The sequence below is a fragment of the Phocoena phocoena genome, chromosome 14, assembly GCF_963924675.1.
Source record: "Phocoena phocoena chromosome 14, mPhoPho1.1, whole genome shotgun sequence".
NCBI lineage: Eukaryota > Metazoa > Chordata > Mammalia > Artiodactyla > Phocoenidae > Phocoena > Phocoena phocoena.
Window position 1 is genome coordinate 20522109 of NC_089232.1, and position 72089 is coordinate 20594197.

The 72089-nt window shown below is 37.7% G+C and overlaps 1 pseudogene; it reads right to left on the reverse strand.

Annotated features, from left to right (window-relative positions):
- Nucleotides 1-27164: 27164 nt before the first annotated feature.
- Nucleotides 27165-49692, reverse strand: LOC136133521 (tigger transposable element-derived protein 1-like; annotated as a pseudogene).
- Between the last annotated feature and the right edge of the window lie 22397 nt (nucleotides 49693-72089).

Genomic DNA, 72089 nt, shown 5'->3' on the forward strand with positions numbered 1-72089 from the left:
CAATGTTTGCAGGTGCATTTGGGAAGAGATATTGGATGAGTGAAATCTTGCCGAGACTAGATTATGGGTTCTGGCAAGGAAGAGAATGCTGAGCCTGGCTGGATCACACCTGACCTCCTACAGTCATTGCTTAGTTTGAGAGGATTGAGCAAGCTTGAACTGGCACATTTGCAGACCACCATGCTGCCATTCTGCAGGCATTTTTTTTTTTTTTGAGTTAATGAACATTTATAAATTGTTTTTATTTTATGCCCATATTACTAAATTAATAAATAGAATAACAAATCTTGCTAGTTAAACTTAAAGTCTGAAAGAAAACCAAGTTTTAAAATTATGACTGATTTTAATCAACTAATATTAGTTTAAAACCCAGGTAAGTATAAATAAAACAGATTTCTTTCTATGCTCAAAAGCCACCCTTGTATATTAATTAAAAATTATTTTCATTATAGTTTATTACAAGATATTGAATACAGTTCCCTGTGCTATACAGTAGGACCTTGTTTATCTATTTTATATATAGTAGTTTGTATCTGCTAATCTCAAACTCCTAATTTATGCTTCCACAGCTCTTTCCCCTTTGGTAAGCATAAGTTTTCTTTCTATGTTCATGAGTCTTACAGACAATTTTTGATTCCTAAATATTCTTTCCGTAGCCAGGGAACACCTTGAAGTATGACCAAACTTCTTTTCAAATTCCATATAACATGATCCTTACTCGATAAAGGCAGGAAGTAATCATCCTATGAAAAGATGATGGAAGGAATCAATGTAGCATAATCCATGTTCCATTTCCATTTGCCATTCCTCCCTCTGATATTGTCACCTTTTCTTCTGACCAACAGGAAGCTTTCCATTGGACTTCATTCTGATAAAGTGTAACTTTACCCAGTTAGATTTATTCTTAACTTTATGGTACTTTTAACTACATACTCTGTTTGTTTGCTTATCTAAATCTTTACCATGTATGTGTGTCACCTATTGAAAACATCTGGGGCTTCCCTGGTGGCGCAGTGGTTGAGAGTCCGCCTGCTGATACAGGGGACACGGGTTCGTGCCCTGGTCCTGGAAGATCCCACATACCGCAGAGTGGCTGGGCACGTGAGCCATGGCCGCTGAGCCTGTGCGTCCAGAGCCTGTGCTCCGCAACAGGAGAGGCCACAACAGTGAGAGCCCCACGTACTGCAAAAAACAAACAAACAAAAAAACATCTGATTAGGGCTTCCCTGGTGGCACAGTGGTTAAGAATCCGCCTGCCAATGCAGGGGACGCAGGTTCAAGCCCTGGTCTGGGAAGATCCCACATGCTGCAGAACAACTAAACCCATGCACCACAACTACTGAGCCTGTACTCTAGAGCCCAAGCCACAACTACTGAGCCCATGTGCCACAACTACTGAAGCCCACGAGCCTAGAACCAGTGCTCCGCAACAAGAGAAGCCACCACAACGAGAAGCTAGCTCAATGCAACAAAGAGTAGCCCCTGCTCACCACAACTAGAGAAAGCCCGTGTGTGGCAACAAAGACCCAATGCAGCAAAAAATAAAATAAATAAATAAATTTATAAAAATAACAACAACGGGCTTCCCTGGTGGCGCAGCAGTTGAGAGTCCGCCTGCCGATTCAGGGGACACAGGTTCGTGCCCCGGTCCGGGAAGATCCCACATGCTGCGGAGCGGCTGGGCCCGTGAGCAGTGGCCGCTGAGCCTGTGCGTCCAGAGCCTGTGCTCCACAACGGGAGAGGCCACAACAGTGAGAGGCCCACGTACCGCAAAAAAACTAAAAATAAAAAACAAAACAACAAATACCCCCCAAAACCCCCAGCGGATTAAACAAAGTAAAGTTAGAGAGCAGGATTTCTTAAAGGGCCAGGGTATTCATTCTGCTGTAGATTTCAATATAGGGTCAGGAGAGGTTATTATTTTTTCCCAAGATCTTCCCAAGGAAGACCTGATATTCAGAAATATTGTTCCCTTCCTCTCCTCTGAAAAAGTGAAAAGGGTCTTGTGGTTTCCTCAGGCCTGTGCACGTTTATATTCATTGGTTTCCCATCATCTTGAGTTATAAGCAATGCCTTTCTCTGAGACTGACAACACAGACTCTGGTAACTAAACATTCTATATGTAATCTTATAATGTTCAAAGCTTGACTGATATTAATTTACTCACTTTACCTTCAAAGAAACTTTGGGAATTAGGTGAGCATTATGGTCATCTAATATCCAGTGAGGTAAAGATATTTGCTTACGGTCAAACAGCTGATCAGGATCAGAGATGGATCTTATTGCTTAATTTTTGGTGTATTTCTTTGCTCGTCTCTTATACATTTCCTTTTGACTTTTTATATATTCCCTTTAAACTCTTTACCCATACCCTTAATTAGTACCTTAACTATAAGAAGTTGATGTCTTGTTAGAAATTTCTATTTGCAACAGTGGGAAGTTTCTTTTTTTCCTCTCATCTGCACAATGAATTCTCATGATCATTAAAAGTAAATCCATATTCCTCTGTCTGGAACTCAAACCTCCTCATACCCTAATCTCGTCTCATATTCTTGGCTTTCCCTACTATTTCTCTTCATGCACATGACACTCTTGTCTAAGAGAACTGGTTGATACCAGAAGTGCTCCATGGTCTGTGCTGCCTCTGAGCATCTGATTGTGCTTTTCTCTCAGTCAGAAACACTCGGTTTCCAGATTACTGCCTGTTGAAATTCTCATCCTTCCAGACCCACCTCTTGATCTATCTCTTTCATGGATCTATTACTGACTACAAACATATATGACATTTTCCTCTTATGAACACTTCATACCAATGTTAGTAGGATAGGACATTTTGTTCTCAGGGCAAAGAAAACTCTCAGCATTGTGTCTTAGTCTTAATGTCAGCTTAATAATATTTGTTCAACTACAACAGTGTTTTTCAAACATGTTGCTTCAGGATCCTTGACACCCTTAAAAATTATTGAGGAATCTAAAGAGCTTTTGCCTATGTACATTGTATTTGTTGACGTTGAGCATATTAGAAATTAAAGTGGACATTTTTTAAATCACAAGAACCCTCAAGCACACACCCACATTACCTGTAAGAGTGATGATGTCATCATATACCATGGAGCCATATCATTATATGCTTGGGAGAGAGGGAGAGTGTAAAAAGCAAATAATTCCTTATTACCACTATAAAAATATTTTTTACTTTACAGATGCCCTGAAAGGGTTTAGGGGATGCTCAGGGGTCCCTGTACCACATTTGGAAACCACAAAACTGCTACCATAGAAAGGACCCTGGACTGAGTCAAGAGTTCTGGGTTCAGGCCCTCTCTCTGCCACAACATACTTTTAATATTTATCTGGGGTTCAGCCTTTTGAAATTGAGGAGATAGGGGCTAAGTGACGGTGGAACAACTCCTAGGGCTGAGCACCTGCTCCTAATCCTGAGAAAATGGATACCATGATGTTCTCTAATGACTTCCCACACAGGGTTTCTGCTCCCACTTAGCATTCACCTTCTTGCTGACCCTTGACCTGATTGGCCCTAATTGTTACTGTTTCTAGGCCTATAAAATCATGGGCTAAGTATATAAGTTTATCTGCATGATAATATGTGGATCCCAGGAAGGCAGGCAGCAGAAAGAATCTCAGACATCAATTTGAAATAAGGTTTCTCTTACCAGAAGGGCCACACTAGGGCCCTGTGGGGGGTTCTAACAGAATTGGGTCATGCAACATACGAAGCTACATGGGGAAGACTGAAACATACATTTTAAAAGTGCATGAAAGTTCTTCAGAATTAAGTTCCAGGTCCTTTGATTTCCCTATAGATGTCCTAACACCCCTCTCCCAGGAACTTTGTACTTGGCCTTCTTGTGCAAACCCCTGCGCCATCCCAATACCAGGTTTCAGTTAGCTCTCTTCATCAACACATTTCTCCTGTATCAAAAGTTATTGGGCTTATGTCTCTTCTCTTCAGGCCATACTCAAAACCTTAAAGTTAACTGACTCAGAAAAATAAATGATCAGGCGTTACTAGGATTTATAACAGCATATTATATATCATAGCTATAACTGTGAACTTAGTAGACACCTTGTAGTTATTTAAAAATGGACACATATGAATCTATGTCACAATTCAAGTTCTCTATGTAAGATGGCTTGGGTCAGGGGTTTTTTAGTAATACAAGTCACTCTACCTAGGAGTCTCTGAGTGATGAAACAGAAAGTGAACTGAAAAATGTCTATTCAGATCATCTGCCCATTTTTTAATTGGCCTGTTTGTTTTTCTTTGTTGTTGAGTTGTATGAGTTCTTTATATATTTTGGGTGTTAACCCCATATTGGATATATGATTTGAAAATATCCTCCCATTTGGCAGATTGTCTTTTTGTTCTGTTAATGGTTTCCTTTGCTGTGCAGAAGCTTTTAAGTTTGATGAGTCCCATTTGTTTATTTTTGCTTTTATTTCTCTTGCCTGAGGAGACATAACCAGAAAAATATTGCTAAGACCCTTGTTAAAGAGTGCACTGCCTATGTTTTCTTCCATAAGTTTTATGGCTTTGGATCTTACATTCAAGTCTTTAATCCATTTTGGGTTGATATTTGCATATGGTGTAAAGTTGTGGTCTTTGCATGTGGCTGTCAAGTTTTCCAAGCACTGTTTATTGAAGAGACTATCTTTTCCCCACTGTATGCTCTTTGCTCCTTTGCAGTAAATTAATTGACCATATATATGTGGATTTATTTCTGGGCTCTCAATTCTGTATCATTGTATATCTGTTTTTATGCCAATACTAAGCTGTTTTGATTTCTATAGCTTTGTAGTATAATTTGAAATCAGGAAGTGTTATACCTCCAGCTTTGTTCTTTTTTCTCAAGATTGCTTTGGCTATTCGGTTCCATATAAATTTTAAGATTTTTTTGTTCTGTTTTCGTGAAAATTTTTATAGGGATTGCATTGAATCTGTGGATTGCTTTAGATAATATGGATATTTTAACAATGTTAATTCTTTCAATCCATGAGCATGGGATAGCTTTCCATTTCCTTGTATAATCTTCTATTTCTTTTAATAATATCTATGGAAAACAGTATGGAGAGTACTAAAAAATTAAAAGAACTACCATACAATCCAACTGTACCACTTCTGAGTATTTATCCAAAGAATATGAAAATACTAATTTGAAAAGGATATATACACTCCTATGTTCATTGTAACATTATTTACAATACCCAAGATAAGGAAGCAACCTAAGTGCCCACTGATGGATGAATGGTTAAAGAAGATATGGTATATTTATATAAATGAAATACTACCCAGCCATAAAAAAAGTTGAAATCTTATCATTTGCAACAACATGGGTGGACCTTAAGGGTATTAGACTAAGTGAAATAAGTCAGATGGGGAAAAACAAATACCATATGAATTCACTCAGATATGACATGTATAGCAAAACAAAACAAAATAAATGAACAAACCAAGCCACACAAAAACAAGCACATGGAGACAAGAACAGAATAATGGTTTCCAGAGGGGAAGGGGGTTAGGAGAAGGGGAAATGGGGAAAGGGGTTCAACTTTATGGTGACAGATGGAAACTAAACTTTTTGTGGTGAGCACACTATAGTGTATATAGAACTTGAATACAATGTTGTACACATTAAACTTACATAATGTTATAAACCAATGTCACCTTGATAAATTTTTTAAAATTATATGAAAATCTTAGGTTCAGTTTCTGACTCTGCCACTAAATAGCTGAATGACCTTGAATACATTGTTTAAATTCTCTGAGCTTCTGTTTACTCATCTGTACAATGAAGATTTTTATAGTTATAAATGTAAAATATTTAGACAAATTTGCTGCTGCTTTGATTTCATGAAATTAATGCTTTGACCCTTGGCCTTCAAAGCTTTCTGTTTAGCTGCTCTACCAATCTTACATGACATGTCCTCCTTTTACTTGTTCTTTTTTAAGAGAAAATTTTCAACAAAATGCTTTTTTTTTTTTCTCCCAGAAACAAAGAATTTCCAGTTATTTGGAATAATATCATACTCAAGCTTGGAGTATTTATTGTAGAATTGACAATTTCAAAGTTTGCCCTTGATAGGAAGAAAAATGTGTTTTGTCCTCATTAAATTTAGTCTTCCTTTGCTGTTTTAGAATATAATGATACTAAGATAATGAGACCCAATAGAAGAATAAATAAAAGGAGGGTCTTGACCTGGCATCAAGAAAAGGCCAGAATTCAGGGTTGCAGCAAAGGGGAAATCATACCTGTGTAGGCAATTCCAAGAGGTTTCATATCTCCTTCTTCTCTTTTTAAGTATATTTTTTCTGGATGATAGAATTCCAATTTCACAATGATATTATTTTTTTTTTCTTGCTTCCATTTTTCAGAAATTAGCAGTCTTATACTTGCTCATTTGTAGATATTGTGTATTTTTCCCTCTGTCTGCTTTTTTTCTGCTTTATTGAGGTATATTGACAAAATTTTTTTTTTTTAACATCTTTATTGGGGTATAATTGCTTTACAATGGTGTGTTAGTTTCTGATTTATAACAAAGTGAATCAGCTATACATATACATGTGCTCCCATGTGTCTTCCCTCTTGCGTCTCCCTCCCTCCCACTCTCCCCCTCCCACCCCTCCAGGCTGTCCCAAAGCCCCGAGCTTATATACCTGTGCCTTGCGGCTGCTTCCCCCTAGCTATCTACCTTACTACGTTTGTTAGTGTGTATATGTCCATGACTCTCTCTCGCCCTGTCAAAACTCACCCTTCCCCCTCCCCATATCCTCAAGTCCGTTCTCCAGTAGGTCTGTGCCTCTATTCCTGTCTTACCCCTAGGTTCTTCATGACATTTTTTCCCCTTAAATTCCATATATATGTGTTAGCATACGGTATTTGTCTTTGTCTTTCTGACTTACTTCACTCTGTATGACAGACTCTAGGTCTATCCATCTCATTACAAATATCTCAATTTCATTTCTTTTTAAGGCTGAGTAATATTCCATTGTGTATATGTGCCACATCTTCTTTATCCATTCGTCCGATGATGGGCGCTTAGGTTCTTTCCATCTCCGGGCTATTGTAAATAGAGCTGCAATGAACATTTTGGTACATGACTCTCTTTGAATTTTGGTTTTCTCAGGGTATATGCCCAGTAGTGGGATTGCTGGGTCATATGGTAATTCTATTTGTAGTTTTTTAAGGAACCTCCATACTGTTCTCCACAGTGGCTGAACCAATTCACATTCCCACCAGCAGTGCAAGAGTGTCCCCTTTTCTCCACACCCTCTCCAGCATTTATTGTTTCTAGATTTTTTGATGATGGCCATTCTGACTGGTGTGAGATGATATCTCATTGTAGTTTTGATTTGCATTTCTCTAATGATTAATGATGTTGAGCATTCTTTCATGTGTTTGTTGGCATTCTGTATATCTTCTTTGGAGAAATGTCTGTTTAGGCCTTCTGCCCATTTTTGGATGGGGTTGTTTGTTTTTTTGTTATTGAGATGCATGAGCTGCTTGTAAATTTTGGAGATTAATCCTTTGTCAGTTGCTTCATTTGCAAATGTTTTCTCCCATTCTGAGGGTTGTCTTTTGGTCTTGATTATGGTTTCCTTTGCTGTGCAAAAGCTTTGAAGTTTCATCAGGTCCCATTTGTTTATTTTTGTTTTTATTTCCATTACTCTAGGAGGTGGGTCAGAAAGGATCTTGCTGTGATTTATGTCATAGAGTGTTCTTCCTATGTTTTCCTCTAAGAGTTTGATAGTTTCTTGCCTTACATTTAGGTCTTTAATCCATTTTGAGCTTATTTTTGTGTATGGTGTTAGGGAGTGATCTAATCTCATACTTTTACATGTACCTGTCCAGTTTTCCCAGCACCATTTATTGAAGAGGCTGTCCTTTCTCCACTGTACATTCCTGCCTCCTTTATCAAAGATAAGGTGTCCATATGTGCATGGGTTTATCTCTGGGCTTTCTATCCTGTTCCACTGATCTATCTTTCTGTTTTTGTGCCAGTACCATACTGTCTTGATTACTGTTGCTTTGTAGTATAGTCTGAAGTCAGGGAGCCTGATTCCTCCAGCTCCTTTTTTCGTTCTCAAGATTGCTTTGGCTATTCGGGGTCTTTTGTGTTTCCATACAAATTGCGAAATTTTTTGTTCTAGTTCTGTGAAAAATGCCAGTGGTAGTTTGATAGGGATTGCATTGAATCTGTAGATTGCTTTGGGTAGTAGAGTCATTTTCACAATGTTGATTCTTCCCATCCAAGAACATGCTATATCTCTCCATCTATTTGTATCATCTTTAATTTCTTTCATCAGTGTCTTATAATTTTCTGCATACAGGTCTTTCGTATCCTTAGGTAGGTTTATTCCTAGATATTTTATTCTTTTTGTTGCAATGGTAAATGGGAGTGTTTTCTTGATTTCACTTTCAGATATTTCATCATTAGTATATAGGAATGCCAGAGATTTCTGTGCATTAATTTTGTATCCTGCTACTTTACCAAATTCATTGATTAGCTCTAGTAGTTTTCTGGTAGCATCTTTAGGATTCTCTATGTATAGTATCATGTCATCTGCAAACAGTGACAGCTTTACTTCTTCTTTTCCGATGTGGATTCCTTTTATTTCCTTTTCTTCTCTGATTGCTGTGGCTAAAACTTCCAAAACTATGTTGAATAAGAGTGGTGAGAGTGGGCAACCTTGTCTTGTTCTTGATCTTAGTGGAAATGCTTTCAGTTTTTCACCATTGAGGATGATGTTTGCTGTGGGCTTGTCATATATGGCCTTTATTATGTTGAGGAAAGTTCCCTCTATGCCTACTTTCTGGAGGGTTTTTATCATAAATGGGTGTTGAATTTTGTCAAAAGCTTTCTCTGCATCTATTGAGATGATCATATGGTTTTTCTCCTTCAATTTGTTAATATGGTTTATCACATTGATAGATTTGCGTATATTGAAGAATCCTTGCATTCCTGGAATAAACCCCACTTGATCATGGTGTATGATCCTTTTAATGTGCTGTTGGATTCTGTTTGCTAGTATTTTGTTGAGGATTTTTGCATCTATGTTCATCAGTGATATTGGCCTGTAGTTTTCTTTCTTTGTGACATCCTTGTCTGGTTTTGGTATCAAGGTGATGGTGGCCTCGTAGAAGGAATTTGGGAGTGTTCCTCCCTCTGCTATATTTTGGAAGAGTTTGAGAAGGAGAGGTGTTAGCTCTTCTCTAAACGTTTGATAGAATTCACCTGTGAAGCCATCTGGTCCTGGGCTTTTGTTTGTTGGAAGATTTTTAATCACAGTTTCAATTTCAGTGCTTGTGATTGGTCTGTTCATATTTTCTATTTCTTCCTGATTCAGTCTTGGCAGGTTGTGCATTTCTAAGAATTTGTCCATTTCTTCCAGATTGTCCATTTTATTGGCATAGAGTTGCTTGTAGTAATCTCTCATGATTTTTTTTTATTTCTGCAGTGTCAGTTGTTATTTCTCCTTTCTCATTTCTAATTCTATTGATTTGAGTCTTCTCCCTTTTTTTCTTGATGAGTCTGGCTAGTGGTTTATCTATTTTGTTTATCTTCTCAAAGAACCAGCTTTTAGTTTTATTGATCTTTGCTATCGTTTCCTTCATTTCTTTTTCATTTATTTCTGATCTGATTTTTATGATTTCTTTCCTTCTGCTAGCTTTGGGGCTTTTTTGTTCTTCTTTCTCTAATTGCTTGAGGTGCAAGGTTAGGTTGTTTATTCGAGATGTTTCCTGCTTCTTAAGGTGGGCTTGTATTGCTATAAACTTCCCCCTTAGAACTGCTTTTGCTGCATCCCATAGGTTTTGGGTCGTTGTGTCTCCATTGTCATTTGTTTCTAGGTATTTTTTTATTTCCTCTTTGATTTCTTCAGTGATCACTTCATTATTAAGTAGTGTATTGTTTAGCCTCCATGTGTTTGTATATTTTACAGATCTTTTCCTGTAATTGATATCTAGTCTCATGGCGTTGTGGTCAGAAAAGATACTTGATACAATTTCAATTTTCTTAAATTTACCAAGGCTTGATTTGTGACCCAAGATATGATCTATCCTGGAGAATGTTCCATGAGCACTTGAGAAAAATGTGTATTCTGTTGTTTTTGGATGGAGTGTCCTATAAATATCAATTAAGTCCATCTTGTTTAATGTATCATTTAAAGCTTGTGTTTCCTTATTTATTTTCATTTTGGATGATCTGTCCATGGGTGAAAGTGGGGTGTTAAAGTCCCCTACTATGAATGTGTTACTGTCAATTTCCCCTTTTATGGCTGTTAGTATTTGCCTTACGTATTGAGGTGCTCCTATGTTGGGTGCATAAATATTTACAATTGTTATATCTTCTTCTTGGATCGATCCCTTGATCATTATGTAGTGTCCTTCTTTGTCCCTTTTAATAGTCCTTATTTTAAAGTCTATTTTGTCTGATATGAGAATTGCTACTCCAGCTTTCTTTTGGTTTCCATTTGCATGGAATATCTTTTTCCATCCCCTTACTTTCAGTCTGTATGTGTCTCTAGGTCTGAGGTGGGTCTCTTGTAGACAGCATATATAAGGGTCTTGTTTTTGTATCCATTCAGCCAATCTGTGTCTTTTGTTGGGAGCATTTAGTCCATTTACATTTAAGGTAATTATCGATATGTATGTTCCTATTCCCATTTTCTATATTGCTTTGGGTTCGTTATTATAGGTCGTTTCCTTCTTTTGCATTTCTTATCTAGAGAAGTTCCTTTAGCATTTGTTGTAAAGCTGGTTTGGTGGTGCTGAACTCTCTCAGCTTTTGCTTGTCTGTAAAGGTTTTAATTTCTCCATCAAATCTGAATGAGATCCTTGCCGGGTAGAGTAGTCTTGGTTGCAGGTTTCTCTCCTTCATCACTTTCAGTATGTCCTGCCACTCCCTTCTGGCTTGTAGGGTTTCTGCTGAGAGATCAGCTGTTAACCTTATGGGGATTCCCTTGTGTGTTATTTGTTGTTTTTACCTTGCTGCTTTTAATATGCTTTCTTTGTATTTAATTTTTGACTGTTTGATTAATATGTGTCTTGGCGTGTTTCTCCTTGTATTTATCCTGTATGGGACTCTCTGTGCTTCCTGGACTTGATTAACTATTTCCTTTCCCATATTAGGGAAGTTTTCAACTATAATCTCTTCAAATATTTTCTCAGTCCCTTTTTTTTTTTCTTCTTCTTCTGGAACCCCTATAATTCGAATGTTGGTGCGTTTAATGTTGTCCCAGAGCTCTCTGAGACTGTCCTCAGTTCTTTTCATTCTTTTTTCTTTATTCTGCTCTGCAGTAGTTATTTCCACTACTTTATCTTCCAGGTCACTTATCCGTTCTTCTGCCTCAGTTATTCTGCTATTGATCCTATCTAGAGTACTTTTAATTTCATTTATTGCGTTGTTCATCGTTGCTTGTTTCATCTTTAGTTCTTGTAGGTCCTTGTTAACTGTTTCTTGCATTTTGTCCATTCTACTTCCAAGATTTCGGATCATCCTTACTATCATTATTCTGAATTCTTTTTCAGGTAGATTGCCTATTTCCTCTTCATTTGTTAGGTCTGGTGGGTTTTTATCTTGCTCCTTCATCTGCTGTGTGTTTTTCTGTCTTCTCATTTTGCTTATCTTACTGTGTTTGGGGTCTCCTTTTTCAGGCTGCACGTTCGTAGTTCCCGTTGTTTTTGATGTCTGTCTCCAGTGGCTAAGGTTGTTTCAGCGGGTTGTGTAGGCTTCCTGGTGGAGGGGACTAGTGCCTGTGTTGTGCTGGATGAGGCTGGATCTTGTCTCTCTAGTGGGCAGGTTCACGTCTGGTGGTGTGTTTTGGGGTGTCTGTGGCCTTGTTATGATTTTAGGCAGCCTCTCTGCTAATGGGTAGGGTTGTGTTCCTGTTTTGCTAGTTGTTTGGCATAGGTTGTCCAGCACTGTGGCTTGCTGGTCGTTGAGTGAAGCTGGGTGCTGTTGTTAAGATGGAGGTCTCTGGGAGATTTCCACCATTTAATATTATGTGGAGCTGGGAGGTCTCTTGTTGATCAGTGTCCTGAAGTTGGCTCTCCTACCTCAGAGGCAGAGCCCTGCCTCCTGGGCTGGAGCACCAAGAGCCTTTCATCCACACGGCTCAGAATAAAAGGGAGGAAAAGTAGAGAGAATTATTAGAAGTATGAGGAACGAAAGAAGGAAAGGAGGAAAGGAAGGAAGGAAGAAAGAAGCAAAGAAGGAAAGAAAGGAGGGAGGGAGGGAGGAAGGAAGGAAGGAAGGAGGGAAAGAAGGAGAAAATGTAGAGAGAATTAGTAGAAGTATGAGGAAAGAAAGAGGGAAAGGAGGAAAGGAAGGAAGGAAGAAAGAAGCAAAGAAGGAAAGAAAGGAGGGAGGGAGGGAGGGAGGAAGGAAGGAAAGAAGGAGGGAAAGAAGGAGAAAATGTAGAGAGAATTAGTAGAAGTTTGAGGAAAGAGAGAAGGAAAGGAGGAAAGGAAGGAAGGAAGAAAGAAGCAAAGAAGGAAAGAAAGGAGGGAGGGAGGGATTAAGGAAGGAAGGTAGGAGGGAAAGAAGGAGAAAATGTAGAGAGAATTAGTAGAAGTTTGAGGAAAGAAAGAAGGAAAGGAGGAAAGGAAGGAAGGAAGAAAGAAGCAAAGAAGGAAAGAAAGGGAGGGAGGGGAGAAGGAAGGAAGGAAGGAGGGAAAGAAGGAGAAAATGTAGAGAGAATTAGTAGAAGTTTGAGGAAAGAAAGAAGGAAAGGAGGAAAGGAAGGAAGGAAGAAAGAAGCAAAGAAGGAAAGAAAGGAGGGAGGGAGGGAGGGAGGAAGGGAGGAAGGAAGGAGGGAAAGAAGGAAAAAAGACAGAAAGAAAGAAGATACAGTAAAAATAAAATAAAGTATAATATAGTTATTGTACTAAAAAATATTTAGAAAGAAAGAAAAAAAAAGAACAGATAGAACCCTAGGACAAATGTTGGAAACAAAGTTATACAGAGAAAATCTTACACAGAAGCATACACATACGTGTTCACAAAGAGAGGCAAAGGGGGAAAAATCATAAATCCTGCTCCCAGAGACCACCTCCTCAACCTGGGGTGATTCGCTGTCTAAAGGAGGGAAGGAAGGAAGGAAAGAAAGAAAGAATGAAGGTAAAGTACAATAAAGTTATTACAATTAAAATTAATTATTAAGAAAAAAAATTTTTTTTTAAAAAAAACCATGGACGGATAGAGCCCTAGGACAAATGTTGGAAGCAAAGCTATACAGAGAAAATCTTACACAGAAGCATACACATACACGTTCACAAAGAGAGGCAAAGGGGGAAAAATCATAAATCCTGCTCCCAGAGACCACCTCCTCAACCTGGGGTGATTCGCTGTCTAAAAGAGGGAAGGAAGGAAGGAAAGAAAGAAAGAACGAAGGTAAAGTACAATAAAGTTATTACAATTAAAATTAATTATTAAGAAAAAAAAGTTTTTTTTTTAAAAAAACCATGGACGGATAGAGCCCTAGGACAACTGTTGGGAGCAAAGCTATACAGAGAAAATCTTACACAGAAGCATACACATACACGTTCACAAAGAGAGGCAAAGGGGGAAAAATCATAAATCCTGCTCCCAGAGACCACCCCCTCAACCTGGGGTGATTCGCTGTCTAAAGGAGGGAAGGAGGGAAGGAAAGAAAGAAAGAAAGAACGAAGGTAAAGTTCAATAAAGTTATTACAATTAAAATTAATTATTAAAAAAATTTTTTTTAAAAAAAAAAAAAAAACCATGGACGGATAGAGCCCTAGGACAAATGGTGGAAGCAAGAGTATACAGACAAGATCTCACACAGAAGCATACACGCACACATTCACAAAAAGAGGAAAAGGGAAAAAAAATCACAGATCTCGCTCCTAAATTCCCCCTCTTCAATTTGGGATCATTCCTTGTCTATTCAGGTATTCCACAATGCAGGGCACATCAAGTTGATCGTGGAGCTTCAATCCGCCGCCTCCGCGGCTGCCGGGAGAGACCTCCCCCTCTCCTCCCTGCTCTCACAGCTCACAGGAGCTCAGCTTTGTACCCGGCCCTGCCCCTGCGCGCAGATCGCTGGAGGGCGTCTGTTTTTTTGCTCGGACAGGACGGGGTTAAAGGAGCTGCTGATTCGGGAGCTCCGGCTCACTCAGGCCGGGGGTTGGGGGATGGGGGAAGGAGGGGCACTGCGTGCGGGGCGGGCCTGCGGCGGCAGAGGCGGCGTGACACTGCGGCAGAGGCCGGCGTGACGCTGCACACCCCTGAGACCCGCCATGCGTACTCCCGGGGAAGTTGTCCCTGGATCCCGGGAACCTGGCAGTGGCGGCCTGCACAGGCTCCGCGGAAGAGGGGCGCGGAGAGTGACCTGTGCTCGCACACAGTCCCCCTGGTGGCGGCAGCAGCAGCCCCAGCGTCTCCCGCCCGTCTCTGGGGTCCGCGGTTTCAGCCGCGGCTCGCGCCCGTCTCGGGGGCTCGCGCTCTCAGCCGCGGCTCGCGCCCGTCTCTGGGGCTCGCACTTCCCGCCGCGGCTCGCGCCCGTCTCGGGGGCTCGCGCACTCAGCCGCGGCTCGCGCCCGTCTCTGGGGTTCGCGCTTTTAGCCGCGGCTCGCGCCCGTCTCTGGAGTTCCTTTAAGCAGCGCTCTTAAACCCCTCTCCTCGCGCACCAGGAAACAAAGAGGGAAGAAAAAGTCTCTTGCCTCTTCGGCAGGTGCAGGCTTTTCCCCGAACTCCCTCCCGGCTAGTCGTGGCGCACCAACCCCTTCAGGCTATGCTCAAGCCACCAACCCCAGTCCTCTCCCTGCGCTCCGTCCAAAACCGAAACCCGAGCCTCAGCTCGCAGCCCCGCCCGCCCCGGCGGGTGAGCAGACAAGCCTCTCGGGTTGGTGAGTGCCGGTCGGCACCGATCGTCTGTGCAGGAATCTCCCCGCTTTGCCCTCCACACCCGTCGCTGTGCACCACTCCGCGGTCCCGAAGCTCCCCCCTCCGCCTCCCGCAGTCTCCGCCTGCGGAGGGGCTTCCTAGTGTGTGGAAACTTTTCCTCCTTCACAGCTCCCTCCCACTGGTGCAGGTGCCGTCCTTATTCTTTTGTCTCTGTTTTTTCTTTTTTCTTTTGCCCTATCCAGGTACGTGGGGAGTTTCTTGCCTTTTGGGAGCTCTGAGGTCTTCTGCCAGCCTTCAGTAGGTGTTCTGTAGGAGTTGTTCCACGTGTAGATATATTTCTGGTGTATCCGTGAGGAGGAAGCTGATCTCCACGTCTTACTCTTCCGCCATCTTCCCGCCGACCTTCTCGACAAAATTTTAAGTTTTTAAAGTGTACCTGTATATCATGATGATTTGATATGTGTACATTGTGAAAGAAATTTTCTTATCTAGGTAATTATCACATCCTTCACCTCACATATTCACCTTTTTTTTTTGGTGAGAACATTTAAGATTATCTATCTATCTATTATCTATATACATCTATCTATATCTATTATCTATCTATCTATCTGTCTATCTATCACCTTACATCTTCTTTATCTATTCATCCATTAAGGGACACTTATATTGTTTCCATATCTTGCTTACTGTGAATAATTCTGCAGTGAAGAAGAGTGAAGATATCTCTGATATCTGGATGCTTTTGAGGTTGTTCTTTTGTCTTTGTTTTTCAGCAGATTTGTTATGACGTGCCCCAGTGTGATTTCCTTCATTTGTATCCTGCTTAGGGTTTGTAATGATTTTTGAATCTATGATTTGATGTCATTCAATTTGGGGGAAATACTTGGCCATTATCTCCTCAAACGTTGTTCCTGCTCATTTTTTCTTTTTCTATCTGAGACTCTAATCACATTTATGTAAGATTGTTTCACATTGTCCTAGATGTCTTTTATGCTCTTTTCTGAATTATTAATATTTTTCTCTCTGATTAAATCTGTGAATTTTCTACTGACCTATCTTCCAGTTCACTAATTATATTTTTTGTTGAGTTCTTAGTTTCAGTTACTTGTGTTCTTCAGTTACAGAATTTACATTTGATTTTTACAAAATAGATTCTAGTTCTCTAATGAAATTCTCCATCTTTTCATCCAATTTCTTGAATATTTAATCACAGTTATGTTCTCTGGCTAATATCTTTTATCTAGTATACCTGTGTGTCAGTTCTGTTGTTGGTTTTTAACTTCTGGTCCTATTTCTGGGTATTCATGGTAATTTTTGATTGTGTGCTTGTCATGTATAGGAAGTACTACTCTGGATGGTGCAACTTTCTTATAGATGGGATTCAACATTTCCTCTGTCAGGCAGCTGGGGTAGGGGCAGTTCACCTTAGCTAATCAGTGACTAAGCTGACTAGAGTGTGGGCTGTATTATTTGTCTAGCTTGATCTAACATTTTTTTTGCCCCCAAATAACAGCCTCTTTGTTGGAGATTTTCCTTCCAATTCTTTTCTCTCTAGAGCAGTGAGAATACAAAACCCAGCTTCACCTTTCAGTTGCTTTTACTCTGCATCCTAGCCACTTACCTCACATTAAAAATGAATAAATATAAGACACCAAAAAGCAGTCAACAAAAGAAAAAATTGAATATCATCAACATTAAAAATGTTTGTGCATCAAAGGATGCTATCAAGAAAGTGAAAATACCACTGTGGAACAGGAGAAAATATTTGCACTTCAACTATCTGAAGAGGGTCTAGTATCCAGAAAATATAATTATTACAATTCAGCAAGAAAAAATATAAACAACCCAATTAAATAATGGGCAAAGGACATGAATACATATTTCTCCAAAGAAGATATATAAATAACCAATAAACACATGAAAAGATGCTCAACATCATTAGTCATTAGGGAAATGCAAACCCAAACCACAACAACATAACACCCACTAGTACAGGTATTACTTTAAAATAGGAAATTAACAAGTGTTGGCAAGGATACGGAGAAGTTGGAAGCCTTGTGCATTGTTGGTGGGAATGTAAAATGGTGCAGCCACTTTGGAAAACTGTTAGTTAAATAAAAAGTAAAATATAAAATTACCGTATGGTCCAGTAATTCCCCTCCTAGGTATATACCTCTCAAAATTGAAAACCAGTATTAAAACAAATACTTGTACATAAATGTTCACAGCAGTACTACTGACAATAGCCAAAAGGTAGAAACCACCCTAATATCCACTTGGTGAATGGATAAACGAAATGTGCTATATCCACATAATGAAATGTTATTCAGTTATAAAAGGAATGAAGTACTGATACATACTACAACGTGGATAACCTTAAAAACATTATGCTAAGTAAAAAAAGCCAGACACAGAAAAGACACACATTGTATGAGTCTGTTAATTTGAAATACTGTTAATGGGTAAATCTATATAGATAGAAAGTAGATTAGTGGTTGCCAAGGGCTGGGAGTTGGGGATGTGGAGTGACTACTTTATACAAGGTCTGTTAGCAATGATGAAAATGTTTTGGAATTCAATGTAAGTGACAATCCCATAACATTGCGAATGTACCAAATTCCACTGAATTGTACACCTTAAAACGGTTAATTAATTTTATGTTATATGAATTTTACCTCAGTTTAAAAAAAGATTAAGCAAATATCCTGAGAGTAAAAGCAACATGCAAACTGTTGGTCACAACTCAGTGGGCTTCCCTTCTTTCTAAAACCTTGATTCCTCAGTTCTTGTCTCCCTCATCTGAACTCTAATGTCTTAAAAAATATGCTTTTTAAAAATATTTTATGCAGATTTGGTGCCTTCCTGATTTATTCAAACTTGTTCTAACTCCTTCTTCTAAATTCCAAGAGCTATTATTGACTGCTATACTCAAATCTATAGAATTTAAATCTCTCTCAACTTAGGTATAGCCTGTGTCTTTAACCAGCTTAAATCCTCTTTCACAATCAGAATAATTTGTTTTTCTTACCTCCAGCACATAGCACAATGGTTAAGAGTGAATCAGAATCACTTGGGGCAATTCATTGGCTCTAACCCCAGAGATTCAGAATAAAAATTCTAGGTTGAAACCAAGGAAAGTGCATTTAAAAAATACCTTAGATGTCTGAAAGCCATGAGCTACAGAACTTCAAGAAACACTGCTGAATACTGTTAATATAAAAGACACTTAACAAATATTTGTTGAGAGAATAATGACTATGCACATGACTGAATAAAACATTTTGATATGTTCTTCCCAATCTTGTTCCCCATTGATGATGCAATGTCCTATGTGTTACTTACATTTCACCCTTGCCATCATTCCACCCAATGTTAAATCAGAATATGCAGAGAAGGCTACACCTTCAATATGCATGATATATCAAACTGTGGGCAAGGTGATGCACTTACTATTGCTAAAAGGAATTTCCATTTTGCATATCATAACCTTTATCTTAATGTTGCATTGATATTCAGTGATAATTGAAAGTAACTTAACTCTACCAATTGCAAGTTGTTTTGGCTTACAGAAATCTAATATGCCATATAGCATGGGTAGTAGCAGGGACATTGACAGCAATTGCCTCGTATTTAACCATGACCAAGGTAAGGAGAGTGTGAAGTGGGATGAGAAAAGGACACATCAGGAAGTGTAGAGATTCTCCTAAAAAAGACCAAGTAAAGACCCCTGTGTCTGGAGAGAATAGAGACAAATGGAAATCATTATCAGAGTAATTCATGTTAAAGTATTTTTGCCTCAATTATCTGAATATTTAAATGAAAGTATTTTAGGATAATTACCCCAGTAATTAACTTTATGCCCTAGTTAATGTTGGATGGAAGCATAGGCACATAGCCGTGGGTTTTAGCTCAGACCATGATATTGGAAATGTTGAGAGAATTGTATGTCTCAAGGTCCCCTGTGCTATTGTCTTCACTCTTGGTAGCCCCCCACATCTCTCTATCTTCAGTGGATAACTCTTCTTTTTCTGAAAGTTTAGATTATAGGGAGTTCCCTGATGGATTCTACCCTCACATTTGCTCTCTGTGTATTTTAGAGCCAGGTGCTAATATCAGGGAAATGTTTTCCCATAACAACTCAGCCAGTTCTACACTCTTGAGACTTTGACCAGATTATTCAACCATTCTAAGCCTCAGTTCTTTCTTCTGAAAAATGGACCAATATCTACTACTATCTATGAAGAATAAATGAGATCATGTAAGTAAAGCAATAAATATAGTGCCTAAAAAATGAAGCACTTGTTAATAGAGTACCTATTTTTATAGGAGTTCAAAGTGAGTAGTTTTGCATTTTTGTTCTACCAGTGGGGTTTATTTCATGTTGCCTGTGACATTTTATCCCTCTTAAATGAATCTTGGCTGCATCCTGAGCCAGCTATGCCTTTCTCCTTACCTTGTTCCCCTACTTTGTACATAAAGTCTTTCCAGTGAATGCCATTCCTTGTCTGGATACTGGCTTAGATGGGCTCTGGCAAGTATCCTGTCCATAATAATGGCCACTTAAACAGGTGGTTGTCTTTATGGACAGGATACTTGCACACCTTCCCATATACCAGTTACTTTACACACATTACCTTATTTAATCCTCACAAAAGATACACATAAATGTATGTATATATATGTGTATATATATTTATATTTAGCTATATACAGCTATATCGATAGATCAATAAATACATAGATAGATAGGTAGATAGATGGCTGAAAACTGATTCTTAGAAAGGTTACACAACTTGATAAATATCACACAGTTTGCAAGAGATTTAGCAAGTATCTACTCTGGTTCTATCTATCAGATACAAAATTGATTTTTTTTTTTTTTACATTATGCTGTGTAAGGTTTAATCTAGAAGGGTTGAATTTTGATCTGAGCTTTAAGCTAGGAATGGATGGTAAGACTAAGAGGGAAAGCCTTCCTGGTAGAAGCATTCGGGGAGTGTTTAGAGTTAACTCATAACAACCTCATTTGGTAGGATCCTATTGTGTTTCATTACTGCTTCATCGTGCTCTTGCATAACTTAAGATCTATTGTGCCAAACTTTTCCAAAGGGGAAAATGTCATAAAAGTCAAGCTGAGACTTTTCACAGTTATTTAGAGATTGTAATATCACTGAATTTAAGCCATGAGAGTAGAAAATGTCAACCATTGAGGCAATAATTGCTGCTAGGGAAAAAAAATCCATTTACCATACATGAGCATCAAATGATTCTTGCATTGAAATAAAAGAAGAAGAATTCCGGAAGCATCATTCCCTTGCTTTCTGTTGACAATGCTACCTACTGTAGGTAATCAGTGCAGGGACATCTGGGAGGCCACTACACAAAGAGCTGTACAGATGGGCTTCTTTGGCAATTCACCAGGCAAGGACTACCCCTCTGGGCAATGCACCTGCTAGAAAAGAAGTGGAAGGCAGCTGAGTTTTGCAAGCAGCATCTCAGGACTGGTAACGTGCAACAAGAAATGGAGATGGGGCTTATAGACCCAGAAGCAAGGGAGGTTACAGACTGGGAAATGCCCAGGAACCTCACTGGTCTTGGATCTAAGATTCTAACCACATAAATAGCACATGATTTAAAAAAAATTTTTTTACTGTATTAATTTATGACTCGAGTTATAAGACACTTGGGTTATAAGAACCCAACTCTGGTTAACTTTAACAAAAGCACACTTATCAGAAGGTTAAATGGCAGGTTGAGAATTAAAGGAACAGTTAAAGAATTATGTTCAGAAAAATAAGGACAGAGTAGCAACAGGGATTTTAGTAGCAAAAAATAATGGTCTGTCTCTTCAGGTCACTGTTATAGGGGTTAGATCAATATTAATACTTTTAATTCTTTTTCCATAATTCAAATCCCTGCAAGTGAGAGAGTGTCCAGTTTCGCCTAGACTGGGTCCTGTGCCTGCCACCTTGACCAAGAAAAAGAGGGTACTCTGATCAACAGCCCTGTCAAGATTGCCCATAGTGGAGAAGTTGTACCTGGGACAGGGAAATCAATATGCTATTTCTAGAAGTTGTAAGAATGTAGGGCACATGAAACAATCCTCTTTGGATTGTACACTTTTATTCCTGGGGGCAGTACTTAGTTCTTCTAGAGCAGAGTCCAGCCCACAGAATTTCTCTGCAAATTAGACACTTTCCACACCCTGAAGTGAAAAAAGTTAACTATCTTTCCCAGCATACATCATATTTATGGGTATGCTCTATTTTTGAATTTAAAGGTTTATTTCTTTTTAACAATTATGATTATATATACGTAATTTTTCTCCATTAATATTGCATTAGAAAAATTGCCTATCATTAAATGTTTTCAAATATATAATTTTAATGACATTATATGATAATGGGTTATCATAATTTATTCTACCATCATTTGCAGTAAATTTAAATGTTAAAATAAATTTAAACTTACTGTAATGATTAAACTTGCACATAAATCTATGTGCCCATCTGCAATTATTTTCCCAGGATAAACTCCTAGGATTATCAGGTCTAAACAAGTGAATACTGTTAGAACACATATTGCCACATTTTTCCTCCATAAGGGTATTTACATCCACAGAAGTAAAAGACAGGGCAAGTGTGCTTAAAATGAAGGCAGAGGCATAGGACTAGCAACTTGAAACATATTTATAGACCATTGCCTGGCTTGGCACAGAGAGGGATATTTGGTCTGGTTATAATATGTCTATCCCTGGACACAGGGTGAATACTCAGCTCCCAAGAAGGTATGTAGATTTCCAAGTTAATTTGTGTACCAGGAATAGCCAACATTAGATGCTCTGTGACTAGAGATATATTTGCAATTGTTAGCACAAGAAAGACTATAAACCAATCTTAATAAAGTACCCACAGCATGTCAAATTCTAAGTACTGCGTCATCCTGATAAAATCTTCGAGATAACTAATTGCAAATGTACCCCTAGGAAATTAAATGAGGTGACTAAATCATTTTATTTCTTCTTCCAGGATTATTTGTATTCAATGTCTTCCTTCACAGGTGAAAAATTGTGGTATAGAATCAAACACAGAGGTGGAAGAGACATAAAATAACATTTGTCTCAGGAGGCAAATATGCAGAATGTGTACTAACTCCCTCCTAGTCAAAACCCATAGCAGAAAGCACTAGTCTATCAGGCAATCTTTCCTACTCAGCCCAGATACAGTTTTGAAATCTGCCTCATCAAGCAATCCAGGTAGAAAATAGTGGTCAACTGGAGCTGGAATTTTACCTAAAATCTATTTTAATCTCTGATACCAACAAAATCTTGTCTATAGAATCAACAAAAGCCTAAGTTTATCTCAGTTATCTTAGCACTTTCCTTCCCCGTCTAGTGCTCCCATGTAGATATTAGCTAAAGTTGACATAATAGGCCATACATTGGATAGCAAGCTATACACTGGTTGCTATATTTAATCTTTATGATATTGGGACACTTGTTATCCCTCATTTTATGGCTAAAAGACTGAATCTTAGAGAGGTTAAATAGCTTGCCCCAAATTGCCTAGCTAGGGAGCATCAAGTTTGGTGGAGGGCCTGAGATTGTACTCTAGCTACAAGCTAACAAGTGAACCTGCCACAGTTAGACATAGGTAGAGGACACAAGACTCCTGGGCCAGTGATGAAGGAGAGTTTATCATTCACAGCAATATCAGTAGCCAGAATATCAGTATTTGTCTCAGTTCCCAAGCCCTAATTCCCACGAGGCTGTACAAATAGGGCAAGGTGATCCCTTGCACACTCCTTGGGTTACGTTACAGGAGAGGAACCCTGAGCTAAGTGAGCACAAATATTTTAGAATGGACAGTAAGCATGTCTGCTTTGTGCTCTAAGGGGACACATATAATGTGGACAGTAAGCATGCATGACCTTTTCTCCAAAGGGAGATACTATCTCTCTCTTCCAAGGCTATTTGCTATACAAACCATCTTTGAAAATGAGAGTCTGTAACAAAGGCAGTTACTTCCAAGATGTGCAGAGACATGAGGCCCATGGAGAATTGTCCTATAACACAGAGTGGAAGAGTCAGAATTGGAACCCAGGTCTGTATAACCGCATCACTGACAATACAACCTTAATCCACACACCTCATGTTTCTCTGCTCACTTGCCTTCACTTCAGACTGGCAAAGTTCAGAGACTGGTCTTACCAGAAATGGGCAGTTAGGAAATCTCACAACCCTGAAAAGTGTTCTTCAGCCTCTAACTAATTATTCAGGTCATGTTGTATTTAATTTCTCACTTATTTTTCTATTCTTTTTAAACTATAAGCATTCTAAGGGTTGAATCCTGTTCACTGTTATATTTCCACTTGCTTTGGTTTTTTTGTTTTGTTTTGTTTTGTTTGTGGTATGCGGGCCTCTCCTGTTGCGGAGCACAGGCTCCAGATGCGCAGGCTCAGCGGCCATGGCTCACGGGCCCAGCCGCTCTGCGGCATGTGGGATCTTCCGGGACCGGGACACGAACCCTTGTCCCCTGCATCGGCAGGCAGACTCTCAACCACTGTGCCACCAGGGAAACTCTCCACTTGCTTCCTTAGTAGAAGACATAAACAGCCAGTCTTTGAAGTAAAGAATACCTGATTTTGAATTCTGACTCAGACACTCAGCAGTTGTGTGATGAATATCAGCCTGTTTCCTTATTGGTAAAAAGGAATTCATAATAGCTATTTTCTAGGGTTGTTATGAAGAATGAATGAGATTATATATATATAGCACTTAACATATTTACTGTATATGGTAGCCATTTTATAATAGTCATATATAACCTTCTGAGCTTAGTAAGCAGCACGTCAATCTCATATAATAGTAATATATATTTGTTGAATTTTTAAAGAATTGTGTTTTTTACCATCTAGAATCTTTTTATTTACTAGATGCCTAGGTTTTGTTCTCATGTATTCCTTTTCCTTTTATCTTGCTCTGTTCTCTAGCTACTACTTCCTTCATGTTTGGGCTGACGGTTTTGTTTTTAATTTCAGTACTGTCATTGCTTCTTGATATTTCTGTTTCTCCTAATATTAGTTTACTGTTCTGGCCAACTAACTGCCTGGGATGAATAGCCTCTCTTGTGCCTGGTTAGAGTAGGTAATAAGCATGTGCATTTTGTTCCTCCTTGGTCACTTCTACTGATGGGGATTATATGACCTCCAAGGTCATCCAGCATAGTGCTCTTGGTTAGAAAGTTTTTTCTTTTATCTATCTATCTATCTATCTATCTATTCAACTATCTACCTCCTTGTCAGCATCTACTCATGATAAACAAAGCATCGGCTGTTTATTATATCCTTCAGATATGGAAAATAACGTCTGGTACTTCTGTTTTTTTTCTCTTCCTTTATAAATGACATTCTCCTTCTCCCTTTCATTATGTCACACAGTCCCTCAGAAGGGTCCCAGAGCTGACTTTGTCCCTTGGCTCAGGTTCTAGCCCCTCAGCCTCATGTGTGAAGTGTCCTGCCAGTTTATCCAAGTTGCCCTTAAACTGTAATGCTCAGCATTGAGCACTAATCTTTAGAAGAGATCTGGCTGAGCTGAATAAAGCAAGACTATCTGCAGACTCAGATGACCTTTGGTAAAAGAATGACAAATGACAATGAGTTGGTAGAAAACATTTTATTTGGAGCAGAAGGCCTGTCTAGAACCTGTAAAATCGCCTTGCATGGGATTGGGCTCAGTCTTCTAAGCCAGGAAGCCTGCAGATAGAAGCTTGTGTGGCATTGTTTTATTTTTCTTTTCAAAGGTTTCTCGTCATGCTGTAAATCAGGTAACATGGGGCAGCACTCTCTCTTTCCTCCTTCTCAACTTAAGTTAGAATCAGAATGTCTGAACTTAAGCCTTGTCTCTGGATCTATGAGCTGTGTGACATTAGGCACACAATTAACCCTTCTGGGTCACTGTTTCATCATCTGTAACAAACAAATCATATGTGTGGGAATTTCAAGGCTTATTGTAAGTATCAAATGTGACAACATACATCATAAAAACATTTTGAAAACCACAAAGAACCATAATAATATAAAAAAATCACCATTTAAAAATTTCTCTCACTTTGAATCTTGGCTAGATATGACTTTGGTGCTATTACTTGCCTTGACTGAATGTGTACATCAGGCACTCTATGGTAACTATACCCTGTAATTTGACGATAGCCCCTGTGAGGTTGGTTCTTGCTACGTTATCTCATTCTAATAGGAATTTTGCAATTATCGACTCTCCTGACTTCTTGAGAGCATTCAACATTCTTATTCACTCCCCTTTGAAATGCTTTTCTCTCGGATTCTGTGATAACATTCTCCTTGGTTTCCTCCTACTTCTCTAGTTAGTCTGTCTTAGCATTCTTTACTAAATTTTTCTATCTACTTTTACATGTTGTAAGAGCTCAAGGTTCAGTCCTAGATCATCTTCTCTTCCTACTCTTTTTTTTAAAATTAGATGCATGCATACATTTCAAAATAATTACCAAAATAGGGTTGGTTAACACCTTTACTCCCTTAAGTAATTACCACTTTTTAGCAACTTTCAAGTATATGATATTGTTAACTATATTAACCATCCTGTACATCAGATTCCCAGAACATATTCATCGTATAACGAAATGTTTGACCAACATCTCTCCATTTCATTTTTCTTTACCTTGTTTGTAAACTATTAAGTTTTTGCTTTGTGGTTTCCTTGAGGCTTACTTAAAACACCTTACAGATAGAACAGTCTCTTTTTCTCTGCAACTTAACTTTGATCACATACAAAAAAAAATTTTACCTTTTACTCCCCCTCCCTCATGTTTTATGTCATAATTTTCCTCTTTTTATAACGTTGCCATCAACAATATTTTAGCTATAACTATTTTTAATACTTTCGACCTTTAAACTTTTATACTAGAATTAAGCGATTAATACAACACTGTATTACAGTATTAGAGCATTCTGAATTTGACTATGTACTTACCTTTACCAGTATGTTTTATATTTTTGTATTTTCATGTTTTCACATTACTAATTAACATTCTTTCATTTCAGCTTGAAGAACGCTTTTTTTTTTTTTTTGCGGTATGGGGGCCTCTGACTGTCGTGGCCTCTCCTGTTGCGGAGCACAGGCTCCGGACGCACAGGCCCAGCGGCCATTTCTCACGGTCCCAGCTGCTCTGCGGCACACAGGATCCTCCTGGACTGGGGCACGAACCCGTGTCCCCTGCATCGGCAGACGGACTCTCAACCACTGCGCCACCAGGGAAGCCCCAAGAACTCTTTTTAGCATTCCTCATAAGGCAATTCTAGTGGTGATGAGCTCCCTCAACTTTGTTTGAGAAAATCTTTATCTCTCTTTTATTTCTGAAAGGTAAATTTGCTGGGTAAAATATTCTTATTGTTTGGCTTTGTTTTTTTTTTTTTTTTTATTATTTTGGCTATATCACCCCTCACTTCTGGCCTGCAATGTTTCTGCTGAGAAATCCACTGATAACCTTATGGGGGTTCCATTATATGTAAAAAAAACCCACTTTTGTTCCCTTTAAAATTCTCATTTTGTCTTTGATTTTACAGTTTTATTATAATGTGTCTTGGAAAGGAGCATTTTGGGTTGAAATTTTGAGTTGATCTATTAGCTTAATGAACTTAGATGTCCAAATCTTTCCCCAAATTTGGGAAATTCTCATTTGTTATTTCTTTACATAAATGTTCTCCTTTTAACCTCTCTTCTTCATCTGGGACTGCAGTAATCCATAGATTGTTTCTTTTAATGGTATTACATAGTTCATGTAGGTTTATGTCACTCTTTTTCATCTTTCTTTTTGCTTCTATGACTAGATGATTCTCAATGGCCTGTCTTCTAGTTCACTAACTTTTTATTCAGCTTGGTTGAGTCTGTTGTTGAAGCTCTCTACTGTATTCTTCAGTTCACTCATCGTGCGCTTCAACTCTAGCTTTCTGTTTTTATAAAAAGTTTCTATTTCTTTGTTAAACTTCCCATTTTGTTCATGCACTGTTTTCCTAATTTCTTTTTGTTTTCTATCTCTGTTTTCTTGTAGTTCACTAATTTCTTTAAGAGGATTATTCTGAATTCTTTGCCAGTTCAAAAATCTCCATTTATTTAGGGTCAGTCATTGGAGCTCTATTAGTTCCCACTGGAGGTGTCATGTTTTCTTGATTATTCATGACCCTTGTGGCCCTGCATTGGTGTTTGCGTATTTGAGGAAGTATGTACCCATTCCAGACTGGTTTCAGTAACAAACCCCTTCACCAGTCAGCCCAACCAGAGATTCTGGGCAGGTTGTCTGGTGGTGTACATGAATAGGCTTGCTTCTGGAGTCACTGTGATGGGTCTGGGAACTGTGGGTGGACCTGAATCCTGGGACCACAGGGGCCAAGGAGGTGTTGAAGTCCACTGCGGTGGACATTGCATCTGGATGCAAGGGAACTGGTCCTACATTGGGATGGGTCAGGAGCTTGGTTTTGCAGAAGCTCTTCTATGGGTGGGGGTTATGGGGACAAGGGGACTATGGGGCTATGGGGACTAGGTCAAGCCCAGATTTTGGGGCCACAGGAGTCAACCTGTAACCTGTGGGCCTCAAGGAACAGTCTGGAGGTTAGGACTGTGGGGGCTGTTCTGATGCTGGGAGGAGTCAGGAGCCTGGGTATGTGGAATCCAGCCTCAAGGCAAGATCCAAGGAGGTTGACCTGGCCTGGGGGCAGGGCAGGAGCCTGTGTCTATGTGAGTCAGTTGAGTCTAGATCTATGGGTCTCAGTCTAGTGCTTGTGTAGGTCAGGGTCCTAGTCTCATGCTAGTCATTCTGGTGCTTGGCCTGTCTAGGAGCCTGGGTTCACAGGTATCTACTGAAGCCTGGGTTCATGGGAGCTCTTTGGGAGCCTGGGACCACAGGAGCTGCCCAGGGCCATGGAAGCCAGTGGCACTGGGATGTTCCAGGAGCCTGGGCTCATAGGAACTTCCCAAGTGCTTGGTGCCATAGGAGTCAGCTGACAACTGTGTAGACCGGGAACCTAGGTTTGCCTGAACCTTGGGGCTCAAGAGCTGTCTGGGGCTTCAGGAGCTGGCAGGCGCCTGGTTGGGTCAGGGACCTAGGTTCACAGGCACCCTCTGGAAGCCTGGAGCAGAGGGAGCCGCCTGGAACCTCAGGAGCCTCTTAGGGCTGGTGGTGCCAGCAAGAGCTGAGAAGCACTTAGAACTTGGATTTATGGGATTAAACTGGGACCCTGGTGCCATGAAAGCCACCTGGGGCTCTGGGAGCTACCTAGGGCCACTGGAGCCAGCAAACACCAGGGTAAGCCAGGGGCCTGGATGTGCGGGAGCCCATGAAAGACAACAAGGGCTATGGGAGTTGGCTTGGTACTAGGGTGGGCTTGATCTTGGATCCACACTGAAATTAGGCATTCATTTCATTCTTTTTCTCACATGGGGAGGGTATCCTTATCTGCACTGGGCTTCCTAGGATTAGGAGAAGGGTGATGGTGATGGAGGTAGTATGAATCTATCTGTCTTATTCTCCTCAATGTGTCTTTTCTTATTTTTGTGCTTTATTCAGATAGGATGGGTGTTCCACCATCATCTGGAATCCTAGGCTCTTGTGATGGTAGTCTGTTTCAAAGATAGTTGTTCAAATTGATGTTTCTGGGGGTGGGAGTAAAGTGCTAAAAATTCCTATACTCCCATTTTGCTGATGTCATTTCCAATCTTCTTTCATCTCACTCTTTATTCTCTCCCTATATAACTCACCAATACCTATGGTTTCAAATAACTTCTATTTATGAATGACATCCAAATATTTTCTACCTATAGCTATCTGATTTTCAGAATCATATATCCAGATGTTTCAATATCTACTCTTGAGGATCTCAATGGCAGCTTAAAATTAACATGTTCAAAGTCTAACTCATATTCTGCCCCTCTAAGTAGGTCCTCTTCCAGGGTCCTTATCTCAGGGAATATTAACTCTAGTCATTCAGGTCTGCAGACAGAAATTGTGAACTCATCTTTCACAAATTCCTCCCAATTCTATTTCATTCATCATCAAGTTTATTTTACTTCTCTCAAAGATTTTTATCTTTGTGGTTGTTACCGTAGGCCAAGCTATAACCATCTCTTGCCTGGATATTGAAGTGGATCCCTCTAGTTTTCCCACCATTGCATCTTGCCTCCCCTCCAATTCATGCAAAGTAACCAGAGGAATCTTTAAAAAGAATAAGAAGAAAGAGAAGGAAAAGAAAAAGAAGAAAGAAAATGGATCATTGTATTCACTACCTAAAACCTGACATGGCTCCGTACTCTACCTTTTCTGACCTCATTTACCCCTCCAGTCCCATTTCACACTGTTCATTTCATTCTTTGTGCTAGTGGCTCACTGGCTTTTCTTCCATTCCTTGATATCTCATGCTCCCTCACACCACTGGATGCACTCTGCATTTTTTCTCTGCCTCATATTTTCTTCCCCTGCATGTATACACACACAAGCACACACGTGCACACACACATCATTTTTGTAGCCTATCTGTGCACAAATATTCCTCCTCTGGAAAAACTTTTTCTTACCTCCCTGAATAAATGAAATCTTCTTGAGGTTTTTTTTCTTTCTTTCTTTCCTTGTTTAAATAGCATTTATCACAATTTGTAAATATCAGGTAAAGTGATTGCTTCTCTCCCACCAAAAGCTGCACATAGTTAAAGATCTTGTCTGTGTTGATTCATTATTATTTTACAAATGCAGAGCAGGCAGTCAGCACTTAGTAAATACTCACTGAGTGAATAAATGAATGAATAAATGAATTCCATTTTAACAATGAAAACATTTCAGTTAAGAGGTTCTAGGTAAGCTCTTTGGCATCACATAACTGGTCAGATGGTAGAGGGAAGTCTGTCAGCAGCAAAGTCCTTTCCAAACCACTGCAGTGCATCCCAGGTAGCAGATCAGGTTCTGATATACTAGGATACATTCAGCTCCCAGTATCAGTCACAGTCCTGCATGTGGCACAGCTGGAGCGGGTTACCTCAATAACTTCCTACAGATAAATATTCTTATTTGAAATTTCAAAGAAGCAAGGCTTTGGTCAGAAACCTGTGCCCCTTTTAGGGTCTGTCAGGGCTCTTGGTATAAATAGGTTAAGTGAATTCTGACTGACTAAAGCAGAAAAGACAGTTACCAGTAAGATATCCAGGTGCCTATAGAACTAATGGGAAAGCTGGTGAAGCAGGCTTAGGTCTGACAGGAGTTAGGAAAAAACTAAGGTCACACCCTGGGAACAGTCTGTTCATATTACAGGAACACCATTGATTTCACCACTGCCAGCACCTCTACTGGACACTGCTATGACTGGACAATACTGCCATACCACCACACACTTCCTCTCTGAAGGAATTCTAAACTGGCCCTTTAAAGTGTCGTTTAATCAACCTTTGCAAATTCTGGCAGGGACTTCCAGTTGGCTTGACCTGAGTTGAATGCCGTGGACTAAGAGAGCTATTACTTCTTTTCCAGTTGCCACTAAAGATAGGTAAAAAGTGCCCTCCATTTCCTAAATGACCTCCAAACATGAAGGACAGAGGAAGGCAATGGTTTGCACTAGTCTTTCTCTTCTCTCCTTGCCAGACCAAATTGTCATCACTTTAAACCATGCCAAAATATTACCTTCTCATTTAAGTCTAAACTACTGACTTTCCTCTCTCCCTTTCTTTCCTTTCTTTCTGTCATCCTTTCCTTTCTATCTTCCTCCATCCGTCCCCTTATAATTTTGCATAAACCCCATTTTCCATATGTGCTCTACCCTAAGGATACTTTTAGGCTAAGTGAGGAAAACGAAAAGGATCTGGCCTAGTAGCAGAGTAATCAGCTTGTCTTCAGACTCCAACATGGTTATGATTCCCCTTCCAACTTTTCTATTCCTTATCCAACTAATTTGCAGTTTTTTCCATGTAGTATAGAGGGAAAGCCATGCTGTTTGGAACCAGACTTCCTGGGCTCAAGTTGTGGCTCTGCAAACTTAGTTTTACTACCTTTAACAAGTTACTTCATCTCTATGATCAAATAGCTTTATGGTCAATGTAAAGTCAACTAATTTTATGATCTTAAACAAATCACTTCATGTATATTATCTCCTAGTTCTTTATCTTCTCTAAGGATAAAACGCTGGGTCTTCAAATACATTTGTTCTCATAATTCATTTTTTTTTCTTTTTTTTTTTTTGTGGTACGCGAGCCTCTCACTGCTGTGGCCTCTCCCATTGTGGAGCACAGGCTCAGCGGCCATGGCTCATGGGCCCAGCTGCTCCATGGCATGTGGAATCCTCCCGGACCAGGGCACTAACCCGCATCTCTGCATCAGCAGGCGGACTCCCAACCACTGTGCCACCAGAGAAGCCCCATAATTCAGTTTAAAAAATATTTATATTATCATTAGAAGGTCATTTTTGTTTTTCTTTAACAGGCATCCTTTAAACAATTGGTGTGTTTTCACTATTTTAAAGGCTGACCAATAGTACTTTTCTGTCCTGAAAGCCTCATTCTTTCATGTTCTACTTATTTTTAGTTTTTAAATTTTATTGTAGTGAAAACACTTAACATGAGATTTACCCTCAACACATTTTTAAGTGTACAATGCAGTAATGTTAACAATAAGTACAATGTTGTATAGCAGATCTCTAGAACTCAGTCATCAAGCATAACTGAAATTTTATACCCATTGAATAACAATTCCCCTTTTCCACCTCCCTGCAGCTCCTGGAAACCATCATTTTACTCTCTTCCTCTGTGTTTCACTATTTTATATACTTCATGTAAGTGGTATCATGTAATATTTGTCTTTCTGTGGCTGCCTTATTTTATTTATCATAATGTCCTCATGGTGGATCTATACTGTCACATACGGCAGGATTTCTTTCTTTCTTAATGCTAAATAATATTTTATTGTATGTATACAACACATTTTCTTTATCCATTCATGCGTTGATGGAAATTTAGGTTGTTTCCACATACAGAAATCTCAGAGATATTATGGGTTTTGTTCCAGACCACCACAAAAAAGCAAATATCACAATAAAGTAAGTCACATGAATGTTTTTGGTTTCCCAGTGCATATAAAAGTTATGTTTACACTATACTGTAGTCTACTAAGTGTGTGATAGCATTATGTCTAAACAAACAATGTACATACCTTAATTTAAAAATACTTTATTGCTAAGTCTTACTGAACCTTCAGTGAGTCATCATCTTTTTGCTGGTGGAGGGTCTTGCCTCAGTGTTGGTGGCTGCAGGCTGAGCAGGGTGGTGGTTGCCGAGCGTTGGGTGGCTGTGGCAGTTTCTTGAAATAAGACAACAATGCAGTTTTTCATATTAATTGCCTCTTCCTTTCATAAATATTTTTTCTGCAGCATACAATGCTGTTGAATAGCATTTTACCCACAGTAGAACTTCTTTCAAAATTAGAGTCAGTACTCTCAAACCCTGCTGCTGCTCTATCAACTAAATTTATGTAACATTCAAAATTCCTTGTTGTCCTTCCAACAGTCCTCAGAATATCTTCATCAGGAGTAGATTTCATCTCAAGAAACCACTTTCTTTGCTTATCCATAAGAAGCACCTCTTCATTCCTTAAAATTTTATCATAAGATTGCAGAAATGTATTCACATTTTCAGGCTCTGCCTCTAATTCTAGTTTTCTTGCTAGTTCTATCGCATCTGCCGTTACTTCTTCCACTGAAGTGTTGAACCCCTCAAAGTCATCCATAAGGTTTGGAATCAACTTCTTCCAAACTCCTATTAATGTTGATATTTGGACCTCTTCCCATGAATCTTGATTGTCCTTCATGTCATCTGGAATGGTGAATCCTTTCCAAAGGGTGTTCAATTGACTTTGCCCAGATCCATCAGAGGAATCACTATCTATGGCAGCTATAGCCTTATAAAATGTATTATTTTTAAATAATAAAACTTGAAAGTCAAAATTACTCCTGGAGCCATGGGCTGTAGAATGGATGTTGTGTTAGCAAGCATGAAAATAACATTAATCTCATTGTCCATCTCCATTAGAGTGCTTGGGTGACCAGGTACATTGTCAATGAGCAGTAATATTTTGAAAGGAATCTTTGTTTCTGAGTAGTCGGTTGCAACAGTAGGCTTAACATAATCAGTAAACCATGTTATAAACAGATATGCTGTCATGCACACTTTGTTATTCCATTCTTAGAATAGGCAATATAGATTTAGCATAATCCTTAAGGATCCTAGGATTTTTGGAATGGTGAGTGAGCATTGGTTTCAATTTAAAGTCACCAGCTGCATTATCTCCTAACAAGAGTCAGCCTGTCCTTTGAAGCTTTGAAGTCAGGCACTGACTTCTCCTCTCTAGCTATGAAAGCCCTAGATGGCATCTTCTTCCAATAGAAAGCCGTTTCATCTATATTGAATATCTGTTGTTTAGTGTAGCCACCTTCATTAATTATCTTAGCTAGATTTTCTGGATAACATGCTGCAGCTTCTACATTAGCACTTGCTGTTTCCCCTTGTATTTTTAAGTTATGGTGATGGCTTCTTCCTTAAATCTCATGAACCAGCTTGTGCTAGCTTCAGACTTTTCTCTGTACCTTCCTCACCTCTCTCAGCCTTCATAGGATTGAAGTGAGTTAGGACCTTGCTCTGGATTATGCTTTGGCTTAAGGCAATGTTGTGGCTGATTTGATCTTCTATCCAGACCACTAAATCTCTCTCCATATCAGCAGTACGATTGTTTCACTTTCTTATTATTCATGTGTTCACTGGCGTAGCACTTTTAATTTCCTTCAAGAACATTTCCTTTGCATTCACAACTCGGCTAACTATTTGGCACAAGAGGCCTAGCTTTCAGCTTGTCTCAGCTTTTGATGTGCCTTCCTCACTGAGCTTAACCATTTCTAGCTTTGGATGTAAAGTGAGAGATGTGTGACTCCTCCTTTCACTTGAACACTTAGAGGCCACTGTGAGGTTATTAATTGGTCTAATTTTAATAGTGTTGTATTTCAGGGAATAGGGAGGTCCAAGGAGAGGGAGAGAGATGGAGGAATGGCCAGTTAGTGGAGCAGCTCGTGGAGTCAGAACACACACACATTTATCAATTAAGCTTGCTATCTTTTATGGGTGTGGTTTGTTGTGTCCCGAAAACAATTACAATAGTAACATGAAAGATCAGTGATGATAGATTACCATAACAGATATAATAATAATGAAAAAGTTTGAAATATTGTGAGCATTTCCAAAATGTGACACAGAGACTTGAAGTGAGAAAATGCTGTTAGAAAAATGGTGCCAGTATAGTTGCTTGACACAGATTTGCCACAAATCGTTAATTTGTATAAAATGCAGTATTTCTGAAGGGCAATAAAACTTTGTATGTCTGTATTAGATATTGTGAATAATGCTGTAATGATAATGGGAGGACAGATATCTCTTTGAAATCCTGATTTCAATTATTTTTGGATAGATAACTAGAAGTGGAATTGCTGGACAATTTACATTTAAAATAATTATTGATAGAGTAAGATGGACTATTGCCATTTTGTTCATTGCTTTCTGTTTGTAGCCCTTTGTCCCTCTTTTTCTATCCTGCTCTCCTCCTTTGTATTTCATTGATGCTTTGTATTGATATACTTTGGTTCCTTTTAAAAATTTCTTTTGTGTATTTTCTATAAGTATATTTTTTTGTATGGTTACCATGGGGCTTACATAAAACAACTTATAGTATAAGTATATTGTAAGCTGATAAGTTAATTTCAATCATATACAAAACCACACTTATGCTTCAACGCATCTCTTACTTGGGGTTATTTATGTCACATTTTATATCTTCTTTTTATTTTGTGTAGCCATTAGCACACTTTATAGTTATAATTATTTCCAATCATTTTGTCTTTTAAATTTTATACTAGAATTAAAAGTATTTTACCAACAACTGCTATGCCATTACAATATTATGAATTTGTCTATATATTTATCTTTATTAGTGAGTCTTATTCTTTTATATGCTTTTCTATTGGCCTTTTGTTTCAACTTGAAGAATTTTCTTTTGCATTTCTGTAAGGCAGTTTTACTGGTGGTAAACTTCTTTAGCTTTTGTTTGTCTGGGAATGTCTTTATCTCTTGTTCATTTTTGATGGACAATTTTGCCAGATGACATATTCTAGGTTGACAGTTTTTATTTCTCTCAACACTTTGAATATATTATTCCATTCCCTCCTGACCTGCAATTTTTCTGCTGAAAAATCAGTTTATAGTCTTATGGGGGTTGGTGGAGTGACAAGTTGCTGTTTTATCTTGCTACTTTCAAAATTCTGTTTGTCATTACTTTTGACAATTTGACTATAATGTATCTTAGTGTGGATTTCCTTGTATTCATCTTATTTGGTATCCATTATGCTTCCTGTATCTGGAGGTTCATTTCCTTTCTGAGATTTGGGAAGTTTTCAGCCATTATTTCTTTGAATGAGCTCTCTGCTCCTTTCTCTCTCTCTTTTCTCCTTTTGATACTCTTGTAATGTGTACATTGGGTTTTTGGATGGTACTTCATACATCCCTTAAGCTCTCATTACTCTTTCCTTTTTGTTCCACTGACTGGACAATTTCCAATAATATGTTTTTGAGGTTGTTGGTCCTGTCTTCTGCTTGATCTAATCTGTTGTTGAACTCTCCCTAGTGAATTTTTCAGTTTAGTTATTGTACTCTTCAGATACATGACTTCTGTTTAGTATTTTAAAATATTTTCTATCTCTTTTTTCAATCTCTCACTTTGTTTATGTAGTTTTCACCTGTCCTTCCCACACTGATTATTTTTATGTTGTTTATTTTGAATTCACTGTCTGGTAAATCATTTATTACCATTTCATTAGTGTCACTTTCAGGAGATTCATCTTGTTGCTTTGTTTGAAAATTATTTCCTATTTCTTCTTTTTCCTTGACTCTGTGTTAGTGTCTGTATGTTAGATAATCATGTTTTTATCATCATCATCATCATGATCAACATCACAAGAGCTAACACGCATTAAGCTAGGCCACTGGGATTTTTTTTTTTTTTTTTTTTTTTGTGGTACGCGGGCCTCTCTCTGTTGTGGCCTCTCCCATTGCAGAGCACAGGCTTCAGACGTGCAGGCCCAGCGGCCATGGCTCACGGGCCCAGCCACTCCGCGGCATGTGGGATCCTCCCGGACCGGGGCATAAACCCATGTCCCCTGCATCAGCAGGTGGACTCTCAACCACTGAGCCACCAGGGAAGCCCAGCCATTGGGATTTAATACTTAAAATCACCTAAGAGATAGGAACTCATCTTACAAAAGAATAAACTGAAGCACAGAGAGTTTTACTAATCCCCACATTCACACATAGAGCAAGGAGAAGAGCTAGTTTTGAAACTTGGCAATCTGTTATCAACTTTATTGAGCACTTCACAATTCTACCCCCTTCAACTATTTTCTCCTGCTCACAAAACCTTTCCATGCTTTAAGATATATCTCTTCTACAAAGTCTTCCCAGACACTCTATCTTTTCTGCTTTCAGACTTGTAAACATGCTTTCTCCCCTCCTTTGTGCTCTTATAGCCTTACATTTTCCTCTCCTGTCACTGTCTTCCACGTTTACCTTTTATGAGATGTTTGCATATTGTGTTGTCTTCCTAGCAATGACAGCTCTGAAGGTAGATATCTCTTTTTCAAATTAAATGATATTGAAAGTATATAGTTTAGCAATCTCCATAACATTCTTAAAGTGTAACATTTTTACATTGCTGCCCTTTCCTTCTCTCTCCTACTCTTCTCCCCTTCACTGCAGACTCCTCATACTGCTGGCTGGAGCCCCCATATGTTGTTTTGTTAGGTTTGCCTGTCCACATTCCTCTCCTCCTTTGGATAATCCTTGTGACATGGGTTCATTACTTTGCCCCTCTCCTACTAGCCTTCAGATTGTGTAGAATGCTTTCTAAGGAGACATCTGGCCATAATACCAATCAGCACAGGTATTATCATATCCATTTTATAGTCAAGAAAGTCAAGATCCAAGAAAATCAAGACTCAACATATTTCAGAAGCAGATGGGTGTGCAGGTCACCTGAATCCAATTTCCTTTCCCTTCAGTAGACCAGCTCCCTTGTCATGAATAGTGTAGCACCTGGGCAGAATCACCAGATGGCCAAGAAAGACAAGTGTTAAAAGGATTCCTCGAATATTCTGTAACATTTCCTGAATTATAAAGGGGGAAACAAATATAGAAAGAATCTAAGTTTTCTGAAAAATGGCTTCTGGATATTTCTCATCCTCTTTGTATTTATACTCTGCCAATTTCTAAAAATTTAAATACTGTATTAAGCCCAAATAGTCTTTACGGCCTCCCCAAATGTTTAGAATCTGTTATTAACTTTTGAATATTTTCTTCAAATCTCTTACTTTTGTTTCCAGATATCTGGTACTTTTTTCTTTTTGCTTGCTTGTCTTTTTTAACATGATATTCCACATTCATGAGTATGATGTTCCCTTAGCACTTTGGTTGTTCTTTCTTTTTCATATCACAAATCCCCCTTATTATTACTTTTTCAATGTCAAGTCAGACACTGGTAGATTTTGCAGTCCATAAAGGCAGCATTGTGCTCAATACATGCTCAATAAATGAAGAACTAATGAATGATATAGCCAAGTTTCTGTGTTTGGTCCCTACAAAAGCTCAACAGCTTTATTCTATTTCTTTGTCATAAGTGTTTATTTTTAGACATACACTGGCTCTAAACCCTCTTAGACTGACTCCTAAACAAAGTCAGATACTGGGCCACCTTTCACCTATCACCAAATCTACACAGTGATCAAAAGGTGGCAGAAAGAGAGACACCCTTCCTAAGCATGCTGCCAAATCAGGACACTATACTGAGTGCCTACAGACAACACAAGAGGAAAAGATCAAAAATGTAAGTGCTGTGTGATGAAAGAAGCCCAAGGTTCAATGAGAACCTAGGGATAACCTGGTATTCAGGGGAGGTGCTGCCTGGGCCATGTGATGCTGCTGCACTTGATCCACTCATGACTTGGCCAAAGACAGTGCTGGGCAGCATTGCTCCATTGATATCATTTTATGATGTATTGGGGACAACGTATTCAATAAATTTTTCATGACTGATTTTTACCTGGGACAGTCAGTGCCTATATCATATTATAGGGCACTCCAAGAAGTTTACTTGCTGGATATTTTAGTGTAAATGGCCCATCCAAGCAGCACATACAAATGCTGAAATTTTATTTGAAGAAGACTGAAAATAATGACACTCTTATTCTTACATGGATTCTCAGGAACTCTGCAGGTAGAATTCTCAGCTTCTTTCTTTGCTTTCTGGCAGCCTGAATTTTTGCAAGAGAACACATCTTTAAAATGGTTTGAAAATGTAATCCCATAGCCTAAAAGATCTAAGCTTTAAGAAGTTTCAGGGAAAATAATCCTTGATTTTTCTTTTTCCATTGATACACCTATTCCTATTTTTCATATTTCGGTGCCCTTCCTTTTTGATGTAATCTCTCTTCTAGATGTCTGCACATCAGGGATATCTTAGGAGGTTTTGAACTTATCTCTTACCTTAATCTTCCAATATAAATGAGAACTTCCTTTGTGTTTCATCAGAGGGCTTTGACAATCGGCTTCAGAAAAAGCAAGAGATTTTAGACTTATTGAAGGATGGTGGATATATGTAGCTCTGTTTACCAGCAGTGCCAGTCCACCCTGAGCCTGGACCTATTTCCTTGGCTATAGGCATCTTCATCTCAGATTGTTCGTGGCTATTAAGTATGGCTTCTTGTACTGCCTCCTATCATGCTCTGGAGGGTGTAGGAAGAGTGACTTCTGGATACCAGCTGTTCAAGATTCTTCCCTGAAAAGTGACTGCAATATATGTGTAGTGTGTGTATGTGTGTGTGTGTGTGTGTGTGTGTGTGTGTGTGTGTGCGCGTGCTAAGCTCATGATTTTCAGGGCATACTGGGGTGCCCAGGGCTCCTGGAGACAGAGAAAGGAAATGCCCAGAGTTGGTTTGGGAAGCTTGTCAAAGGCAAATGGCAAAAGGTGGCAGCTGCCCTTCCTTGCCGTTGACCAGATGTAGTATAATTTTGTTTTGTTTTAATTTTGTTGTCCTAATCCAGTTGTGAGGCACTGGCTGGAGGTTGGGTCAGTTCCCCTATTTAGGCAGTTGATTAAGTCCACACTCAAACCACTTCCTTTCTCAGGTTCTCACTCTCTAGGACCTCTATACATCTAAAGTCTAATTGTCCTGGGGCCAAATACCATACAACTAAGGACAGCCCCTATGTCTGGACCCAGAGAAATTATTCAAATTAGCCAAACCATAAGGAGGCAAAAACCTAACTAACACCACTTGCGATAAATAAACTACACCCTACAACTCCAGCTGGTTGCTACCCTATCCCTGGATTGCAAACCTCTATGTGGCCTGCTTGACAACCTTCTCTCATTCACAGCTGTAAGTAACAAAAAGTTTTGCCTTCCATCTATTCAAGTATCATTATATTGTGCCCCACCATTAAAGAAACTTTAAATCTCATGAAACAGCAGGGTACTGTTTAAGAAGCGCTCACACTCAGGAATTGAAAGCATGGACTTAACTGGTTTACCCAATAAGGAAATCTTCTGTCTCACATAACAAGAAATCCTAAATGATGTCAGCTCAGATCAAGACTTGGGTGTCTCTTGTAAGTGGTTCTGAAGGCCCTTCCTTTCTTTTAAAACAATTTAAAAACCCTAACACCGTACACAAAAATAAACTCAAAATGGATTAAAGACCTAAATAAATACAAATAAATAAATACAATAAATAAAAACAAAAATAAACAAATGGGATCTAATGAAACTTCAAGGCTTTTGCACAGCAAAGGAAACCATAAACAAGACCAAAAGACAACCCTCAGAATGGGAGAAAATATTTGCAAATGAAGCAACTGACAAAGGATTAATCTCCAAAATTTATAAGCAGCTCATGCAGCTCAATAACAAAAAAAGAAACAACCCAATCCATAAATGGGCAGAAGACCTAAAGAGATATTTCTCCAAAGAAGATATACAGACTGCCAACAAACACATGAAAGAATGCTCAACATCAGTAATCATTAGAGAAATGCAAATCAAAACTACAATGAGATATCATCTCACACCGGTCAGAATGGCCATCATCAAAAAATCTAGAAACAATAACTGCTGGAGAGGGTGTGGAGAAAAGGGGACACTCTTGCACTGCTGGTGGGAATGTGAATTGGTTCAGCCACTATGGAGAACAGTATGGAGGTTCCTTAAAAAACTGCAAATAGAACTACCATATGACCCAGCAATCCCACTACTGGGCATATACCCTGAGAAAACCAAAATTCAAAAAGAGTCATGTACCAGAATGTTCATTGCAGCTCTATTTACAATAGCTCAGAGATGGAAACAACCTAAGTGTCCATCATTTGATGAATGGATAAAGAAGGTGTGGCACATATATACTATGGAATATTACTCAGCCATAAAAAGAAACAAAATGAGCTATTTGTAATGAGGTGTATGGACCTAGAGTCTGTCATACAGAGTGAAGTAAGTCAGAAAGAGAAAGACAAATACCGTATGCTAACACGTATATATGGAATTTAAGAAAAAAAATATCACGAAGAACCTAGGGGTAAGACAGGAATAAAGACACAGACCTACTAGAGAATGGACTTGAGGATATGTGGAGTGGGAAGGGTAAGCTGTGGCAAAGCAAGAGAGAGGCATGGACATATATACACTACCAAACATAAGGTAGATAGCTAGTGGGAAGCAGCCACATAGCACAGGGAGATCAGCTCGGTGCTTTGTGACCGCCTGGAGGCGTGGGATAGGGAGGGTGGGAGGGAGGGAGACATAAGAGGAAAGAGATATAGGAACATATGTGTATGTATAACTGATTCACTTTGTTATAAAGCAGAAACTAACACACCACTGTAAAGCAATTATACTCCAATAAAGATGTAAAAAAAAACCAACTTAAAAAATTGAAGTATAAATAATACAAACAGTATATTAGTTTCAAGTGTACAGCATAATAAATCAATATTTGTATATATTGTAAAATGATTGCCACAATTTGTCTAGTTAATATCCATCACCATAGCTACAGATTTTTTTCTTGTGATGATAACTTTTAAGGTTTACTCTCTTAGCAACTTTCAAATATGCAATAGAGTGTTATTAACTATGGTCACCAGGAAATACTTTATATCTCTGATTCATTTATTTTATAACTAGAAGTTTGTACCATTTGACATCCTTCATCCACTTCATCCACCCGCCCCCTCTGCTTCTGGCAAGCACCAATCTGTTCTCTATGAGCTTTTTTTCCATTCCACATATCAGTGAGATCATATGATATTTGTCTTTCTCTTCCTGAGTTATTTCAGGATAATGCCCTCACGATTCATCCATGTTGTTGCAAATAGCATGATATCTCTTTTTTATCATTGAATAATATTTTGTTATACACATCTATATCTGTATCTGTACATTTATATATATGCATATAAATATGTCACAATATCTTTTTCCATTCATTCATTGATGGTGCTTAGGTTGCTCCCATGTCTTGGCTATTATAAATAATGCTGCCACAAACATGAGAGTGTGTAAGAAGTGTAGGGGGTCCCTGAAGTAAGAGAAACAGGAACAGCTTTCTTGACGTAAGAGAAACAATTTTTGGCCTAAGCCATTTTGTGATCTAAGCCTGGCCACAATGTATGCCATTGAACAGGTCTCAGTAATTAATGATCTTAAGGGAACAAAAGAATGCACAAACATTCTGACTGCTATCAAGTAAGAGAAGTAACAATAACTCAGTTGTAAAAACTCCCAGTTCTATTTCAATGGTAAAGATTAGCCTGAAGTGCTCAACCACCAGATCAACTGGAGCCTAAGGGATGATGATGTTGACCTTTCCTGACCCTTGTGACTTCCATCAACTAAAGCTTACTCTGTCAACCACCCAAGCTCCCTCATGAATATGAATGTACCCTTCACTTAAAACTTCCCCAGTTTTTCTGTTCAGAGAGTCATTGCTTTGGGAAAGATCCCTGGTGTTCTCCTTACTTACTGCAAGAAATAAATCCTTCCTCCTCCCGATCTTGGCTTAGTTGTGTCTTTTGGCTTGACAACCACCAAGATGCAAACCCAGTTTTCAAGTTAGTGTTTTGTTTTCTTTAAATAAATACTGAGAAATGGAATTGCTTAATATATGGTAGTTCTATTTTAAATTTTTTGTAGAATCTCCATACTGTTTTCTAAAGGGCTATACCAGTTTACAGCCCCTCCAACAGTGCACAAGATTTCTCCTTACCAACACTTGTTATCTCTTGTCTTCTTGATGATACTCATTCTAACAGGTATGTCTATTTTTATGTCACTACCATACTGTTTTGATTACTATAGATTTGTAGTATAGTTTGAAATCAAGAAGTGTGATGTCTCCAACTTTTGTTTTCTTTCTCAGGATTGTTTTGTCTGTTTGGGACTTTTGTGGCACCAAACAAATTTCAAGATTGTTTTTTCTATTTCTGTGAAAAATGCATTTGGAATTTTGTTTGTTTAGGGATCTCATTGAATCTGTAGATGGCTTTGGTTAGTATGGACTTATCAGACTGTGAAATAAGATTCATATTTTATGGAAAGACAAGAAAAATTTAAACATAAAAAAAAATTTCTCTGTCTTTTGGCCTTCTCTCTCCCACCTACTGTGCATTGTGTAGCTGCATTATGCAATGACCATAATTCCTCATCAGCAAAACTACCTGCTTAACCATAAAAAGCAACATTTTCCTAGGACCAACAAGACAGCTCCTTAAAAAAGAACACTCCTTCTTAATCTTGTAAGGGGCCATATTATCCATGACCAATTACTCCATAGATTGTATAAACTGCCAGTAATATGCCATTTAATGTACAACCCTCTGTCTTAAAAACGTATATAACTGTGCTTTGACCTCTAACAGGCAAACCAGTTCTCAGAGCTTTCTGAGAGGCTGTTCCTGGGTTATAATCCTCAATTTGGCTTGAATAAAAATTTCCATTTCTTTCTTAGATTGACTGATTAGGTTTTTTGTCAAAGATAAAATAGACTTTAAGCCAAAAACAGTAATAAGAAACAAAGTAAAAACATATGACAAAAGAAAACATTTCCTAATTAAAACCCTCAACAAATTGGGTATAGAAGGAGTAGATATCAACATAATAAAGGCCATATATCACAAAATAATAGCTAACATTCTACTCAAAGGTGAAAAGTTGAAAGCTTTTCCTGAAGATCAAGAATGAAACAAGAGTTCCCACTTTCACCACTCTTAACTCTGATTTTATATACAGAAAATCCTAACGACTCAAACAAAAAATTGTCAGAACTAATCAACAAATTTAGTAAAGTTTCAGGATATAAAATCAACATACAGAAATCAGTTGTGTTTCTCACTTTCTTTCACGGGAGAAATCGTGGCTGAGATCTCTCTTGGACTTAGGCTGTGCCATCTTGGGAGAGAGCTGTTGTATAGATAAAATCAAGCCCTTCCTTTTGATAGGGATAGAGTAGGATAGTTACAAGGGTAGTTTTGGAAATCCCACTAGGGGATTTTAGATAGAAAGGGAAATCTAGGGAAATTTTGGAAACCACTGTAAGTTGACAATCACTCAAGAAAGCTATCAGAACATTGTGAAACAAAGCAGGCTTGCCTAATAATAAAATCATAAATAAAAGCACGATATACGCCTTAGGCTATTAAATGAAAAAGTGAGGCCTTGGTCCTGCTGACTGAGGTCAGCAAGATAATGATCTTTAGGACATCCACCTCCTCACATACCAAGGACAGGAATATAAAGGAAAGATGACATTCTAAAGTAGAAGCCCCTCCTTATACTGAATGCTGAGATGATTTAACATATCTTAGTATATATTACTACTCCTCCTTTTGCTGATTTGAATAGTGCCATGATAGGCCTGGTTGGACCATAGAGGGTCAAAAAGTCCCCCACCCAATGCAAAGGAGGAACTAATGGTGTAAACTTGATGTCTACTCAAAGAATGAGGAAGAAGGTATTCTTTTCTCCCTCCCCACTTTTCCTTTGATTATTAAAATGTAGCCCACTTAGTTCTCAGGGAAGAGCCCTCTCACCTGCCTGGTTTTATCCTTCATAAACATCTTATATTAATAAATCTACCTCTTACCTGTCACTTTGCCTCTTGCTGAATTCCTTCTGTGATGAGACTTAAAGAACTTGAGCTTCATTCACGTTGTGCAGTATCACTTTCACCCTCTTCAGTGTGTCCAAGCTTGTATTTTTTTGCTTCAATGGTATGCTGGAACTTCTCCTCTGGAAAACTATACTTCCACAAAGGTTGTCTTGTCCATGGGTAATTGTCTAAAACATTGTTTTCCAGAGGCTCTCTGACCTTGATGAGAGGGACTGGAGCTGGTTCATGGGCCACTGCAGGTTTCACGAACAGGACCTAGGTCTACCTATTAATGAATGCACAGGTGGGCAAGACTCCTCTGCGGTTCCTTGGTATATAGTACTGAACATCAGTTACTACAAAGGCATTTTTGTCTATGGATAAATACCAAATTATTGTTTTTGAAGAGGAGGACAAAAATGAGTAACATCTTATTCTGCCACATGTTGATGTCACTCCTCCTCTTCCATTGTCCTGAACACTAGCTCTTGGCTTCTGCTGAGATAGCTAATTTCCTTATCAAACAGACCTTTGGTCACATCCTTAACGTTCTCTTCTGACCACACTCTCTCATTTTTCACAATATGGATAAGCTGAGAATTTTTCAAATCTTTAAGTTCTGTTGCCTTTTTGATTAACAATTCATCTTTAGGTCAATTATCTCTTCTCACATTTTACTATAAGCAGTTAGGTGAAGCCAAGCCACAGCTTCAACACTTTGCCTACAAAGAGCTTAACTAAATATCCAGTTTAAATGCTTGCAAGTTTTATCCTCAATTTAGCCAAGTTCTTTGTTACTTTATAACAAGGATTGCCTTTCCTCCATTGCACAATAACATGTTCCTTATTTCCTTCTGAGACCTTATCAGAATGCCTTTACCATGCATATTTCAGCCAGTATTTTCTTAAGGATACCTTAGAGGCTCTCAATCTCTAAGGAGATTGAAAACCTCTACAGCACTCCTTTTTCTTTCTGGGCCCTTAACAGAATCACCCTTAATATTACATTCATGGCAATGCAGGCTTTTTCTGGTATGCATCTTGAAACTGTTCCAGCTTCTCCCCATTACCCAGTTCCAAAGCTGCTTCTACATTTTTATGTATTTGTTACTGCAGCACCTCCAGTGACAATTCTCAGTGACAATTTCTGTCTTCAAGGAAGTGAGGAAAAACTCTGAGAAACCCCTACCTCCTTGTATCCAGGAGACTTTCCCATAAATATAATCAGAATAAAATTGTATTATAGGCCCAAACCTAAACCAGTCACTCAAAGGGGGACCATGATTAGATTAGATTAAACAGGATTCAGATAAAGTCAGTCTCCCTTGAAACTCATAGCAACACAGAGAAGGTTACATGCTTGAAAAACAAATTGTGGATCTTCTGGGATTTTTGTTTGTTTATTTGCTTGTTTTTTAGAGAAGAAAGTGGAAATACGTGTTTGATGGAGAACATCTGCTGCTCCTAGTTTCACACCTTTATTTACCTTCACCCTCTAAACTTTTACAATTACCAGCTTTATAACCTTGGGCAAGTTCCTGAGGCCCTTTAAACTTAAATTTCCTCATCTATGGTATGCTTTCAGGAAAAAAATTTCCATGCAAACTCCTCATCTTTAATATATAAGACAAAATATAATATGACTGATGGCTGGTATTGCCTTGGTCTTTAGACAAAAATCTTTTCTTCCTAAATGTAGAGTCAGCTTTAGAATGCAAATACTTCTGAAAAGGGGAATAAGTTACTATCCCACTGTGAGTGACTGATATTGGATACTGTCCTGTGGTCAGGACTGACAGGAGGAGGGGTAAATATGGAGCTTAAGCACACCAAGGATCTGGAATTTGAGAGCAAGGGCACTACTAAATCCTGTCTATCCTCTATACTACTTCTCTTTTTCCTAGCATGGTAAAATATTCCAAAGCCTATTAAGAAAGATGTTAAAGCAAAGAGAAGGTATTTGCAGGGAAATAATCAGCATGAAAACTTGGAAATTTCTCTCCCAAAACACAAGGGTAATCACTTACTAGTGAAAGACAGCTACAGGGAAATGGGTGGGTAGTTTGGTGAGGTGGAAAGAACACCTGATCAGGAGACAGAAACCAGGTCCAAGTCTGTCTTTACCATTTATACTCAATTTTACCTTGAGTAAATTCTGAGCCTATTTTAGATCCAGTCTTTCTATTTGTCACATGACAGTAAATGTGTCTGCCCTCCCAATCTCTCAAGTAAACCACAAGAATTGAATAAATCAGTGAAAGTGTTTTGAAAAACATTATTTTTCATTAATACGGATGAGAATGTTCCTTGTCTTTATTAAGGTAATCCAAGTTTCCAACACCTAACTTCTTTTTTTCCAGTCAGTAAATTTAACCAGTAAATTTAACATCTAAAAAAAATCTGGGTTGAGGGTATTTTCTAATGTTAGAGTTTGGGAAAACTGGCAATGCAAAATCCCATCTACTTTCTAACTGATGTGTGATGTTCAGGAAAAAAATCTTGCCAAATGATTTCTTTCCTAATAACAGATACATATAAATATATGAAGATGAAGCACGTCAATTAAAGATAAAAAGGTAACACAAAGCCAGTTCAAGTCCTCAATGAAATAATGGTAAGACAGTGAAAATAACATGGCAGTATCCCACAGTCCATCAACACTTAAGATTCCATTCTTCTAAGTCTCTGTTCATGACAATTATATTCATTCCTTTGAAGACTTCTCCCTTAAGAGAGTATCCTGAATCCCAGGGATAATTTCCAGGAAAGATCCTGACTATAAAACAGCTTTACTGAAGTTTTGAATTATTAATTATTTCCTAATTAGTTTCTGTGATCACATTTGCCCTTTTATCTCCAAATGATGCTATCACTGTAATTTTTATAATTGAAAAGAATAAAGATGTGGACTTCAAATGCTCAGTAGCAGCACAGTTGAGGATAATATGTCTGCTGGGATGTTACCTATGTCTGCCAAAGCCCTGTGGCCAGTCGGAGTCTAGGACTGAAATTGAGGAATTTCTGTGCAGCTACTTGACTGAGACCATGTGTGTATGTATATGTGTGCTCATGTGTATTTGTGTGTGTGTGTCAGCAAACAGAGTTGTGGGAGAAACTAGACAAGTTTGACTCCAAAGACCTGCATCTTGTTTCTGCTCTTTATCTTACAAGTGTACCCAGAGTCAGCTACTCTCCCTTCCTGATCTTGGGCTTTTACCTGTAACACTAAGATCATAAAACTTGCTCTTCTTATTTCACAGTGAGTTCATAAGAATTAGTTAAATGATGAATCATTAGGAAATATTCTGAAAAGCATTTTCCTATCAATGACTCATCTAATGCTCAGCAAACAGAAATGCTAGTCAATACTCAGAGACCAGTTTATATCCTTCCTTCTTCATGAAATAGAAATAATCTTAACTAAGGAGGTGAAAGACCTATACTCTGAAAACTATAAAATACTAATGAGGAAATTGAAGTTAATAGAAAAAAAAAATGGAAAAATATCCCATGCTCTTGGATTGGAAGAACTAGTGCTGTTAAATGGCCATACTACCCAAAGCAATCAACAGATTTAATGAAATCCTTATCTAATTCTGTGATAATTTTCACAAAACTAGAAGAAATAATCCTAAAATTCATATGGAACCACAAATTTTGACCCTTAATTGCAAAAGCAGTCTTGAGAAAAATGAACAAAGGTGGAGATATCACCCTCCAAGACTTAGAAATATATTACAATGCTACAGTAATCAAAACAGCATTGTACTGGCACCAAAATGGACACACAGATCAATGGAATAAACTAGAAAGCCCAGAAATAAACCCATGCACTTATGGCCAGTTAATACGTGACAAAGGAGGCAAGAATATAAAGTTGAGAAAAGACAGTCTCTTCAATAAATGGTTCTGGGAAAACTGGACAGGTACATGTAAAACAATGAGATTAGAACATTTCCTCACAACACATACAAAAATAAACTCAAAATGATTGAAAGTCCTAAATGTAAGACCTGAAACCATAAAATTCCTAGAAGGGAACATAGGCAAACACTCTGACATAAATTGTAGCAATGTTTTCTGGGATCTGTCTCCTAAGGCAAAAGAAATAAAAGCAAAAATAAACAAATTGGACTTAATTAAACTTAAAAGCTTTTGCACAGCAAAGGAAATCATTGACAAAATGAAGACAACCTAAAGAATGGGAGAAAATATTTGCAAACAATGTAACTGCCAAGAGGTTAATACCCAAAATATATAACTAGCTCATAAAACTCAATATCAAAAACAAAAAGCCCAAAAAACAAAAACCACCAAAACCCAAAAACCCCAATCAAAAAATGAGCAAAAGACCTGAATAGACATTTCCCAAAGAAGGTATACAGATGTCTAACAGGCATGTGAAAAGATGCTCAACATCACTAGTTATTAGAGAAAGGTAAATCAAAACAACAATGAGTTATCAACTTACACCAGTCAGAATGGCTATCATCAAATGTCTACAAATAACAAATGTTGGCAAGGATGTGCAGAAAAGGGAACACTTTTATACTGTTGGTGGGAATGTAAAGTGGTGCAGCCACTATGGAAAACAGTCTGGAGGTTCCTCAAAAAGCTAAAAATGGAACTAACATATGACCCAGCAAATCCAGTCCTGGGTATATATCCAGAAAAAATGAAAACACTAATTCAAAAAGATACACGGGCCACAATGTTCATAGCAGTACTCTTTACAGTAGGCAAGATATGGATGCAACCCAAGTGTCCATCAACAAATGAATGGATAAAGAGGATGTAGTATGTATATATTATTCAGCCATAAAGAAGAGTGAAATTCTGTCATTTTAAGCAACATGGATGAACCTAAAGAATATTACCCTTAGTGAAATAAGTCAGAAAGAGAAAGACAAATACTGTATGATATCACCTGTAAGTGGAATTTAAAAAATAATACAAATACATGTATATCCCAAAACAGAAACAGATGCACAGATATAGAAAACTACTGGTTATCAGGGGAAAGAAGTAAGGGAGGAAGAGCACACTAGGCATATGGGATTAAAAGATACAAACCACTATGTATAAAATAGATAAGCAAGAAAGATATATTATATAGCACAGGGAATTATAGCTATTATCCTGTAATAACTTTTAATGTCATATAAACTGTAAAAATACTAAATAACTAGGTTGTATACTTGAAACTAATATAATATTGTGAATCAACTATACTTCAATAAAAGAAGAAATAGTTCTTAACGCATTTTAATAAAATTTTGAATTTTTAACTGTTATAATTTGCCTAGACTTTTGATACTTCTAGGTTTCTTTATTATTCCTAGAGAACAAAACTGTATATTTTATTTTGAGCTCCTCAAATGATGTTCTCATTTTTTTAGACTGATTAAGATGGTGTTCTCATTATCTGAAAAAAGGCAAACAAAAGACTGACCTGCCTTCCTGCACTAGATCCTGTTCAGTGCTCACAGCATTTTTTGGCAAACCGGTGGCCATCTTCTCCTTGCTGAGACTGCTTGCCTCCCTGTTGCCAGCTCCTGACTGTGGCCATCAGTTCATGAGGGTGGATTGATTTGCACCATTCCAGACAACTTTTTCTTCCTTCATTTCCTGAAAATACCTCTCATAAAAATGTTTAAGTATTTACTGAAAAAAAATGGGGACATTGGGAAGTAATGCCAGTGCAGAGAAGATTACCACATCAAGATCAATGTCAGATAACACAATTCCTTGAAATTCCCTGACAAAATGAATTCCCAGCAGTTGAGTTCCCTCATGGTCGCTTGGCCTAGGAAGGTAAGTGAAGTTCTGTTCTTCACCTCATGTCTTCTTGCTTCTTGATTTTTCCAGGATCCTCTTGTCTTGTGTCTCATGAGATACAGTGAACAACTCTCAAACCCATGTTTCTTTTGTAAGCAGAGCAGTCTTTATTTAGTTGTGCTCCATTCTTCCCAGAAATTCCTGAGAAATATTTGGGGGATTATATTATGTTTATTACCTTATGAGAAATATCAAAATATTTGTCTGAAACATGAAAAAATTCTCATATTTTGCTGATTTATTTCACTATCATCCTAATTAGAGACAACTTTAAACATTGTTTTTTAATGAAATACATTGTTTACAGTAAATAAGGGGAGGGGAAGTCACTGTGGATGAGGATAATCAGATACAGTTTTAAAAGGATAAAAATGTGGTCTTAACCTGAATTCCAAGGTCTTTAAAATGGGAATGAAAAAAGAAGTGAAGGGAGGTGATGATAGGACAAAATGTTAGACTTCATTTCTTAGCCCCCTTGCAATCAGATGTGGCCTTAGGCTTGAGCTATAGCCAATGAAATGTGAGTAGACATGATATGTACTAGTTTTAGGTATGTATTTGTATTCTTCCCCTTCTGCCAGCTGAATGAGTAGGATGGTGAGGCTATAGAAGAGACAAAACCACAGGTAGAAGGAACCTGGACCTCTGAAGAACTACATGGAAGAGAACTTCCCTGCTGATGCACTGTTGTCTGTGAATAATGTCCACAATAATTTTCTTTTGATCCAGAGGAGAAATGAGTATAGTATGTTGGTTAAACTTTACATCTGTACTTTTACCTGGGTCTTTCTCTATACTTAGAAAAGGACCCCTGTCTTTACTAAACAGTGTCCCTTCCTTATCTTCAGTGTTGGCCTCAGAAATCCCCTTCTACAAAAAATAAATAAATAAATAAATAAATAAATCATTCTTTGTTTCTCAATGGCTGTTACCTCTGTACTTCATTTTCTCGGTTTACATTAGGTTTGTTCTCATACTGCATCATTTATAGTTCTTAGTGCCCCTTGCCCTTGCTAGATCAAGCTTGAAGTCCAAATATAGTAGCTGATATCTTCTTTATTTCTTCAGATGGATGTAAAGAAGTAGTAGTGCTCTTTGAGCAGGGCCTAGCAAGCTTGTTCTGTAAAGGACCAGATGGTAAATATTTTCAGCTTTGCTGGTCATACAATTTCCATCATGACTACTTCACTCCACTGTTGTAGCAAGAAAGCAGCTATTGATAATAAAATAAATGAGCATGGCTTTGTTTCAAAACTTTGAATTTACAAAAATATAGATTTGGCCTGCAGATCATAATTTGATGAAGAGTATTCTTGATGGTTCCTTAGGCCTTCATATTCTCCAACAGAGTGTGTATTAGGGAGTATCTCAATGGCCATAATACTGACAACATACATCTCTTTATATGAGTGAGCAGAGCCCAAGTCTGGAGATCAATAGGATCAATCAGTATTCCTTAATTCAAACTGAACTGGAACCTGATCACCTTTGAAAAAGTAGGGAAATAGCTACTCTGTGGTAAGAAAAACTCAATTCACATTCAAGATGAACTCTTAAAAAAATCTTCCTTCCCCTACCTAAAATTCTATTGTTATTGACTGGATTGTATTTAAATGATAACTCTAATAGAACAATGATGAAGAAAATAATTAAATCATTACTTCTAAGTCCAACATCTGGATATTGCAATACACATATTATGTGTTATATGCATTATACAAGTTGGTGTGTATATATCTTTTCTATACATACATTTTAAAAATAATTTAGATCAAACTATATTTATTTGGAAGACTTTTTATAAGAACATATTATAAAAATTACCACATGTCACTAATATGGACAAATAGCCTCAACCTAACATTCATCTTTTATTTGTCTGAGCATAATAGGTGTTCAATAAATATATTTAAATCAATGAATAAAATGTTTTATTACAATAGCCTTTCTATTGCTGTATAATTTCCCATTCTTTATTTGAATGTTTCAAAAAATTAACAAATTTATATTGATTGATATTTATTTCAATATATTTTATTTCACTTTTGAATATGTATTGTGTTAATACATTAAGATAAAATCACAGAAAAGCTTAAAATCTATGGCAAATTTTAAGGTGTTTTACAAATCTAGTTAAATTTCAAAGAGGGCTAGAATTTAAATTAAGGTAAAGCAAATGACCAATCTGCTCTATTTCCAACCAATCTTATGAAATCAGATATATTCAAAGTTTCATAAACTTTGGAATGAGAAGCCAAGCAGAATTTGAGATAAAAGGCCATTTCCTTAGGATTTCATAGAAGCATGTATAGAAAGAGCCCATTGTGCAGCTAAATCAGTTCAGTTCATCACACCTTTATTGAATAACTGGTTTGGTAGGCTTTGGGTTTGACCCTGCCCTAAAATACATATACTCTTGGATGAAGAGAGTCTATGCAAAAAGTCAAATAACCCAATTCATTCTATAAGGACAGCATTACTTTGGTATGAAAAGCAGACATTACAAGAAAATAAAACTACAAACCAATATCTCTTACAAATATAAATGTAAAAATCCTCAGTAAAGTATCAGCAAAAAATTCAGCAACATATAAAAAGAATTATACACCATGACCTAGTGGAATTTATCCCAGGAATGCAAGATGGGTTCAACCTGTGAAAACCACTTAATATAATGCACCATGTCAATAGAATAAAGGGCAATAACAAATTATCATCTCAGTGTTTTCGGAAAACGCATTGTACAAATCCAACACCTCTATTGATAAAAGTGCTCAACAAACTAGTCATAGAAGAGAGTTTCCTCAACTTGATAAAGGGCATCTATGAAAACCCCAAATTTCACATAATACTTAAGAGTCAAAGACTGAATGCTTCCCCCTAAGATCAAAAAACAAGACACAGATGTCTGCTCTTGCTATTTCCATTCAGCTGAGAGTTCCAGCCAGAGCAATTAGAGGAGGAAGAAAGAAAGAAAGAAAGAAAGGGCATCTAGATTTTTTAAAAAGAAGTAAAACTATCTCTATTTCCATATGACATAATCTTGTGTATAGAAAATCCTAAGAATGCACAAGAAAACTATTACAGTTAATGAAAAATTCAACAAATTTGCAGGATACAAGATCAATATACAAACATCAGCTGTATTTCTATACACTACAAGGAACAATCTAAAATGAAATTAACAAAACAATTCAAAAATAATAAAATGTTTAGAAATAAATTTAACAAAAGACATGCAAAACTTATACTCTGAAAACTACAAAACATTTTTGAAAGATATTAAAGAAGACTTAAATAAATGGAAAGATCATCTATGTTTATGAATTGGAAGACCTAATATTGCTAAAATGGCAATTCTACTGAAACTGATCTATGGATTTAACATAACCCTAGTTTCTATTTTAGTAGAAATTGACAAGCAGATTCTAAAATTCATATGGTAATGCAGAGGTATCAATAGCTAAATGTCTTGAAAATGAACAAAGCTAGAGAACTTGGTCTTTACAGTTTCAAGATTTACTACAAAGGCCACGTGGTACTGGCATAAGAATAGACATATAGATTACTGGAATAGAAGAGTGACCCCATAAATAAACCATTGTATTTATAGTCAATATATTTTGTCAAGTGTGCCAAGTCAATTCACTGGGAGAATTGTCTTTTCAACAGTGGTGCTGAGACACTGGATAGCCACATGAAAAGGAATGAATTTGTACCCTTTCCTTAAACCATTTAAAACAAAACTAACTCAAAACAGATTATAGATAGACATAAATGTGAAAGCTAAAATTATAAATCTCTAGTAAAAAGAAACTTGAGAGCAAATCTTTGTAACTTTGGGTTAGTTAGGCAAAACTTTGTTAGATAAAACATCAAAAGCATACGTGGCAAAAGAAAACAGAGATAAATTGGACTTCACCAAAATTAATGTCTTTGGTTTTGAAAGGATATCATGAAAGTGAAAAGACATGCTGTAATCAAAAGGGTATATACTAATATATGTTGGTGAAGATGTGGAGAAATTGGAATCCTCATTAACTGCTGATGGGAATGTGAAATGTTGAAGCCACTTTGGAGAACAGCTTGGCAGTTCTTTAAAAGGTTAAACATGGAATTACATTATAACCCAGAAATTCCACTCCTAGGTATACTTCCAAGAGAAATGAAAACATATATCCATACAAAAACTTGTACATGAATATTCACAACAGAATTATTAATAAAAGCCCAAAGTGGAAAGAATCCAAATGTCCATCAAATGATAATCAAAATGTGGAATAGGCAGTGGTGGCCAAGAAGAAGGAATAGGAAGACCCTGAGCTCACCTCCTGTCAAGAACACACCATAATTACAACTATATAGAACAACGATTGATGAAAATGACTTGAAAATTATCAGAAAAGATCTTCTACAACTAAGGACATAAAGAAAGAACCACAAGACAGATAGGAGGGGCACAGACATGGTATAGTCAAGACCTATACTGCTGTGGAGGGTATCCACAAATGGGAGGATTATTACAATTGCAGAGTCTCTATCCAAGGAGTAAGGGTTGCAAGCTCCATATTGAGCTCCCCAGCCTAGGTTCCTGCACCAGGAAGATGAGCCCCTAGAACATTTGGCTTTGAAGAATAGTGTGGTTTAATTTCAGGAGAGCCAGATGGCTGTGGGAAATAAAGACTCCACTCTTAATGGGTGCACACAAAATCTCACATGCTCCAAGACTCAGGGAAGAAGAAGTAATTTGAAAGGAGCCTGATCAGACCCACTTGCTGATCATGGAAAGCCTCCCAGAGAGGCAAAAGGCAATAGAGACTCATCCTGGGGACATAAATGCTGGCAGCAACAATTTATGGGAGCTCATCTTACTATGAGAACATTAGTGCTGGCAAGCACCATCTTGGGATTCACCCACCAGTATCAGTGTCAGTACCTAGCCCCACCCACCAGCCTGTCAGCACGAGTCCTGAGATGCTGCAGCCAAACAGCTAGCTGGGTAGGGACACAACCTCACCCACCAGCAGGTCACCTCCAGCTCCAAGGTCCTCAGGGCCCTGAAACCAGAGACCTTAGGACTCAGCATCACTCACCAGTGGGTCAGCACTAGCCCCAGGGATGGCTGGGTTTCAGCCCCACCCACCAACTGGTGAATACCAGCCCAGGGACTCTGGGGCCCCAGCCCCAGCCACAAGAAGGAAGATATCAGCCCTGGAACAAACATGACTCCACAGCCAGCTGTGTCAAGACCCAGCCCACCCACCAGCATGCCAGCACCAACCCTAGTAACCCCAGCCCTGCAGCTAACCATCCCACTAGCCCTGATATCTTGTAGATCTCCACAGCCAGCCACCTCATGACCTGGCCCTGCCAATCAGCTGGCTGATACCAGGAATGGTACTCCCCTGGTCTTGCATCCAACCATGCCAGTACCCAGCCCTGTCCTCCAGTCACCAGCAGCCTCTATACAAGGCAGGGCCTGGTAACCAACTGAACAAGGAGCCAACCATGCCTACCAACGGACCAATAATAGTCAGTCCACAAAAATAGAAAGGCCCATGCCACCTAGATAGAGGGCATCTTTAAAACATATAGCTTTGGTGACCAGAGGGGAGTACACTGCTGGACCCCATAGGATGTCTCTTACATCAGGCCACTTCTCCAAGATCAGGCAATGTAACCAACCTACCAAAGACATTAAAATAAGAACATCAAATTAAGGAAAATGAACCAACAGAGTAATATATTCCAAATGAAGGAACAAGATAAAACCCCAGAAGAAGAACTAAGTGAAGTGGAGAAGAGCAATCATTTGATAAAGAGTTCAAAGTAATAATCATAAAGATGTTCAAAGAACACTGGAGAAGGATGAATGAACACAGTGAGAAGTTTAATAAAGAATTAGAAAATATAAAGAAGAACCAAACAGAGCTGAAGAATACACAGCTGAAATAAAAAAAATACACCAGAAGGAATCAATAGTAGATTAGATGATAAAGAGGAATAGATGACCAATCTGGAAGATTGAGTAATAGAAATAAACCAAGCTAAACAGAAAAAAGAAGTTTAAAAAATGAAGAGTTTAAGAGACTTCTGAGACTACATCAAGTGTACTAACATTCACTTTATAAGGGTCCCAGAAGGAGAAGAGAGAAAGGAGCAGAGAACATATCTGAAGACATAATACCTGAAAATTTCCCTAACCTGGGAAAGAAAAGGGACAACCAATCCAGGAGACCAAGAAAGTCCCAAAGAGCATCAACCCAAAGAGGACTATGCCAAGACAAATTATAACTATTATGGCAAAAATCACTGATGAAGCGAGAATATTAAAAACAACAAGGGAAAAAGCAAAAAGTTACGAAAAGGGGAACTCCCATAAAGATACCATCTGCCTTTTCAGCAAAAACTCTGCAGGGAATAAAGGGAGTGGCACAGCATATTTAAAGTGATGAAAGAGAAAAAACTACAACCAAGAATATTCTACCCAGCAAGGCTATCATTCAGATTTGAAGGAGAGGTGAAAAAATTTATAGAGGAACAAAAACTAAAAGATTTCACCACCAAGAAACCAGCTTTACAAGAAATATTAGAGGGACTTTTCTAAGCAGAAAAGGAAAGGCTGAAACTAGAAATATGAACATTACAATGGGAAAAATCTCATTGGTAAAGAAAAATATCCAGTAAATGTAGTAGATCAACCACTAATAATAAAAGACAAAAAGTAGTGAAATCATCTATATCCACAATAAGTAGTTAAGGCATACACAAAGCTAGAAGATACAAAATATGATGTCAAAAACAGGAAATGGGGAGGTGGGTGAGTAAAAATGCAGGATTGTTAAAATGTAATTGAACTTCAGAGATCAGCAACTTAAAATAAACACACACACATATGTGTGTATATATAGTATATATATTTAAACCTCATGGTAACTGTAAACACAAATCTGTAATAGATACAAACACACACACAAAAAGAGAAAGAATCCAAACATAACACTAATGACAGTCACCAAATCACATGGGTACAGAGCAAAAGAAGAAGAAAGGAACAAAAAGAACTACAGAAACATCCTCAAAACAATTAACAAAGTGGCAATATGTACATACATATCAATAATTACTTTAAGTGTAATGAATTAGTGCTCTAATCAAAAGATAGAGTGGCCCAATGGATACAAAAACAAAACCCATATATATATGCTGTCTACAAGAGATCACATCAGATTTATATACACACACAGACTGGAAGTGAGGGAATGGAAAAAAGTATCCCATGCAAGTGGAAATCAAAAGAAAGGTAACAGGGCTTCCCTGGTGGCGCAGTGGTTGAGAGTCCGCCTGCCGATGCAGGGGACACGGGTTCGTGCCCTGGTCCGGGAGGATCCCGCATGCCGCGGAGCGGCTGGACCCGTGAGCCATGGCCGCTGAGCCTGTGCGTCCGGAGCCTGTGCTCCGCGGCGGGAGAGGCCACAGCGGTGAGAGGCCCGCGTACCGAAAAAAAAAAAAAAAAAAAAAAGAAAAAGAAAGGTAACAATACTTATATCAGACAAAATAGACTTTGTAGCAAGAGACAAATAATGACTTTACATAATGATAAAAAGATCAATCCTACAAAAGGGTATGATGATTATAAATATATATGCACCCAACATAGGAACACCTAAATATGTAAGGCAAATATTAACAGACATAAAAGGAGAAGTTGACAGTAACAAAATAATAGCAGGGGACTTTAGTACCACAATTACATCAAGGGACATATCATCTAGACAGAAAATCAATAAGGAAGCACTAGCTTTAAATGATACATTAGATCAAATGAACTTAATAGATATATGTAGAATATTCCATCCTAAAGCAGCAGAATACACATTGTTTTCAAGTGCACATGGAAAATTCCCCGGGATAGATCACATAATAGGCCACAAAATAAGCCTCAGTAAATTTAAGAAGATTGAAATTATATCAAGCATCTTTTCCAACCATAACACTATGAGACTAGGAATTAACTACAAGAAGAAAACTGACAAAAACACAAATGTGTGGAGGCTAAACAATATGCTACAAAACAACCAATGGATCACTGAAGAAATCAAAGAGGAAATTTAAAATAATACCTGGAGACAAATGAAAATGGAAACACAACAATCAGAAATATATGAGATGTGGCAAAAGCTGTTCTAAAAGGGAAATTTATAGTGATACAATTCTACCTCAGAAAACAAGAAAAGCCTCAAACAAACAACTTAATTTTTATACCTAAAGGAACTAGAAAAAGAAGAACAAACCAGACCTAATGTTAATAGCTGGCTTATAAAGATCAGAGCAGAAATAAATGAAATAGAGAGTAAAAAAGGAAAAAATAAAAGAAAAGATCAACGAAACTAAGAGCTGGTACCTTGAAATAAAAAAAAGGATAAACCTTTAGCTAGACGCATTATAAAAAAAAGAGTCCAAATCAACAAAATCAGAAATGAAAAAGGCGAAGTTGCAAAAGACCACACAGAAATACAATGGATCATAAGAGATGACTATGAACAATTATATGCCAATAAAATGGACAACCTAGAAGAAGTGGACAAATTCCTCGAATTATACAATCTCCCAAGACTGAATCAGAAATAAATTTTAAAAATGAACAGAAAAATTACTACTAATAAAATTGAATCAGTAATAAAAACTTCCAACTAACAAAATCCAGGACCAGATGGCTTTGCAGGTGAATTTTACTGAATGTTTAGAGAAGTATTAACACCCATCCTTCTGAAGTTATTCCAAAAACTTGTAGAGAAAGAAATGCTTCTACAAGGCCTGCATCACCCTTGTGCCAAAAACAGACAAATACACCAAACAGAAAGAAATTCATAAGCCAATACCACTGATGAACATGGATGCAAAAATCCTCAAAAATATATTAGCAAACCAAATTCAACAATACATTGAAAGGATCATACACCATGATCAAGTGGGATTTATTCCAGAGATGCAAGAATGGTTCAGTACATGCAAATCCATCAGTGTGATACATTAACAAACTGAAGGATAAAAACCATGTGATCACCTCAATAGTTGCACATAGAGCTTTCAACAAAATTCAACATCCATTGACATCCAATAGAACTCTCAAGAAAGTGGGTATGGATGGAAGATAGCTCAACATAATAAAGGTCATATATGAGAAGCCCACAACTAACATCATATTCAACCGTGAAAACCTGAAAGTACTTCTTCTAAGATCAGGAGCAAGACAAATATGCCCACTCTTGACACTTTTATTCAACATAATATTGGGAGTCCTAGCCACAGTGATCAGACAAGAAAAATAAATAAAAGAAATCCAAATTGAAAAGGAGGGAATAAAACTGTCACTGTTTGAAGACAACATGGTAGTATACTAGAAAATCCTAAAGATACCACCAAAAAACTACTAGAACCCATCAATGAATTATGTAAAGTTGCTGGATAGAAAATTAATATACAGAAGTCTGTTGTATTTCTATACACTAATAGCAAACTATTAGAAAGAGAATTCAAGAAAACAATGTCATTTATAATCACAACAAAAAGAATAAAATACCTAGGAATAAATCTCACTAAGGAGGTAAAAGACCTGTACTCAAAAAACTACGACATTGATGAAAGAAGTTGAAGAAGACACAAGACAGATGGAAAGATGTACTGCGCTCATGGTTTGAAATAATTAATATTGTTAAAATAACAATACTACCCAAGGCAATCTACAGATTCAGCGCAATCCTTATCAAAATACCAATGACATTTTTCACAGACTTAGACAAATACTTCTAAAATTTGTGTGGAAGCACAAAAGACTCTGAATAGTCAAAACAATCTAAAGAAAGTAGAACAATGATGAAAGAGTTAAGTTTCCTGCTTTCAAATTATACTACAACATGACAGTAATCAAACAGTATGGTACTGCCATAAAAACAGACACACAGATCAATGCAACAGTCTAGAGAGCTCAGAAATGAATCCACATTTATATGGACAATTAATCTCTGATGAAGTAGAAAAGAATGTACAACAGAGAAAAGACAGCTTCCTCAATAAGTGGTGTTGCCAAAACTGGACAGCTCCATGTAAAAGAATGAAACTACTACATTTTCTCACACCATATACAAAAATATACTCAAAATGGATTAAAGACTTAAATGTAAAACCTGAAACCATGAAACTTCTAGAACAAAGCATAGGCATTATGGTCTTTGACATTAGTCTTAGCAATCCTTTTTTTTTTTTTTTTTTTTTGATATTTCTCCTCAGGCAAGGGAAACAAAAGCAAAAATAAACAAATGGGACTGCATCGAACTAAAAAGCTTTCACACAACGAAGGAAATTATCAACAATATGAAAAGGCCGACTACTGAATGGGAGGAGATATTTGCAAATGATATATCTGATAAAGGGTTAATATATAAAATATACAAAGAATTCATACAACTCAACATAAAAAGCACAAACAACTTGATTAAAAAATGGGCAGAAGACCTGAATAGACATTTTTTCAGAGAAAATATGCAAATGGCCAACAGGCACATGAAAAGATGCTCAACATCACTTATCATCAGGGAAAGGCAAATAATCAAAACCACCAAGAGATATCACCTCATACCTGTCAGGATGGCTATTTTCAAAGACAACAAATAACAAATGTTGGATAAGGTGTGGAGTAAAAGGACAACTTGTCCACTCTTGGTGGGAATGTAAATTTGTACAGCCACTAAGGAAAACAGTATGGAGATTCTTCAAAAATTTAAAATAGAACTACCATACAATCCAGCATTTCACTCTTGGGTACTTATCTGAAGAAAATGAAAACACCAATTCAAAAACATATACATACTCCTCTGTTCACTGCAACATTATTTACAATAGACAATATATGGAAACAACCAAAGTGCCCAATGGATAGATGAATGTCTAAAGAAGACATGATATCTATTTCTATACATATACATAATGGAATATTAGCTATAAAAAAGAATAAATTATTGCCATTTGCAAGAACATGGATGGACTTTGGACCTAAAAGGCATTATGCTAAGTGAAATAAGTCAGACAGAGAAAGCCAAATAGTGTATGATTTTACTTGTATGTGGAATCTAAAAAGCAAAACATATGAATAAACATAACTAAACAGAAACAGAGTCATAGATAGAGAACAAACAGGTGTGTATTTGGGGAAGGGAGGATTGAATGAAGGTAGTCAAAATTTACAAACTTCCAGTTATAAGTACTAGGGATGTAACTTACAACATAATTTAATTAGCACTCACGTGTTATAGATGAACGGTATTAAGAGAGTAAATCCTAAGTGTTCTTATCACAAGAAAAAATTCTATTTCTTTAGTTTTGTATCTATTTGTATCTATATGACAGGATTTATGTTCATTAAACTTACTGAGGTAATCATTTCATGACACATGTATATCAATTCGTTATGCTGTATACCTTAAACTTATACAGTGCTGTGGCATATCCATACAATGGAATATTATTAGGCCATAAAAGTGAATGAATGATACAGGCTATAACATGGATGAATCTTGAGAACATTATACTAAGTGAAAGAAGTCAGTCATAAAAAAACATTTTTTATGTTTTTCCAGATTCCATTTATATAAAAGGTCCAAAATAGGCAAATGCATGGAGACACAAAGTAGCCTAATGACTGCTTATTCCTGGCTGAGTTGAGGAGATACAAGAAGTGACTGCTGATGGATACAGGATTCCATTTTCAAGTGATGAAAATGTTTTAATATTGATATTGGTGATGGTGGCCCAATCCTATTTGTGACTAAACTAAAACCATTGAATTATAGGTTTTAAATGGGTGAATTGTATGGTGTGTGAATTATATCTCAATGAAGCTATTAAGCTTCTTAAAAAGTCAAATGAGTCAAGAACTAAATAGATCATAAAAATAGTAGAACAAATTTACTTTGTGAAAATCATAATTGCCATTGAAGTTCAGAAGAGAAAGAGAGGGAGAGGAAGAGAGAGAGAGAAGAGGGAGAAATAGAGTAATAGGGAGAAAGAATGCTGGAGGGAAAGGGTATACCTATCACCACAGAGCTATAAATTATGAATTGATTAATCTTATTTGTTCTTCTGATTCTAGAATTCATAATGAAGCTAACAGAACAGGCTCTAATTCATTTTCACTTGCAAAGATGTGTCTTTGAGCCTCTGACCTCTGTATATTCAAGTACCAAGGCAAGAACAGGGTTTTGCCCATGAATGATGACTTCATGGTACATCAACCACCATTCATGTGCTTGGGAACCAGCAAGTAACAAAGTGTCTAAGGATATATAGTCAACCCTTTTTTTGCTCAGAGAAAGAAAATAGAACCCATTTGTGGGATTCTCCCATTCTCTATTAAAGCAATGCACAAGATGAAGTGATTACACAGAGTCAACATGGGGCCCTCAGGAACAATTCCTATCACTGGAACAAATGTTAAAGTTGGGCAGTGAAAGATGTAGACCAGAGCATGATTTTGGTCTATACTCCTGAGAGGAAGTTACCCCAGACCTGGAGACATCAACTGGGTCTCACTTTTCTGAGCCTTGTTACTACCAAATCTTTGATGCACTTCTACATCAAACCACACTGTCCACTCCAGAGAATTTCAATTGGTTTTCAAAATTTTACACAACCAAACCCATGCATGTTCTTCCTGAGAGATCATTAAGAATAGCCTTCAGATACCACTGACCTAAAATATCTCTGGGCCCAACATAGTAAGAATTTCTATACCAACAGCTTTGTTTGTGTGGCAAAAGTTCTTAGGTATCATTTCTATAAGATATCTTATACTTCTGCAGCTTCCACTGGATTTCTGGTTTTCACTGCTGGGGATCTTCTGCAGTAATGAAGAAAGTAACATGTCTGAGACTCTTCAGGTCCAAAAGATTGGTGGTTATATTTTGGGAACATCTGGTGGTAATAAGGGTGAGAGGAGTGGCAGAGTCTAGGGAGGACTTGAAGCAAAAAGAAAGATCTTAGGGCCAGGAGAATGATGGCTGCATTTCCAAGAGGCTAACAGGACAGAAGGATGCCCATCCCTCAGCAAAGAGCACACCTAAGAACTCCTGTTTTTTGTCCTCTACCAGGACCTATTAATCACCACCTGAGAGGGGCCCTGGACGAGTGAACCAGTTGAGTCTCACATGGGGTTTTTCCTATCTCTAAGTGGTCATATAAGAAGAGTTCCTCTCCAAGAGCTGTCCAGTTTTTCTTCATGCACTTTCTCTCTTTTCCCCGAGGCAAGATTTTTCCTGCCCAGCTCAGGAACCTACCCATGCTGGGCCTTAGAGATGGGCCTCAGAGAAATACTGTCCCTTTTCCTCTTGATCCATGAAGATTGACCTGCATGTCTCTGTCAAATTCTCTTGGCCTTGCTCGCTGCTTCCTTAGCTGAGCTCTTGTTACCTTGTCGACTAATGTGGTTCTGCAGGCTTGTGTGGCAGTGTGTTGGCAGTCAGTGAGGAGAGCTTGTTAAGAAGAGCATAAGCTTTGGACTCAGATTGCCTAATTTTGAATTCCAGTTCTGCTACTTCTTAGCTAAGAGTCTCACTGGCTAAATTATTTTGCCTCTCTGCATTTCCATAACTACCTAAAAGGGATGATAGCTATACCTACCTTATAGGAATGTTATGGGAATCCAGTGAAAGAATACATGTAAAATTCTTAGCAGTTTTTTGGCACATAGTAATGCTCAATTAATCTTAGCGATTAATGTTATATGTCTGCTAGCAAATGCTCCATATCTTATATATACATCATTCTTTAATAGTGGTATATTACCATTTTTATACTGAGATGTTAATAGAAAGCTCTGAAACCATAGACTGGAGTGGTTGGTCTAAACTATTACTCCAACCCCTGAGTTCAGAAGCAATTACACATACATGTGAAGCCTATCCAGGCCCAACTCCAATTGCATAATGCAGAAAGGAGGTGAGGGAATAAAGTATTGTTTTGTCAGTTGAAGTGCTTGAGGATGGTTCATAGAAAATTAATCAAAGTCATTGAGGTAATTTTTTCTCTAGACACCAGCATCTTGGCCCTTTTGAGTGCAGTAAAAATGGGGCTAATGCTGTAAGCTAACAAATTGCTCTGTGCACAGACACTAATTACAAAGAGATAAGGTTTAATATTAGCTGTACAAGGGGTGTTAAGCAGCCAGCTAACTTTGAAAAGGAAAGAAAAAAAAAAAAGGAATGTACTTCTTGGAAAGGAAGATGAAGGAATGAGGGTGATTGGATTTAAGCTAAGAAAATCCATCAGGATAAAACATATCCTTGTTTCCTTACCTTTTTGATGAGATTGCTGCATGATTCATGCATCTCATCTTTGCAGGGATATTAGAATTGTGACAAACGTCCAGCCAAATACTCTGAGATGTGAATGAAAGTCAAGGGTGAGATTTAAGCTGGGTGTGAAGCATCTGTTTTGCCAAAGGCTTTAACTACAATCTTTGGATTCTAGCCTGCACCCTTATCTGAACTTCAAATATGCACCTCTTAAATCTGGTTAAAAAAAATTGCCTCACCTTAACTGTTGTTTGAATTTTAATTTACACATGGTCTAAACCCCAATCGATACTTAGCATAATTTCTGATGCATGAATTCTTGTTGAATGAATGAATGAATGAATGAGACTAATGGAGTGTAGCTGTCTCAGTCTACACCTGTGCCACTGTTGGGAGAAAACAAAGTATATATTCTATGAAGGATCAGAAGGTAGATTTCATATAAGAATGAAAGCCTGCACAGTTCATTTCATAAGTAAGTCAAAAAGAATTTACTGTATGATATCATTTGAAAATTCTCTAAAACAGTGGTTAGCCAAGTGTATATTTCTAGTACCATAACTTTAAATTGACTGAAGTTTTACATTTCGATTAAAACCTTATGTATGGTTAAAATAACACTGCCCTTGGGAAATAATACATGAATATATTTCAGGTGTAAATGCTTCTATGGGAAAAGACTTACTAGATTTATTCCACATGCCAAGGGGCTGAAGACTGCTTCTGCAAATGAGATGGCTAATAGACCAGGTTTCCTGGAGGAATGATGGTATAATGTCCACAATGGGAGTCTAGGTGGGCAGACTTATGGGGTGAGCACTGAGCGGGGGTTTGTAGCAACTGTAGCAATTCTTTAGATTATTCTCCTCAGCTTTTATTTCCCATATGGCCAACAAGACCCACTAACTACATGAGCAAGGACAGTATTTCCTTAGTAAGTTGTGAATAATCTTATGTTATGTAATAATTTGCATTTATGGCATAATTGCAAGGATACTTTAAACATCTGTAGAAAGAGCATCTGATATAATTCATCACTTGCTTGTGATTTAAAAATAAAAACTCTCAGAAAAACTTAAAAGTAAACTTATTAAATCATCAAGGGTATTAAAAAAACCAGTAGCAAGCATCAAGAACGAAACTTAGAGACATTTCCTTAAGGTTAGCAAGAATGCAACCATTTTATCACCATTGCTCTTTAGCGTAATGTTGAAAATTCTGAACAGTACAGTATGACCTCCTAAAATTGACACACATTATTTGAAAGGAAGAGACAAAACTCTTGTGATTTAGATACATTATAATCCTTCATATAGAAAACTCAAGAGAATCAACAGACTATTAGGTATGTTAAGTAAAAGACTATTTGGTAAAAGACCAATATATACAAATCAATAATAATTCTTATACTGGCAATTACTGATTAGAAAATGTAATGGAGAAAGAAGATAGCATTTACAACAATAAAAATGTACAGTATATAGGAAACAACCAAAAAATGTACAGATTTTATGAATAAAATTATAAAATATTATTAAAAAACACAAAGAAGCTGAAATAATGGAGACATACACCAGATCTGTGAGAAAGAGGATTTAATATTGTAAAGATGTCAATTTTCCCTAAGTTAATGCAGAAATATAATGCAACTACACTTGAAATTTGAGTATATGTTGAGGTGAAATTAGACAATCTGGTTATAAAATGGACATGGAAAAAATAAAGGTTGAAGAAGAGAAAGAACAATTCTCAAAAGAATGAACACCATGATACACTACACCATATTACAAAGCCAAGGCAATTAAAACAGTGTAGAAATGGGTCAGGAACAGAGAACATTCTGGAAAGTCCAGAAATATACCATATACATGAAACTCCCCATTTGATAATGGAAACAACATGAAGCATTAGAGAGGGGATTTTTTTGATAAATGACATGGGGAAGTTTATTTGCAGTATGGAGAAAAGAAAATCCAGATTATACTCCAAATAGTAAGCCAAAATAATTTCCATATAGGTTAAAAATGAAAACTTAAGAGTGAAACTAGAAAACTATTTGAAAATACAGGATAAGAAAGGGAAAAGACTTCTTAAGACACCAAAACCAAAAACCATAAAAGGAAACATTTTATGGATTTGAATATGTCAAAATTAGGTTACAAATAGTTACATTGTGAGAGAATAAATGTTCACATACATAATGAATGAAGGATTAATAGTAATTAGTATATACAACTAATAAACATATAGGATATCGGCAAATCAGAGAAGGAGAGTAATCTCAATAGATATCTGTGCAAAGTATGAATAAGCCATGAACAAAAGGCAACACCCCAAATTGCTAATGTGCATGTAAAGAGATGCCCAATCTTAGTAGTTATCAGATAAATGCAAATTAAAACAACAGTTACACACCACTTTCTACCCATCTGATTGGCAAAAATTAAAGTCATATAAAATCACGTTTTGGTGAGGATGTGAAAACAGGAATTGTAAACTAGTACAGCTATTCCAAAATGATTTGGAAGTATTAATAAAATTAAATATGCACAAGTATAATACGAGATATGGAACCTAGATAATTTCTCACACATATATACAGAAATATGAATGAATGGGCAAGAATATTCATCATAGCATTGCTTGCAACAGCTAAAAATTTGAAACAGCTTAAGTGTCCATCAAAAGTGTGCTATCTGGGAAGTATGAAGTGTTACACATAAACTACAAAAATGTTCTAGATTTCTATCTAGCTATAAATTGGTCTATATAGATAGATGGATAGATAAATAGCAACATGGATAGATCTCAGAAAAATTATCATTCTGAAACCTTAGAAGTGCAATTCATTGTATAGAATAATATCAATAAAGTAAATTAATGACTTAAGACTGAGGAAACAAAAAGAGTGAAGAATGTAATAAAACATAAAAGAGAGTATGTACAGGCCAATTAAGATAGAGTTACAAAAACTGAGGATTAGGGTCAAATCCACATCAGTGCATATGAATTTATATACATACATGTATGTGTAGATATACTTTTCTTGTGTCACATAAGAATGTGTTAATTTTTTCAATTAAATGCACTTCAGTTTTTGTTTTAAAATGACTTCACATTTTCTTCCCTCAGTCCTTCTGAAAAGGAAGCTGAAGTGCCCTGTTTTGCACCTGCCCACGTGGATACTCCTTGGTTACCCGTGTGCCCCATTGTCACACATTTAGTGCAGTATCCTGGTGTAGTCTTTCCTTGTGTATGTGACTTGTCATACTCAAGATGTTTTGAACTTCTCTGCAAAGCTGGAAATCTCATTGAGGGTTTTACTCCATAGTTCATTCATATTGATATCAGATAAAACCAGCTGGTATTCAGCAAAACCTACCACTCAGTGAGCAGCTCATTTTTGTGTGCCTCACTGCCCCAAATATTCATGAGCTCAGGTGCCATCTTAAAAAGAGTATGTTTTTGTCTTGTTTACATATCTTCCCTGTGGATTAAGATCTGATAACTTCTGACTCTGGTTAACTCAAAGTTGGTTCCTAATTTGATTTTGCTCAATCTTTGAGATTTATAACTACACCAGATATTTATTGGTTTCTTAAAAGAGGGCTTTTCTTTTTGAGTTCTTAAAATAGTGCAATCTGTTGAAAAAAGAACGATTTGTGGGGAACAAAACGAACCATTTTGGGGGAAAATCTTCTCCCTTTCTCTGTAGGATGAACTTAATCCTTTTGTCTATGAATCCACAATCAAAACACATTTGGCCACCTGGGATAGCCTGTTTGTATTACAGATAACTTCCCCAGGAAACAGTAAGTAGCCTACCTCACCTAGGGAAGCCCTGGAAATGTAATCCCTTAAAGTAAGTAAAAACAGCACAGTGCAAATCACACTGAAATCCATTTTTTTTTTCCGTGACTCAAACAAATTTAGAGGATCCAAATAAAATCTGGGATGGCTGTGCCAATTTCTTCATTCCTTTTCTGGAATAACATCTACTGTGAAGAAATGAAGTGGCCTGGGGAGTGGGGCAAGCTGGAGAGATTGTCTCAGTGCGTCCATGTAACAGCACTATGTGGTGGTTTCCCCTCCTACATCTCATCCATGAAGTCCTATATGATCAAGACCACATTCTGGATCAGGACCCCTAGTCTCTATTACATGATGCTGTAGGTTAAAGACCTTGAGGTGATGATGAGACAAAGCTCACTTTCCAACCTGGCTTTCCTTCTATGTTTACGTTGTGTTCTTAGGCTATAATAACAATTCCTATCTTACATGGTCAAAAAGCAATGTAGCACGGTATCTAAGAATTTTGATATAGAATCAATTATCAGAACTGCTTTATTAAGTATGTTTCCTTACTTAATAAAGGAAATTCTCTTTGTGTTCCATTCTTATCTACAAAGCAAGGATAATTTAAAAGTACCTATATGATGTGTGGTTGTGAGGCTGAAATGAGATCGCTTAAGTAAACCTGTTAGCAAAAGGCCTGACACATAATTAGAGCTCAATAAATGTTGGCAAAATTATTATTATGGTTGTTGTGAAAATTGAAATGATAGCTATTTATGCAAATCACTGAACTTTATGCCTGGTGCCAAATAGACACTCAATTAATGAGTCCTCTTCTTTTCTCGGCAACCAGAAAACATGGGTCTAATTTGCATAGGACTTGAAAGAGTGCTATCTCAAAACAAAACTGTCCTCCTGTCCTAAGGAACTGCGTAATCACATTTATTAGCAGTTTTTTTAGACAGACCTCTCATCAAAATACCTCACTCTTCATTGAGAAGACAGCTAATATTTCATGACAAGAGAAAGATGGCCCAAACTCTCCAAAGAAAAGACTAAAGGAATGAGATAAACACATCAGAGCTGTCCTTTGCCTCTCCCACATTCCCGTAGATACTCTTCAGTCAAGTGACAGAGGGGTAAAAAGAGTCTGATATTTTGTTTCCTGAGTGAACAGAGCCAGTCTGGTTTGACACTGAGAAGAGTGGACAGCCTCTCCCAGAGAAAGAGGAGCTGCTGTTGCCCAGCATTGCCCATGAGAAAATGAATAGGAGGAACCTGAGCCAGAGGTGGAGAGCAGAGAGGAACAGGGAATATGAGAGGCGAGTATTGTCATGATAACTCTCTCAGATGTGGGTTAGAGTTTGATCTCACTAAGTCTTTTCAAATAAATTCCCTGTTCAAGGGAAAGCTTCTTATTTAATGAGAAAGTCCAAATCTCACTCCTCTGATTCCCAAGAGAGCCAACTGAGGGATGACTCAAGTTGTCTCCTGTTGGGCCAGCTTCACAGCCATTATATTCTGATTATAGTCAAGGGGAAACTGGGGAAATGAGAAGGCAGCTGTGGGAAAATTTGTCTATGCCAAGCTAAAAGCAGTGAGAAAAATAATCTCTAGATGTTGCAACAGAGTTCAAAGACATTAGCAGTGAAAATAGGAAAATATAGCATCCGATCCTTATCAGGGTTCCTGTAGTCCATTCCAGGTCCTCCTGTACGGGACTGTAGTTTGGGTTAATTGTAATCATCGTCTGAGATGCTGTCCCTACTGAGAGAGGCAGGAACTTCAAGCACAAGAGCTCTACTCAGTGACCAGTCAGGAGTCAGCCTGGCCTTGGGCACATACTCTTTCATTCATTTAAACAGCATCTACAGACTATATTATGTACCAATCTCTATACCATTGGTGGTGGATCTAATGGTGAATGAGTCTTTGCCCTCGTGAATCTTACAATCTAGTGTAGTATGCCAATAGTGAAATAGATTACTTTATAAGCCACAATAGGTACATACAAAACTAAAGATATGCACAATGTTTATTGAAATCCAGAACAGGGGACTTAACACAGTTGGGACAGAAGAGGAAGGAGGGAAAATATTTCAGGGAAGGCATCTTGTAACATGTAATATTCAACTAAGAATGAAGTCAAATAAAGTTGATTAAGGGCCATAGAATGACAGTTTAGAAAGAAGGAAGAATAAAGCATTTACTGAGTTCAGGAAAAATGATGTGTTTTTGGCAAATGAAATGACCTTGGTCTTTGTCTTCTCTGAAGAAAGAATTCAACTAAGAGATCAAGATTGTAAAGCAGGCACAGTGCTCATTAGAAGCACTGTGTGTGGGGGAGAACACACAGGCAAAATCTCAGAGTGAATTGCCCACTGTAGGGGTAGCTTAGGTTGTTAATATGGGGTTAAACTTTCAGGGTTTAGGTAAGGGTGACTCCCTGTTCCCTCCCCTATGAAGGAGGGAATCTGTAATTTCCTATTTGGGCTACCACCAGGCTTAATTTTGAATCTTTCTTGTGAACACCTAAGTGAAATCCACAGTGGGGTAGGGGGTCAAAACTGCAATGCTAATGGTACTATAATGATATTATAATGAGGCCAAGGTTACTAGAGGATTACTTGAGATCCCTCCTGTGCATGTGTCAGGCTGCGAAATCTTCTCGAACACAAAAATGTGGAGGCTGTAGCAGGCTGCCTCTCCTTTCATCCAATCAAGGTGTTTCCTTCCCACTGGTATTTTATCTCAGAAGGTCAACATGAAACTGGCTGCAGCAGTTTAACCCAAGACCTATCTCTCTCCTACCTCAGTTGCACAAGAAATAGTGTTGCCAAAGGACAAAGTGAGGTGGGGAAGAGCCACAGATGAATCTGGGGAGGCAAGAAGAGCCAGATGATGGATGTCATGCAAAAGGAGTGAAGAGTGATCAAATGATTTTAGGAGAAGAGTGACATGAGAAAATATTTCTATATCAGAAAGACGTCTTTAGAAACAATGAAGAACATAGATGGAGGAGGACATGTCTGAAAGCAGAGAGAACAGAGAGAAGGATATTGGAATAGTTTGTGGAGAAATGATGAAGGCCAGAACTATTTGTATTTAGAAGAATTTAAAAGAAGATATAGACCTAATGAAATTTAAGAAATTTTTTAGTTAAAATCTTCAGGTTTGGGATAATTGGTTGGAATGAGTTTGTAACGGCACACCAACCGAGGTTACAGAATACAGAAAGAATTCTATCATATCCTGATGCGGTTGCTGTACACAAACCAGTATTCTCACAATGAATAAATTCTACATGGTCCTTCCCCATTAGAAAAAGAAAGGGATGTAGCCTCCTGGATCAAGTTCCCTAGCTCCTGGAGGGTTTTATGATCTATTGTTAAAAATACATATTTCTACATCCCTAAACAGAAATGTGCTATCAAGCCATGAAAAATTTTGGCTCAACCTTAAGTGAAATGAGACAATCTCAGTATTAGCAAAGGCTACATAGTATATGATTCCAATTTTGCAGCATTCTGGAAAATGCAAAACAATGGATCCAGTTCAGTGGTTGCCAGAGGCTGGGGAGATGGAGGAAGGGGTAAATAAATGGAAGACAGGGGAATCTGAGGACAATTAAACTATTATGTACAATACTATAATGGTAGATACATGCTGTTATACATTTGTCAAAACCCATAGAATGTATAACACAGAGTAAGCTCTAATATAAACTGTGAGCTTTACTTAATAATAATTTATCAGTATTGGTTCATCTGTTGTAACAAGTATACCACGTTAATGCAAGGTGGAATTAATAATATTAATAACATTGTGGAAAGTGTGTGTGTGTATGTGTGTGTGTGTGTGTGTGTGTGTGTGTGTGTGTGTGTGTGTGTGTGTGTAGGGGCAGGGAGTGAGGAGGTATATAGTAACTCT